Source organism: Giraffa tippelskirchi, chromosome 2 (genome assembly GCF_054371585.1).
Source record: "Giraffa tippelskirchi isolate mGirTip1 chromosome 2, T2T-mGirTip1v1.2.pri, whole genome shotgun sequence".
Lineage (NCBI taxonomy): Eukaryota > Metazoa > Chordata > Mammalia > Artiodactyla > Giraffidae > Giraffa > Giraffa tippelskirchi.
Genome location: NC_137276.1, coordinates 4,215,973 through 4,276,920, shown reverse-complemented (window position 1 = coordinate 4,276,920; position 60,948 = coordinate 4,215,973). Strand labels below are relative to the sequence as shown.

Genomic DNA, 60,948 nt, shown 5'->3' with positions numbered 1-60,948 from the left:
TGGCACCAAGAGGCCTGGGGCATCCCAGATTGTTTCCCAGGAGGCGAGTGGCCTTAACGCCCCAGTGGAACCCCAGGCCAGGCTCCCATCCCCCCAGGGAAGGTGGCTCCTGGCCCCTAGGCTCCTGTTGCTAGGAAAACACTTGCTTTGATCCTGTATGTGGAGTATGCGGTGATTGCCTTGGACTCTCAGAAGAACAAGATCCACCAAGGGGTGAAGGAAAAATAACATTGAAAACCCCTGAAAAATGGAAGAAGTGCCACATGGCATTCTGAAAGGCAGGTGCCCCCCGCAGCTGCTGGCACTCACCAGGTGCAAAGGCATTGGGCACGGGGGACGTGGGACATAGCCCTCCAGTACTCGTGCCTGGAGAATCCCATGGACAGAGGAGCCTGCAGGCTACAGTCCACGGGGTTGCAAACAGCTGGACACGACTGAGCAGCTGAGCACGCGCTCAGAAACTGCCTCTGAGTACCTGGGGAGTCAGGTGCTTGCACGGCTCCCACCCCACGGCCCGCGGCCCGTGCCCGGCTCGCCGGCTCTGGGCACTTGCAGGGTGGGAGGCCGGCCTGCTGCTGGAGTGGGGAGAAGCCGGACCTCCTCTCTGAGCTTCAGGGAGGGGCCTCCCGCCCGCATCCTGCGGCCTCCTTCTCTTCGCCTCCCCCGCTCCATCCTGGCTGCTCAGCCCACCGGCCTGCCCATTCATGTCCGAGCCCCTGGTCCCGGATGCCCACATCTGAGGCCAGACCGATGCAGGCCTCTGAACTCCCCGCCCCGGGGCCCTTGTTGCTGGCTGACAGCTCACTGGACTGATCTCCTTTCAAGTCTCCCAGGTTCACCCCGGCTCCAGTGCAGGTTTGATCACTTATCTCTAGCTCCCTTGTCTGCTGCCGTGGCTGCTGTGGTGCCGGGAAAGTTGCAGCCGCCACTCGCAGACCCGCTGGAACCCAAAGGGGAGCACAGCCGGCTGCAGGCTGAGCCACGTGTAAGTGCTATTTGGCCCACAAGAGTCCCCAAAGGTGACATTCGAGGGAGCGCACCGGGGCGTCTGGCGTCTCGTCTCATCACCCGTCACCCGCGTGGACCGAGACCTGCCCGCCAGCCTCCCCCGGCAGGTGGAGGTGTCACTGTTGAGGGCCACTGCACGCCAGGACGCCTCCAAATGCATCGCGATTACAGAAACACCTGTGCTAAACACCTTTGCGTGGGTCGCTCGTGTGCATTCGCGGGGTGTTCCGTTGCCTCCGAATTTCTCATCTCTACACCGTCAACGAGCCACAGGTGTGCACAGCGGGGGGCCCCCGGGACTGGGGTTCAGGGGTCTTGGCTGAAAGATCTGTATCCAGGTCACATCTGTTCTCGCCAGTCCCCCCTCCCCCACATGTCTGTGCTTACAAACGGCTCAGAGATCTGTCTTGTCCGACGGCCTCTTGGCTCTTGGCATCCTGGGAGGCGAGAAGGGGGTGGCAGGTGGTGGTGTTGAGAGGATGGAGCTCATGGGGCTCGGCCGGGCTGGGTGGTGTCGGGGGCCTTCTCTGGTGGAAGATGGGGGCCAGGCCTGCTCCGTGTGCGGCGTGTGGTCAAGAGAACAGACGGTCAAGGAGAAGCCGGCTGCGATCACCTCTGGCCTGTGCACACAATGCGTACTATTTTTAGAAACTTTTGCTATCGTTAGTAACGTTAGATGTTCAGAATGTTCACGCACTAGATCTAGATTTCTGGCTTCTTCTGAGCAGTCGACAGTTTGCTCCACGGGGTCTGAATTCCCAGGTTAGAGCACAGGTGTCGGCCACCCCGGGAAGGTGCACACCCGCCTCGGCCTGTCTCACCTTTTCTGCCCCTCGTGGGCCCCTGGAGGCGATCGAATTGGTGGCAGATGGCCAAGCACGCTGTTCTTTCCACAGGCACACACACTGAACTCACGTCTTGTCTTTTCTCTGTGTTTGTTGTGGTTCAATCTGGCAACCCTGCTTGTATTTCTAAGGGTTGTGGCCAACTCTCTAGGTGTCTCTGCATATCCTGATTTCTTGAGCGGCAGTTCAACTTTGCACATCTCGAGCAGGCACTGGAGCATCCAGAAGGGGCTGTCCTGGGGTCTGGGGTGGAATCCCCTCCCCTAATTGACTATCAGGGCTTCTTCTGGGTGCCCCTGAGCCCCACACAGCTGCTCTGGGTGGGGGGCTTGACTTCCTGAAGAAATAAACTCTGCCTTGAAAAAGTCTAAACTCAGCCACTTGGTAGAAAAATCTGGAAGGTATGATGCTGTCAGAGCATGTGCGTAGTCACTTCAGTCCTGTCCAATTCTTTGTGACCCCATGGACTGTGGCCCTCCAGACTTCCTTATCCATGGGATTTCCCAGGAAAGAATACTGGATTGGGTTACCATTTCCTTCTCTAGGGGATCTTCCTGACCCAGGGATCAAACATGCATCTCTTGTGCCACAGAGAACCACAGCAGTTCTAAGCTGGCCAGATCTGTCCTCTGCAGGCTTCCAGGCACCTCTGTAGACCCGTCACTATTGTTGTTCAGTCGCTAAGTCGTGTCCGACTCTTTGCAACCCCATGGACTGCAGCATGCCAGGCTTCCCTGTCCTTCACTATCTCCTGGAATTTGCTCAAACTCATGTCCATTGAGTCAGTGATGACATCCAACCATCTCATCCAGTGGCCCCCTTTTCTTCCTGCCCTCAATTTGTCTTTTGAAACAAAGCTCCTGCTAGAAGTTAGAAGACTTGCTCACAAACTCGTCACTGTTGCAGAGCCCACCTCAAGTCTTCTGGGGGCTCTGCACTGGCCGCATCCTGCTCCCTTCTGATCTTTGCTCCTGAGCCAGCCAGGTGTCTGGGCTAAAGCCACTGGGCACGTCCATCCAGAGCTCAGGGCTGGGTGGGCTGCAGGCAGTCGGGCAGAAGGTCTCCAGGCGCTATGATTCCCCATCAGCCTCATGAATTGTCAGTTTGTTTGGCATTAAAGAAAGGCTGGAAAACTGATAAAAAGGAGAGAGGGAGGAGAGGCACCTGAAGACCGGCAGAGACTGGAATGATGCCCAGGAACGTGATGGATGCCCGCAACCCCAAGAAGCCAGGAGAGAGGCTTGAGGTGGTTTCTGAGCTCCAGGAGGAACCAGTGCTGCTGATACCTTGATTTTTGGACTTCCGGTCTCCAGGCCGCGAGAGGACATATCTTTTTTTCAAGACTTGCTGGTTATGGTTAAGATGGTACTGCGGCCCTAGGAATGAATGCAATGACCAATAAATCAGAGGATTTGGTAGTACGGAATTGATTGGCATGAAATAAATGGCAGAAAATTTAATTCTTTAAAATCTCATTGCCTGTGGACACTTTGGTTGACCAATGGTACTGTTGACTAATTGAGGGAAGATGTAGGGACTTCCCTGGTGGTCCAGTGGTTGAGACTTTGCCTTATAAAGCAACAGGTGTGGGTTCAATCCCTGGTTGGGGAGCCCACATGTCTCGTGGCCCAAAACCAAAACATAAAACAGAAGCAATGTTGTAGCCAGTTTAAGACTTTAAAAATGGTTCACATACAAATAACCTGTAAAAGATGAAAAACACGTAGATTATTTTTTTAAAGGCGAAGAAGGCTGCAATCCAGATAACAAGACAAGCAGAGGGAGGTCACCCACTGCTGGGACCTGGCTGGTGGAACCGAGTCGGGCATTGCCAAGGGGTCCAACTTCTGCAGTCACTGGAGGCTGGGACAGTGCTGTTTTGCACATTTTGTTCCTGAATCATGGTCACAAACTCTGTTTTGGGTAGAAGACAGAAATCTATCAAACACCACACAGATTAACTTATCACAGCGCTAAATGGGCTGTCAGGGTAGGGAGGCGTGCTTGGCCCAGTGAATTCAAATGCATGTAAATTTCCCTGGTGGCAAAGTTGAGGACGGTGGAGCTGTCAGATGGTGACATGTGGAAATACATTAACAGTGTTTAGAATGTATTTGAAGGGGCCGCCTCATATTTTGATAACACACTCACTGGCAGATGATGCGTGGAGGATGGGAAATTCTGACCTCAGCATCTCCTCCAGAGGACTCTTTGTGATGAGACCCCTCTAGCATGTTAGGTGTTTGGAGAAGTCCGAAGACAACTAACACACCAGGCTGACCCGGGGAAGGTCCCCCTTGCTGCTGATGTGCGGAGTCAGAGTTCCCACGGCTCTGGTTGTCAGCACCCAGCACCGCGCCAGCTCACCAAAAAGTGATTGGGACTTAAGAAGAGTCACCTATGTCGTGTTACACACCAGCCACTGTATCCTCAATGCTCGCCTAATGGGACCTTGTGCTTTTAGTCTTGTGTATTTATTTGAAAACTAGATGTCCTTGACTTAATGTCATTATTCTCAGTATTTAAGGAAAAGAGAGTTACTAGGAGCTGTGCTGTGTCTGTTGAAAGGAATGGGAAAGCATCTGTTGTAATCTGAGTCAGTTTTAGTTCTGCCAGACTTGCTGATGTCACCCAAATTTCCAAGTGAGGTCACAAAGACACCTGATTCTTTTAATGTGAAGTGAAAGTCACTCGGTTGTGTTCACATCTTTGCGACCCCTTGGACTATACAGTCCATGGAATTCTCCAGGCCAGAATCCTGGAGTGGATAGCCTTTCCCTTCTCCAGGGGATCTTCCCAACCCAGGGATTGAACCCGGGTCTCTTGTAACGTGAGTTTATTTATTTTGCCTGTGCTGGGTCTTTGTGGCTGCGTGCAGGCTTTCTCTGGTTGTGGAAAATGAGGACAACTGTCTGGCGTTGGTGCACAGGCCTCTCATTGCAGTGGCTTCTCTCATTGCAGAGCATGGCCTCTGGGGCACATGGGCTTCGGTTTTTGTAGTGCACAGGCTTAGTCGTTCACCGCATGGGGGATCTTTCCAGGCCAGGGATCAAACCCATGTTCCCTGCACTGGCAGGCAGATTCTTATCCACTGCACCACTAGGGAAATCCCAAAGATGCGTGATTCTTCAACAGTAAATGTAGGCTCCCTATAATCCCCAGGCTCCCTGGATCAGTGGGTCAAGTCCTTCTACAAAGACAGCTGACTGTCTCTTATGGCTCCTGGATCCTTTAATTCTCCACTAGCCAAAGAGACCCCTTATTTCATTCCATTTCCAAACTCCCCTTCATATGCCAGACAATCTTCAAAGTTGGCGAATATTCAAAGAGCAGCCTTACCTGACAAAAAGGAAGTGTGATGCAGCCGGCTGTGCTGCCTTGGGCTAGAAGTAAATACACTAATATCCACGAGCAAGACAAACAGAAACTGTCGTTTCTTTCTTGATATATTCTTTTACAATCATAATATGCATGTCTGGACTGATTTGACAGGATAATGATATGTCTTGGTCCCTATCTTGCTTGAGCAAACACAATTCCAAAACTCTATGACCAAGACTACGATGACAGAACATACAGAAGGCTCTGGAAATGTTGAGGAGAGGCACTTAATAACCCACAACAGGGCTGGAGACCCATCAGGGTGGGCTCTTGCTGATAGCGAGGAGTTGGCTGGGTGCAGACGGTGGGGAAGAATAATCATGGCAGAGACTCACAGGTTTAAAGGTACGAGAGCCTACCATTTATTATGCACCAGCTCTCTGCCAAGTCCTGGTGCTACTTTGGGGGCTTCAGAGAGAAAAGAGTAACCTCCTATCTCCAGGAGGTCATTGGCAAGAACGGTGTTGACTGCTAAGGGAACAGCCCGTCATAAAGGCAGCACTGAAAATGCCTGCCTTTCCAGCAATAGGTGTGAGATGACCATTTCTCTCCAGCAGGGCTTCTCAACCCGACACTCTGTCATCCGGGGCTGGAGGGCTCTTCGCAGGAGAGGGCTGTTCTGTGCGTTGTAGCTTCACCACATCGATGGACTCTATACGTGATATGCTGGTGGGAGCCCCCAGCCCCCAAGTTATGACAACCAAATACATCCAGAAAGTGCCAAATGGCATCGTCACATGTCCCTGTTTGAGAGTTACTACTCTACAGCCAGAACAGATGATGACAAAGGTCTTACCTTCCTTTATCCATCACTCAAAGTTCACCTAGGAGATTAGGCTCTAAGGAGGAGGCCCTGCAGTTTCCTGGCTCAGATAAGCAGGAGAGCATTACTCTCTCACAAGGCACAGCCAAGCCTTGGGTGCCCTGAAGTGGGGAGACGGTGCTGTGCCATGAAGCCTGAGGTGTGAACTGAATCCCCACCAGGTCCATCCCGGGCCTCAGGAAGGAGTAGAGGAGCGGGTGGCAAACAAGCAGTGTCCCCAGAAAACTGTCATCGGGAAGCCCCCACCACCCTGCTCCACTGCTACCACGTAGCCATGCCCCACACCTCATGCAAGCCAAGCAGGGGAGTGAATGCAGTCTGCAGTGGGGAGGCCAGGTCCCCGGTAAAATGCAGGGGAAGTTAGCAGTTACAGGAGGAAGGGGACAGTGTGGACACTGGGTAAAAAAAGTCTCTATGACATTGAACAAGTGCCTGAAGGGAGATGACCTGTCCACAAGCACTGATTTAGGTACCAGACCAGCAGTGGGCAAACGGGGCTTGTGCTTTGGTGGGGAAGTTGCAGGGGGGATTGGCATACCAGCAAAGAAAGGAACACAAGTTGTGGTAAGTGCCTAGAAAGAATCCAGTAGGGAGAGAATAACTGGGTGGGGGGAACAGCTTTAGATGGAGTCGTGAAGAGGGCTTCACTCTGCAAGAGGAGATGCATGTGAGATGAATCCTGCAAGACCAGAGGGAGACAGCCACATGCAGAAAAGGGGTGTGTGTGTATGTGTGTGTTTGAGCACATGTATTTTGTACAGAGGGAAGACATGCAAACCTTAACACAAGGAAGACGAGAGAAAGAGGAGAAGGAGAGAGAGCAAGAGAGCAAGCAGAATTCTTGCGAGATGAGTTGGCCTTCGAGTTCTTTTTCCCTAGAGGTGATTGTCAGTTCAAACTAGCAGCTCTCAACAGACTCAGGGTAAAACCTGAAGTCCAGGGACTGCCAAGGACTTTGCCCCAAACAACTACAAAATGCATATTTTTTTCAAGCAATCAAGGAACATTTAAAATTTATATAGAGGGCAGTAAAGTAAGTCAATAAATTTCAGCTGATTAAATTCAGACAGAGAATGTTCTCTGACTAGAAGAAACCCCAAGGGTTTGGCAAATTGAGAAAAACACTTTTAAACTGCTGGTAAGTCAGAAAAAAAAATTACAGTAGAAATTAGGAAATATTTCAAACTAAACAATAATGAGATCTACATATCAAAGCCTGAGGGATACATCTAAAGCCATGATTGGAAGGAAATTCACAGCTTTAACTTAATGTATGAGAAAAGAAGATAACCTGAACATGAGCTGTCAAATGTCCAGCTAAAGAAATAGAATATAGAAGGAAACAAATAATACATTTAAAGATAGAAGTTATGAAATAAGAGGCAGAGGTATAATTGAGAGAAACAGCAAAGCTACAAGCTGGTTCTTTGAAAAATAATACAAATAAATAAATAATAAAGTTTATTACTCCTTGGCTAAAAATGAGAAGGCACGAAATACCAGTTTGGAGTGAACTGTGGTCTCTCTGTCACGCATATACAAAAATTAACCCAAAAGGGCTCAGAGGTATAGATGTAAACTCGAAAGCTGTGAAAATTCTCGAAGATGACATAACAAAACATCTTTGGGTTAGGGAAAGATTACCTAGGTATGTATTTGATAAATAAGTAAATAGATAACAGATAAGTTAGACTTAGTGATTATTAAGAGCATCAGCTCTTCAAAATAGAATGGAAAAATGGGTCACAGATTGGAAAAAAACATTTGAAATCCTATACTTTATAATGTCCTTATATCCAGAATATACTAAGAATGGTCGAAACTCAGTGATAAGGAAAACAATCCAATTTTTCAAATAAGCAAAAAATTTTCACTAAATTATATATATACACAAATGCCAAAAAGTATTTCAGCACCATTAGTCATAGAGAAATGCTAGTTAAACCACAGAGAGGCACTACTGCATGTTTTTAAACTTTATCAAAGTTATTTCAGAATCTCTTCTTGTTTATCTTTGCTACCAGGGTGTGACACTTCTGGAGTGTTTTCTGAATATGCTGAGTGTTCAGTGAGGACCCTCTAATCTGGATCATTAGAGCACTAACATCTCCTGGGCAAGCATGAGCTCTGGGCAGAGTTTAGCTTATGGCTTCTCAGTCAGTCTTTGACTGGCATTGTGGAATTTATCTATCGATCATCTATCTATCTATCTATCTATCATCTATTGATCATCTATCTACCTATCTATAATCTATTTTTCATCTATATATCTATCAATTATCTATCATGTATCTATCCATCTATATCTATCTATCATCTATCCATGTATCATCTAGCTATCGATTTATCATCTATCTATCTATCAATCATATATCTATCTCAGTCCAGTTCAGTTCAGTCGCTCAGTCGTGTCTGACTCTTTGCGACCCCATGGACTGCAGCATGCCAGGCTTCCCTGTCCATTGCCAGCTCCCAGAGTTTACCCAAACTCATGTCCATCGAGTTGGTGATGCCATCCAACCATCTCATCCTCTGTCGTCCCCTTTTTCTCCCGCCTTCAATATTTCCCACCATCAGGGTCTTTTCCAATGAGTCAGTTCTTCCCATCAGGTGGCCAAAGTACTGGAGTTTCAGCTTCAGTATCAGTCCTTCCAACGAATATTCAGGACTGATTTATTTTAGGATGGACTGGTTGGATCTCCTTGCCATCCAAGGGACTCTCAAGAGTCTTCTTCAACACCACAGTTCAAAAGCATCAATTCTTGGGCACTCAGCTTTCTTTATAGTCCAACTCTCACATCCATACATGACCACTGGAAAAAGCATAGCTTTGACTAGACGGACCTTTATTGGCAAAGTCATGTCTCTGCTTTTTAATATGCTTTCTAGGTTGGTCATGCCTTTTCTTCCAAGGAGTGTCTTTTAATTTCATTGCTGCACTCACCACCTGCAGTGATTTTGGAGCCCCCCCAAATAAAGTCTGTCACTGTTTCCACCATTTCCCCATCTATTTGCAATGAAGTGGTGGGAGCAGATGCCATGATCTTAGTTTTCTGAATGTTGAGTTTTAAGCCAACTTTTTCACTCCCCTCTTTCACTTTCATCAAGAAGCTCTTTAGTTCTTCTTCACTTTCTGCCATAAGGGTGGTGTCATCTGCATATCTGAGGTTATTGATATTTCTCCCAGTAATCTTGATTCCAGTTTGTGCTTCATCCAGCCCAGCATTTCTCATGATGTACTCTGCATATAAGATAAATAAGCAGGGTGACAATATATAGCCTTAATGTACTCCTTTCTCAATTTGGAACCAGTCTGTTGTTCCATGTCCAGTGCTAACTGTTGTTTCCTGACCGGCATACAGGTTTCTCAGGAGGCAGGTTACATGGTCTGGTATTCCCATCTCTTTCAGAATTTTCCACAATTTATTGTGATCCACACAGTGAAAGGCTTCGGCATAGTCAATAAAGCAGAAGTAGATGTTTTTCTGGAATTCCCTTGCTTTTTCGATGATCCGATGGATGTTGGCAACTTCATCTCTGGTTCCTCTGCCTTTTCTAAATCCAGCTTGAACATCTGGAAGTTCACAGTTCACATGCTGTTGAAGCCTGGCTTGGAGAATTTTGACCATTTCTTTGCTAGCGTGTGAGATGAGTGCAATTGTGCAGTAGTTTGAGCATTCTTTGGCATTCCCTTTCTTTGAGATTGGAATGAAAACCGACCTTTTCCAGTCCTGTGGCCACTGCTGAGTTTTCCAAATTTGCTGGCATGTTGAGTGCAGCACTTTCACAGCATCATCTTTTAGGATTTGAAATAGCTCAACTGGAATTCCATCACTTCCACTAGCTTTGTTCATAGTTATGCTTCCTAAGGCCCACTTGACTTCACATTCCAGGATGTCTGGCTCTAGGTGAGTGATCACACCATCGTGATTATCTGGATCGTGAAGATCTTTTTTGTATAGTTCTTCTGTGATTCTTGCCACCTCTTTTAATATCTTCTGCTTCTGTTAGGTCCATACCATTTCTGTCCTTTATTGTGCCCATCTTTGCATGAAATGTTCCTTTGGTATCTCTAATTTTCTTGGAGAGATCTCTAGTCTTTCCCATCTATCTATCTATCTATCTATCTATAATCTATCTATCAATCATCTGTCTATCTATCCATCTATCTATCACCTATCTATCTCTCTTTCACCTATCTCTCTATCATCTATCTATCCATCATCTATCATCTGTCTCTCTATCATCTATCATCTATCATCTCTCTCTCTATCTCTCTATCATCCATCTCTCTATCTATCACCTATCCATTTGTCTCTCCATCATCTGTCATCCACCCATCTATCATCCATCTATCTCTCTATCATCTATCATCTCTATCTCTCTGTCATCCATCTCTCTATCACCTATCCATCTATCTCTCTATCATCTATCTACCCCCTTATCTATCTCATGGAGCCACAGCACATGCAAACTCCCTGCAGAGTTCTGGAGTCCCCAATTTCCCCACTGTCTCGGCCTCATGAAACTCTCATCTCTGTCTCCTCAACTTACAGACCCACTGTGTCCTGTTTGGTATCCCCCTTTCTACACCAAATTAAAAAGGGCCTTGAGGGAGGAATTCAAGGTGATTGTGGGGATCCCCTGTTTCTTTTCTCCTAGGGGTCACAGTTCTGAGATGCCTGTCGTCCAATGTCAGAAAACTGTTGTTTCACCTTTTTTGTCCTGTCTTCTAGGTTTTTTGGGGGTGAGGATAGGGGTGTGGAGAGGATTTCTGTGGTTTAATATGTGATTTCTAAGCTAAGTTTCTGAGATTAAACAAAAGAAATAATTATTAACATAGTTTGTAAACTTATATATTTTGAAGTTTTCTTCTTTATTATCTGAATTGAGTTTCATCTTCTTGATGCCTAGTTACAAAGGCTTTCTATTTTTAGAATATTTCTGTTCTAATTTTCTTGATTACAGAAGATTGACCCTGAGATGCAGTCTGATTAAATTGATATAATTATTTCCAAGAATGAAATACGAATCTAGTTTTGATATCTTAAAAGAATACATATCATGCAGATTACTCCATATCCTTTTAAAATTGTTTTGACAATAAGAAGCTGATTTGTATCTTTCCCTATAATAACAGAGTAAAAAGAAAGAAAACATAACAATTTCAATAAATGTAGAGTAAAATTTTGATAAAAACTAATGATGATGATATTTTATCAAAATGGTAACCCCAAAAAAGGTATGTAACTAGAAAATGGCATCTATCAAAATTATATAGCAAACATCATGATTAATAGCTAACCATGAGAAGCATTCTTGTAATGTCATGAACAAGATAAATATGCCACCGTTATAATTTCTAATAAACGTTGCAACTAATACAATGAAGCAAAAGAAAAACAATATGAGTCAAGAAGATCTACAGACACATCATTAGAATGAATAAAGAGCTTGGCAAGTTTAGTAGATATAAGATCAATACACATAAATCGGTTCTTTCCTACATACCAGCAATAAGCAACCAAGAATGTAATTTTCAAGAATACAATTTATTGATAGCACAAAAATTATAGTGAAGTCAACAGAACAAAAAAGTAAAAAAATCTTATGGATTAAATACGTTTCCTTACTAAAATGAACTTGTCTTCTTTGAAAAATTTCCAATTCTGAGAAATGGATGGTTAACAAAGGTACAAGAAGAGACTAGAATGGTATGCTGTCAAAGATCATAGGAACGCTCAAAAATTATTCAAACAGATCAGAAGGACGTGGGAGAGAGCTTAGGTTTAAAACTGTCCAAATATGGGTCAGTTTGGAGGTCACAAAAAGTACCATTTTTTTACTTTACAGAAAGTACCATCTTTACTTATTTTTTAAAAGTGAAGATGGTAATGGATTGTAACACTTGGGTCAAAAAGGAAACTCATGTGTCCATAGTGATAAGAAAAAAACCTTACTTGTCAGTAGTGGGGAAGCTCTCCTGTACAGATGATGGCCAGCTAAGAAAAGCATAAAGCATCTTAAAATGAAACAGACTATTCTGCAAACTCTTAGTGCAACTCATTCAGACAAGGATCATAAACTGATGCCAAAATGACTGGGTAGAAGTGTGCAGTCATATGGTTTCAAAATCACCACACAGATTGCTTCTTAATTAGAAATAGGACAAAGCTCTAAGAAAGAGAATCAGAAAAACTAACTTAAGCAAGTGATCAAACTTGGCATCACTAATATTGGGACAGGCTGCCTTGCTGTGTCATTTTCCTGCCAACAATTTTAATTAATCACGAGGAACTAATCCTTGATTGTGGGACGTTCAGTGATAAAACAATGTTATAGTTTGGAATGGGTTAGTTGCTACATTACCCCAAACTCAACAAATAATACCTGACTGGACCCAAGATGGAGAACATATTTTGGATGACGGAGAAATTTAAATGTGAATTATGTATCAGGCAATATTTAATCAGTTTCAATGTCTCAATTATGATAATATCACTGTGACTTTGTGAAAGCTTTTCTTTTATAGGAAATAAATGTAGATATTTTGGGGATAATGTGTCATGATTTCTCCAGTTTCCTTTCTGACTGTTCCTTAAATGTGTACGTGATAAAATATGGATTATTTGCGAATATGGGTGGAGACTGTGAGTTTACATTGTACTAATTTTTTTTTCAGTTTTTCTGTAATTTTAGAAAGATTTGAAATGAAAGGCTTAGAGAGAGTGAGAAAACTGGTAGAAACCGAAAACATAACCTTGATGAAGAAAATGATAAAACTTACTGGAAGGCATGAAAATGAAATATTATGTGTTCATAGATGGAAAAATCCCATATCTCAAAGATAGCAAGTCTTCTCAAATAATTGTGAGAAAGTGCTAGTGTGGTCAATTGTGGAATCTGATAAGCTGAAAATTAGTAAAAGTGCCTAGCACATCATGGAGCTGTGTCAACTGATTATTTCCAGGGGAAAGAAAAATGAAATTAGACCCCTACCTTATGCACACAGAAAAGTAAATTCTACCGGAAGTAAAGACTCAGACATAAAAATCAAAACTTTATTACTTTTAGAAACACTTGGAACATATTTTCATGACTCTGGAGCAGGGAAGTGTTTCTTAAACAAGGTATGAAAACTAGGCCATAAAGACAACAATGGCCAATGCATCTGCCTGATTTTTTGAAGGGAAAGGGTGCTTTACAATGAAGGAAATAAAAGCTAAGCTAGGAGGAGGCACTTGTAATGTACGTTAGAAATTTTAGAGAATTTTTAGATATTCTATATATATTAGAATTCTATATATACAGAATTTTTAGAGAATTAGGAAATCAATTACAAAATACAAACAATTCAATAGTAAAATGGGCAAGTGGTCTCAAGAGGTAATTCATAGCAAGGAAATATAAATCATGAATACATACGCCTGTGAGAAAGGTTCGGCTAGAACGTGGGGTATACAAATGGAAACAGTGAGATAATAGTCTTCCCACCCATCGGCCTGTCAACACCAAGTCCTGGTACCAAGTGCTGGGGAGCAGAGTGAAGGATGCTTTCATACATTGCTTGGGATGGTGTAGACAATTGCAACCACATTGAAGAAACACGTGGCCACAGGAAGCACGGGGAATACAGACAGGGATGGCCAGGAAGACCCACTTCGCTGTAGGGTCCTAGAGAGGCTCTTCCCATGGCCTGTGATTGATGTGCTCAGTTGCTTCAGTCGTATCCGACTCTTCATGACACTGTGGATTGTAGCCCACCAGGCTCCTCTGTCCAAGGAATTCTCCAGGCAAGAACACTGGAATGGGTTGCCGTGCCCTCCTCCAGAGGATCTTCCCAACCCAGGGATCAAACACGCATTTCTTATGTCTCCTGCAATGGCAGGTAGGTTCTTTACCACTAGCACCACCTGAGAAGCCTGTGGTGGTGGCGGTTTAGTTGCCAAGTCCTGTCCCACTTTTTTGTAACTCCATGGACTCCAGGCTCCAGGCTCCTCTGTCCATGAGACTTCCCAGGCAAGTGTATAAGAGTGAGTTGCCATTTCCTTCTCCAGGGGATCTTCCTGACCCAGGAATTGAACCTGCATCTCCTGCATTATAGATGGTCTTCTGCATTGCAGGCAGAAGCGTTACCATAGAGTCACCAGGGAAGTTCTGGCCTGTTATGGGAACCATACAAATTTGAAAACCAGAATCCAGCACATGGAAGACAAAAACGACATTAACTGTTAAAGTACAGTTTATAAAATTTGCACATTATTCATCAAGACGGAATGAGAAGTAATGGGCTCATGCAGTTACAGAGATGGAAAAAGTTGCAGGATTTGCGGTTGGAAAGCTGTAGACCCAGGGGAGACAGTGGTGTGGTTCCACACTGAGTGTGAAGTGCTGCGAACCAGCAGAGACTCAGATGTCCAAGTTCCAGTTCGAGTCCAAGGCCAAAGGTAGGAGAGGACAAGTGTCCCAGCTGTAAGACCGTCAGGCAGAGAATGGGTTTGCTCTTACTCTGCCTTTTTGTTCTAATAAGGACAAAACCTGTGGGTTGGATAGGGCTTATCTGGTGGCTCAGATGATAAAGAATCCAACTGCAATGTGGGAGATTTAAGAGATGTGGGTTTGATCCCTGGGTCAGGAAGATCCCCTGGAGGAGGGCATGGCAACCCACTCCAGTATTCTTGCATGGACAAAGGAACCTAGCAACTACAGTCCATGGGGTCGAAAAGGGTCAGACATGACTGAGCAACTAACATTTTCACTTTTCTTTCATGGGTTGGATGAGTCCCACCCAGAATAGCAAAGACTTTACTAGACCTACCAGTTCAAATGTTAATCTCATCCAGAAACATCCTCACAGACACACTCAGAGTAATATTTGACTAAGTGTCTGGGCAACTTAACAGTCACTCTTGTATATGTGTGTGTGTGTGTGTGTGTGTGTGTGTGTGTGTGTGTGTGTGTGTGTGTGTGTGTGTGTGTGTGTGTGTGTGTGTCTATTGATCTCTGTACATACCTATCAATCTATCACCCCTAAGATGAGCACTTTAATAATGCCTTTAGGCATAATGGAGGACTCTGGCCTGATGTGGCTCAGGAAAAGACTCCCCAGGGTGGGACATTTCTGGAGAGAGCTAAGAGAGGAGGCAGCAAGCATCCATGTGAAAGGAAAGCAAGCACAAGGGGAAAGGTCCTGGCACCTTGGGTGACGTGAAACTTAGAGTGGCCTTGACTGCATTCTTGAGCATTTAAGTTGAGCTTCTGACAACATCTTCTCTTCTCCTGGGATCTCTGGGTTGCCTGGTGGAATAGCCTTCTGAGGCTGGAGCAGGGCAGTGGTTGAATTCATTGTGCTGAGCAGTCCCTGGGCTTCAGAACATCATGGCAAGATTGAAAGAGTCTTTTTAAAATATGTGGTATAGCGTGGTACCCACTCCTTGCCCGGGGAACAGTCTTGGCTCTGTGACAGACTTACTATACTTTCTATATGCAAGAATAACGCTGTCATAGCCCCAAACAAAAGAAGCAGGGTGATGATGCTGGATCTTGTCTGCTTCCCACTTGTGGCCAGAAGCACAGCAAGCTGCTGTTTGGCGCCGTCTGTCAATGTCTGCTTAGACGTGGAATGATACACCCCGAGCCAGGACCCCTAGAGGCGGCCCCTGCACTGAGCTCCCAGCGTCTCTAGGACAGCACTGGCCAGCCCTGATCTGCTCTGGGTTCGGGTCAGACTCCCTGAACAGTGGCCTGTAGGGAATTGTTCAGAACTGATTTGAGTTCCTTGATGTGACCCAGGTTTCCTTTCACTGTTATTTCACCAAAGATCCTCTCCTTGTCCAGCTGCAAGCAGGAGACACCCATGCAGGGGTTGTCATTGTCTCTTTGCTGCCTCATGGACTGCAGCATGCCAGGCTTCCCGGTCCTTCACTATCTTGCAGAGTTTGCTTTTCCCATTGAGTCAGTGATGCCATCCATCCAGCTCTTTCTCTGACCCCCTTCTCCTCCTGCCTTCAATCTTTCCCAGCATAAGGGTATTTTCCAATGAGTCAGCTCTTCCCTGACTCATTGAAAAATATTGTGGTCAAAGTATTGGAGCTTCAGCATCAGTCCTTCCAATGAATATTCAGGGTTGATTTCCTTTAGGACTGATTGGTTTGCTCTCCTTGCTGTCCAAGAGACTCTCAAGCGACTCCTCTAGCACCACAGTTTAAAAGCATCAATTCTCTGGCTCTCAGCCTTCTTTATGGTCCAACTCTCACATTTGTACATGACTGCTGCAAACTACAGCTTTGACTATATGGACCTTTGTCAGCCATGTGATGTCTCTGCTTTTTAATATGCTGCCTAGGTTTGTCATAGCTTTTCTTCAAGGAGCAGGCGTCCTTTAATTTCATGGCTGCAGTCACTGTCTGCAGAGATAAGATGAGGCTTTCTTTCAGAGAAGCCTTTATGACTGGTCTGCACAAAAGAGCAGGAAGGGCATGAAAGCCAGCATATGGCCAGTGACTCAAAGCAACAGCTCCTGGGATAGGGCTGTGGTCCCAGCAACGAGTCTACCCTGAGTTCTGAAAGAAACTGGGTCTTTAACAGTGGTTCTTTAGGTAGGGGTCTGTCATTTTGCTTGGAAAGCGGTGTGGGAAGGAGACAGGAAGGAAAATGAAGCTCCTTACCAGCTTGTTAACCATTCACAAGCAGCTGAGAACCTTGATGAACAGGCTTATAGACTTGACCCATGGAAACAGCTTATCTTGGTTTTAAAGCACAACCAACCACACCCTCAGACCTTCAGAAGCTCACCTAGCTGGAAGGTCCTAGACCATGACTGTCAGAGGGTCTGGTTCCACTCAGATTCTGTTACTCATTAGTTGTGGTTGTTCTTGAGTGACACGCTCCATCTCTGTGAGCACAGAATTGCCATCCATAGAGAAGGGATACAAATATCCAACGACTCTGGGTTGCTGTGAAGTTTAGCTGAAGGCAGGGGCCCCGTGAAAGCTGATCAAACTCTCATCAGTATCAACCATGTGACTACATGAATATAATATTTTTCTCCTTCCCTTATCCAAATATTTTTTTTAATCCAAAGTAACCCTTAGATGAAATTAAAGGATGCTTGTTCCTTGAAAGGAAAGCTGTGACAAACCTAGACAGCACATTAAAAAGCAGAGACATCACTTGACCAGCAAAGGTCTGTATAGTCAAAGCTAGGGTTTTTCCAGTAATCATGTACAGGTGTGAGAGTTGGACCATAAAGAAGTCTGAGCTCTGAAGAACTGAAACTTTTGAATTGTGGTGCTGGAGAAGACTCTGGAGAGTCCCTTGGACTGCAAGGAGATCAAACCAGTCAATCCTAAAGGAAATCAACTCTGAATATTCATTGGAAGGACTGATGCTGAAGCTGAAGTTCCAATACTTTGGCCACCTGATGCAAAGAGCCTACTCACTGGAAAAGACCCTGATGCTGGGAAAGATTGAAAGCAGGAGGAAAAGGGGACAACAGAGGATGAGATGGTTAGATAGCATCACCAACTCAATGGACATGAGTGCGAGCAAACTCTGGGAGGTAGTGGAGAGCAGAGGAGCCTAGTACGCCGCAGTCCATGGGGTTGCAGAGAGCAGGCCATGACTTAGCGACTGAACAACAACAAACTCTTAGATTGACAAAGATAGTTAGCCAGGACATTATCAGGTGAGAGCTTAGGAAACTCAGATTCTTTAAATGGTTGTGTGTTTGGAGAGCCCTGACTCACCTAATTTTCCTTCCAGAATACACCAAGGAGAGCTTACGCCCTCAAGGACTCTCACAGCTTTTGCGGATAATGTAAGACATTTTTCGCCGTGGCATTCAGGGAGGCGCTTCTAGGTGTCCTTTTATTTTTTTAGAAGATTTGTTTGCAGTGGCTACTATGAGTCACATTTGTCACCTTGTCTGGCATCCCAAGTGGAGGGAATGGGAAATCTTTTAAAAAGCTGGTGCTAAAATCCTCTGACAGCCCCCACCGCCCTGGTCTAGCATCAGCTCCCACGGGCTTCTCCCATCACTGGTCCCCTTGAAGGCTTTGAAATCAACCACTAAACCACAGGCTGCAGCAGAGATAAAATATAGTTCTAATTTTCATATTTATTTGTAAAGATTTAAACATGTTTTCCTGCAGCCCTGCAGCAAGCCAACTCTTGTTTTCTAAAAACTATTGGAAAGTGACATTTTAATTTTTTTTTGAAAAACTAGATTATGTATAACCAAACATGCAGCGAAAGGAGTCATTAAAATGCATATTGTAAAATTGAAACTTAAGTGTCAAGTTTTTATAGCAGTCTGTCAAATGCTTGACAATTAAAATAGCTATTTTTAAAATTTTAATGAGACACAATAAGGGTGAAATGTGCATGGAGATTGCATATTTTCAAGACTGCACATTTTTAGCATAACAAGTCCATTCTACATCATTACGGTAATGCCCCATTTGTAAAGCTCACCATCTATTTTTAATTAAATTAGTGTATGCCATTTATTATGGGCATTATATTTATTAATCTTTAATATTTAACTGAAGATGACTTATCTGCATAAAAGACAACTTAGCACAACCGAGTAGACACCCGAGAAGTAATGGGCTTGTGGTTCTGAAGGCAGTAAATATGTTTCTTCCCTTATATTTCATAAGCTAAAGGTTGAATAAGTTTAGATGTGTGTTTCCTCTTCTATTGCAGCTGTTCTAAAGAAGAGGAAAGACACATCTGATATTACAGACAAGCTGCTTCATGACTCTTCAGCTTCTGTTGTTCTGAGCTCTGCTGTTTGCATTGAAATAATCACAATGTCTCATTTTCAAACCATTTACTAATTTCCCCAATTCTTCCATGAACAACAGCACAGCTGATGTTAGTAAATGCACCTTGCCTGTTCCCTTCTATAGCAAGATGACAGTTTAGTTTTGGATGATCAGAGGTGGTTTTACTGAGGACATCATGTGACAGCCTGTTGACCCACCAGTCTGGCTGTGCCCTGACTTCCTGATTCTTGTCTGAGCAGCTCACAGAGGCCTGTTAACCGGCCCTTCCCGCACACAGGGGACGAGTGTGGGCAGCCTGCATCACCAGTACTGTTTCTCCTCTTCAGAGAGCTTAATCCCTGTCCTGTTACTTAGAATTATATTTAGACTCCTGACTTGGTCTCATCGAGGTGAGAATGATGAGAAAAATCCAGGGGTGGCTGGTAGGGTGGTGTGAGGGGGGAGTCTGGTGAAGATTGGCCTCTTCTTCCTCGTTTAGAAAGCTGAGGACGATCCATGTGTGAATGCATGGAAGTGTGTGTGTGTGCGCATGGTGTGCCTATGAGTGTGCATATGTGTGCATGTGCCTATATGGTCCAAAAGAAATGCAGATGCTGGGGACCTCGTAGGGCCGTCTGGACTATTCTCCAATCCACTCTTGGTGGGAATGCAAATTGGTGCAGCCACTAAGGAGAAGAGCTTGGAGGGTCCTGAAAAAGCTAAAATTAGAGCTACCACAGGATCCTGCAATCCTCTGACCGGGCATATGTCCAGAGAAAAACATGGTTCAAAAGGATACATGCATTCTGATGCTACATTAGCCAAGACATGGACACAACCTAAAAGTCCGCTGACAAAGGGATGGATAAAGAAGATGGGTGTGTATACATATATACTGTTCATGGGGCTCTCAAGGCAAGAATGCTGAAGTGGTTTGCCATGCCCTTCTCCAGTGGACCACATTCTGTCAGACGTCTCCACCATGACCTGTCCGTCTTGGGTGGCCCCACATGGCATGGCTTAGCTTCACTGAGTTAGACAAGGCTGTGGCCCATGTGACCAGATTGGCTAGTTTTCTGTGATTATAGTTTCAGTGTGTCTGCCCTCTGATGCCCTCTCGTAGCACCTATCGTCTTACTTGGGTTTCTCTTACCTTGGACGTGGGGTATCTCTTCACAGCTGCTCCAGCAAAGCGCAGCTGCTGCTCCTTACCTTGGAAAAGGGGTATCTCCTCACGGCCACCCCTCCTTACCTTGAACATGGAGTAGCTCCTCTCGGCCCTCCTGTGCCCACACAGCCGCCACTCAAAGTGAAAGAGGAGAGTGAAAAAGTTGGCTTAAAGCTCAACATTCAGAAAACTAAGATCATGGCATCCGGTCCCATCACTTCATGGCAAATAGATGAGGAAACAGTGGAAACAGTGGCAGGCTTTATTTTGGGGGGCTCCAAAATCACTGCAGATGGTGATTGCAGCCATGAAATTAAAAGACACTTACTCCATTGAAGGAAAGTTATGACCAACCTAGATAGCATATTTGAAAGCAGAGACATTACTTTGCCAACAAAGGTCCGTCTAGTCAAGGCTATGGTTTTTCCAGTGGTCATGTATGGATGTGAGAGTTGGACGGTGAAGAAAGCTGAGCACTGAAGAAATGATGCTTTTGAACTGTGGTGCTGGAGAAGACTCTTGAGAGTCCCTTGGACTGCAAGGAGATTCAACCAGTCCATCCTAAAGGAGATCAGTCCTGGGTGTTCATTGGAAGGACTGATGTTGAAGCTGAAACTCCAATATTTTGGCCACCTCATGCAAAGAGTTGACTCATTTGAAAAGACCCTGATGCTGGGAAGGATTGGGGGCAGGAGGAGAAGGAGACGACAGAGGATGAGATGGCTGGATAGCATCACCGACTCAATGGGCATGGGTTTGGGTAGACTCTGGGAGTTGGTGATGGACAGGGAGGCCTGGCGTGCTGCGATTCATGGGGTCACAAAGAGTTGGACATGACTGAGCTACTGAACTGAACTGAACTGAATTGAGATATATATATGTGTGTATATATATATATGATATATATATATATATATACATCATTAAATATATAATAGAATATTATATAATGGAATATTATACAATGAAACATTACTCAGCCATAAAAAAGAATGAAGTAATGCCATTTGCAGCAATATGGATGGACTTCAAGATCACCATGCCAAGTGAATTGTCAGGCAGAGAAAGACAAATATATGATATTGCTTTTATGCAGAATCTTAAAATATGATACAAATGAACTTATTTACAAAACAGAAACAGACTCACAGATATAGAAAACAAAGTTGTAGTTACCAGGTGGAAAGGGTGGCAGGGGAGATAGATTGGGAGTTGGGGATGGACATGTACACACCGCTACATTTAAAATAGATAACCAGCAAGGACCTACTGTATAGCACAAGGAGGGAGGGAGGGAGGGAAGTCGCTCAGTCGTGTCCGACTCTTTGCGACCCCGTGGACTGTAGCCTACCAGGCTCCTCCATCCATGGGATTCTCTAGGCAAGAATACTGGAGTGGTTTGATAGCACAAGGAACTCTGCTCAATACTCTGTAATAACCTAAATGGGAAAAGAATTTGAAAAAGAATAGATAGATGTATAGCACTTTGTCGTACACTTGAAACTAACACATTGTTAATCAAATATATTACAATACAAAATAAAAATTAAAAATAAATCAATTATCGTATTTAAAAAATGATAAAGACCTTGGCAGAGATATCACTTTACCAACAAATATCCATATCGTCATGAGGGCTTCCTTCATAGCTCAGTCAGTAAAGAATCTGTCTGTAACACAGAAGACTGGGTTTGATTCCTGGGTTGGGAAGATCCTCTGGAGAAGGATGACAACCCAATCCAGTATTCTTGCCTGGAGAATCCCTTGACAGAGGAGCCTAGCAGGCTACAGTCCATGGAGTCACAAGAGTTGGACACAACTTAATGACTGAACCACATGGTTTTTCCAGTAGCCACGTGTGGATGTGAGAGTTGGACCATAAAGAAAGTTGAGCACCGAAGAATTGATGCTTTCGAATTGTGGTGCTGGAGAAGACTCTTGAGAGTCCCTTGGACAACAAGGAGATCAAACCAATCAGTGCTAAAGGAAATCAACCCTGAAGATTCATTGGAAGGACTGATGCTGAAGCTCCAATACTTTGTCCACCTGATGCCAAGAGCCAACTCATTGGAAAAGACCCTGATGATGGGAAAGATTGAAGGTGGGAGGAGAAGGGGATGACAGAGGATGAGATCGTTGGATGACATCATCGACACGATGGAGGTGAGTTTGAGCAAGCTCTGGGAGATAGTGAAGGACAGGGAATCTTAGGGTGCTGCAATCCATGGGGTCACAAAGAATTGGACACAACTTAGCAAGTGAATAACAACAACAACAATCTTCTCCTCAGCATCAAATGGACACTCAGTACAGCTTCTGCTGCTGAAAGCGATGCCTCCCAATGTAGCCATCTTGCCAAAGGAGCAACACAAGCCAAGGAACCTAAAGAAGCAAAGACCTCATCTTCCTGTGGATTTTCAGCAGGATACTGAAATGAAAGGGGCGGGCAAATCAGAAGTACCCACAGATCAGTATCCATTTCCCATCATCTGTTTCCATTGTCAGATCAAATGTGAGTCTCAAACTTAGCTGATTTCACTTGGAGAGCTAAGAGCATGTTGTAATTATTTCCATATAAAGGCGACTTATTTTGTAAATATGATCATTAGCATGATTTGCATTTGCTGTATTTAACTCAGCACATTAATGGATAGTTACATATTCATTTGCTTCAAGGGAAAAATTGTGCAGTTGTAAATGGCTATTGTTTTATGAAGCTATGAATCGCTCAGAATTCACCGAAGCCTAGATTCCATGTTTGTCTTCATCTTTGCTTCCTCATAAATAATAAGAATTCATATTAAATAGTAAAGGTGGAAACTGCTTACAGTTTGTAAGCTCTCTTTGCTGGAAAGCTAATGACCTTCCATGGCATAACTGGGAAACTCCATTTTCATGGGGACAAGTAGCCAATACTAATAAATAACTGTGTGGCTGGTACCCTGGACCCATCTCTTCATTGCTGGTTTTGGTTACTGTTGGGTCAAATCCATGGAGAGACAGCCCATGGTGGCAGCAGCCACAGCTCCAAGTGGGACCAGTCTCCAAAACCTGGTGTCACCCCTGCATGCACAGACCTGAATCTCAGACCAATCTCAGACATCTGCAACACAACTTTGACCGTGGGGATGACCACACAGGGCTTCTACACAGGACTTTGGCCTGGATTCCAAGTGCTTCCCCTCAATGGAGAGATCTGGAGGCCCTGGGCTGAGCAGCAGTAAGGATACAAAATGCTAAAGTAAGAGCAATCAGGACCCAGTGATGGCATCAAGGAGTCTTAGCCATGTATGGAGGAGGGAGGCACCAGACAAATTAATAATAATAATAAAAAATAGCCAGAGGAATAAGGAAAACAAAATGAATGGGGTCATTTTGTGCAGGGACAAATGGCCCTACACACATCAGCACCTCCTGAGGGCACCCCATAAAACAGGGCTCAGTACCGTAATTGATGGTGCTAATTATGGCCTTGTCATTAGGGGAAGTTAAATGACATTCATACTCTGCTTAATTATGTTGTTCTTTGTAGGGGCGCATATGCTACCTTTTCTAAAGTTTTCCAAACAAATGGCTATAATTTTTTTAAGTTCTTGATGTTATCCAGAAACCTCAGTTACCCAGAAAACCAATTTCTCTGTTCTGCCTCAGTCCCCAAAGAAGACACACAGACGAGACATCTTTGGAGCTCAATTCATCAGCTCAACAATGTACCGGATGAATGAGATGAATCCAGCAAAGGGTAGAGATGACTTCTAGAAAAGCCCTCACGTGGGCAGGCTGGGGAGCAGAGAACAGACCGTCCAAGTCCCTGGTGGTTTCAGAGTAGCCAGACCTTGGAGATTCACTGGAAGACTCACCCTCCGCCCTGGAAAGAAGATGAGAGATGGCAGCAGTTTTCCAGAAAGCAGAACGGTGAAGCAGGAAAAGGTTGGTTGTCAGGAATAGCAGAACTGGGAGCACTCCAGGTCTTCTATTCCGGGGTCTGGAAGCAGCTTAAACTCCTGGGCCCAGTTTTCTCCTGCACAAAAGGGGGCATTGACTCTGCCCTAAGGGTTAAATGTTTGTCTGGAAGCCTCTTGTGATAACAAGTGTGAAATGAAATATCTTCTGCTCTATGCTCTACCATTAAACAAGTCTTTTCCAAATGCAAATTTCTGAGCCCAGGTGAAACAAAGCCAGCTATTTGGTTGCCATCAGTTACTTCTTGCCAGGTAGCACTGAGGAGCTGGAGGGGTGGGAGAAGTGCCCATCCACCACATCCACCATCTCCTATGGGAAACAAGGAATTAGTATGTGAACAATAAAGCAAGCAGGATTGGCCCCAGATAGTTAGATTCATAAGAAAGAAATGATTTCTGCAAGCCCAGACGCTTGCCTCTTCTCACACATAGAAGATCGCTAAATCTCTTCATGTGAGAGATTTAGTTTTCTCTTAATTAACAGTAAACTTTTAATAGATTACCTGCCCCGGCTGCAAACTTGTATACAGCCTGGCTCCTCCCCTGCCTCCTTGGAGTCCGATCTCTTGGGGTCACCTGAGATACCATCTCCCGGGCTCCAGTCCTAACGTTCCCACCCAACAAAACCTAAGTCTCAACTTTCAGGTTGCATGCATTTTTTTTAGTCGACACAAGTGAAAGTTCTTGGTTTGTGCTGGCCTTTGTGGGGCTCAAGACAAGTCAAGGGACTTTCTTCCTCCTCTCCTGGTGGCACAGGCTATGGGGGAGGGGTGCTTGCAGCTGGACAGTCACGCCGTGGGCTGTGCTGGCAGAGCCGGGTCAGTGTCTTCCATGGAACATGGCAATGTGGGCGCTGAGGACCTGTCATGCAGAAGGCACCAGCTTGGGCCTTGGAGTTAGAGGAACTCAAGTCGACTATATTATTCTATATTCGCTTATTGTATCCACTTACTTGGTGTGATCTTGGGAAAATGTTTCAGAGGTTGCTAAATGCCACCCAATATCAATTTGCCCTTCCTTCTTAGAATAGAACCCAGATTTCAATTAGAGTAGCAATATGCCCAGGGAAAAAGATATTTTCTCAACTTATTTTTTTTGTTGTTGTTGTTCTAGTTAATGAAATACAAGCAAAAGTATTGGTAGAGAAGACTGTTAAAGATTGTTGACCTTAAAAAAAAACCAGATTGGCGACCTAGTTGGGAGATGAGTTTGTGTCTTCCCTTTCTCCTTTTCCTCTTGCTGCTCATTGGAGTGTAGACATAAAGGTTGATGCTGTGGCAGTCATTTTGGGGCCATGAGGTGAATTTGAAGATGGAAGCCAGGTGCTGAGAATGACAACTGAAAGATAAAAAAGGACTTAGGGCCCTGCTGGCTTTATGAAGCTGTCAAACCAGCCTTGGACTGCTTTCTTTTGAACTTAAATGAGACTAAAAATTCGTGTGTTTCAGCCACCAGTACTAGGGATTTTCACCGAAGTTGAATCCAGTCCTAGCGAATACAGTAAGTCACTGAATGTGTGGCCTCTCTACTTCTGGGAACAGATGGAGGAGGCCACAGGGAGCACTGCTAGGTGCTGGTGGTCTCTGCAGGTGTGCCCAGCCAGTGGCAGGAATCAGAGCCTGACAGTTGTGCAAAGAGATCAGGAGCCCAGATCAGGAGGCCGGAGATCGGAAACCTGGACAGAGGATGAGGGACAGTAGGACCAGAAAAAGACAAAGTTAAACAGGGATGGGAAAGAGCATGCAGTTTCCTCTCTGAGTGGGTTAGTGGCTCCCTGGGGACATAAATCCAGGACTCCGGGGTGTCCACTCATGGGAGGAGCAGACCTGAAACAGGATGCCTGCCCAGTATTTGCATTCATGTCCAATAGGAAGGTATTTTTCTTTCCTTTCTCATTTATTTGAAGCAGCCACATGTGCATGGGTTCACTTGAGCTCATGCCCACCCCGTTAGAGAGAAGTGGGACTCAGAGGGTCAAGTGTTTAGTTAACGGGCACGGAGCTAGTGAGCAGAGACAGCGTCTTCTGCTCTCAGCCGGGTGCCCTTTCCTCTCTATCGTCACTGCCTCATTAATCCATGAGGGCTCAGCTCTGCAGGGACTTCTCACCAGGAGAGGTGGCCAGAGCTCATGAGAAATGATCTCTCCATGAAGCAAAAGGGGTGGGCTGGGCTCACGGGGCTTCAGACCCAAAGAGAGCACAGGCTTCTGGAGTCTGCAAGAACTTCCACCTGGAAGCCAAAGTACTGCTGTGCTTGGGGAACCCCTGGGAAAGAGGAGGGATGACCCCCTCCCTGCTCTTCTGCTATTCCAGGGTGAGATCCTGGCGACCTGCAGGGGTCACTGGTGATGAGGCCAGGGTAAGGTGATGAGAGGGCCTGGGGCCTTGGCACTGCCCTCTCCACAGCTGGGAGGCCTGGTGGCAGGTAGGGAGGGAGAAGAGACACCCTGGGAACAGAAGGGCCCTGTGTCAGTGACCCTGGGTTCAGGAAGATGACCCAGGGTCCATGGGTGGTGTTGCAGGGCATGGGTCTGGAATTCAGTATGTACTGGGGTCTCTCCTAGAAGGAGGATGTGGGGCAAGAAGCGTTTGCTAACAAACTGATATGTGAGCTTATTTATGCATTCATCGCCTCACTTACTGAGCACCCATCATCACTGAAGTGCGGGGGACCCAAGGGAGAGAATTCTGGCCTGTCACCTACCCACCAGGCAGCCTGGATGTCCCTCCTCTGGGATCCTTAGTCTGACATTCTTCCAGTCTTAATTTCCTGCAAATACATGGCATAAACACTCTCCTTCCAAATACAGGTGAGTGCTTGGACACTGTCACTGGGGCTCTGTAACTGGCCACAGGAACAGTGGGCCTCAGCTCGGCTCCCCTGGGGACCCCCTGTGGCCGCACCACCCTGAAAAGGTAGAGGAGCTGGTGCAGGCCCTTGCTCCCCTCTGCTCTCCCTGGCCTGGCCCAGAGAGGTCCCAGAGAGGTCCCAGAAATGTCCCAGAGAGGAATAAGCCTTGGAGAGGGGCTGTGCCTCTGGCCTCGTCCTGCCCAGGCCCAGGCGTGTGGGGAAGACTGCGCCAGGCTGATTTAGGGGAGCTCATCCTCCCGGGCTGCAGGTGCGATGACGCGCTGGCTGGTGGGTGGGTCCCCGGGGCACGACCACCTGCAGGGTGGCTCCCGTAGTACCTCTGAGGCCGCTGTTCGGCGCTAGCAAGAGACAGGGATCAACTCTTCCAGGGCTGGGCGGCCCTCACGGCTGTTTGCCTTCACTGCAGGCCAGGAACCACTTCTCTGTGTGGCTGCCACCCTCCCAACCAGTCCTTGGGGGGCTTGGGAGCCTACCTCAGGCCTAAAGGCTTGCTATTTTCCTTTTCCACAAAGTCGGCGATTTCAGGGCCTATTTGTGTCTATATGCAGAAAGGCATTCCTGCCAGCCGCAGAGGTCTGGGACTGTGGGCTTAGAAATGGAAATTTCTGCTTCTCCTCCAGCTCCACGAGGTCACCTCATCCCCGAGGGGGGTGTTGGAGCAGGAGGGCCCCGAGACGGGAAGTCTTGCAAGGCGCAGAGCAGCATGTCCTCGGAGTGGTGATGATGTTGCAGAAACAGAAACGCTGGTGGCACGGTTTTGAGCGTGCTGACGGCTGTGAGGAGAGGTGCCCCTAGTTCCTCGGGCCGGAGCACCGGGGGGCGGGGCATCCATGGCGGGTCCCTGCTCCCTCTGGCACCCAGCCTGACACCCCAGCGGAGCTGCTGCAATGGTAGCACTGTCCCCTCCCAGGGAGCGACTGAGGGGTGGGCTGCCAGCCGGCCCATGGGTTCTGGTCTTCGTTCTGCTGGGCACACTGCCCTTCTTCCCCTTCCTGGGTCCTGTCAATCTTCCAGGTCGATGATGTTACAAACGTGGGGCTTCCCTGGTGGCTCAGATGGTACAGTCTGCTCAGGCAGACTCTGCAGTGCAGGAGACCTGGGTTCGATGCCTGGGTCAGGAAGGTCCCCTGGAGAACGGAATGGCAACCCACTTCAGTATTCTGGACTGGAGAATCCCCTGGACAGAGCATGGGGTTGCAAAGAGTCGGACATGACTGAGTGACTGACCAACACACACACACGTTACAAAAGTGGGGTGTGTGTGTGTGTGTGTGTGTGTGTGTGTGTGTGTGTGTGCGCGCGTGCATGCTTGTGTATGTGTGTAAGAGAGATATCAACCAGGAGAGAAAAGAACCCGATGCTGGCCCGGCTGTTCAAACTGTGGTTCAGATTTCGCATTTGGTGGCTGCTTCTTTCTCAACTGGGCTCCTGCCCTTGTGAGTCTGAGTCAGACCTTCCCGGCAATTTGGCGGAGCTATTACTGCGTTAATTGAGATGAACACCCTGTCACGCTGCCGCGTTTGGGAGGCTTATTAAGAACTGGAAAGTGTGTGTGGCCACCCGAGTCTTCCCAAAGTGAGCAGGGTCCTTCTTTCCTGATGGAGAGGATGCCGGAAACTTGATTAAATTATCCAAAACCCTCATCAAAGAACCAGAAGCTTTCAGTCGGAGGCGGGATGCTGGGCAGGCAGGTGCTTAAAAGCGACGTGGAACAGGAGGACGTCAGCTAATTCAAAGTGGTACAGACTCTGGCAGGCTTTAATGACTGGAACGGCCTGGCACCCCCATTGCTCAGCTGGACAAAGTGACCAATGAACTCTGTGGAGCCTGGCGAAGGGGCCGTCCCACTCAGCCGCCTCGACTGTCAGCTCAGGGCTCAGTCCCGCACTCACGTATCCAAATATTGTGACATATGGATCCATTTGAAGTTTGTTGTGGGATAAAACAATATTTGATGCTTTCGGAGTCTGGGAAAATATTAACAGCGGGAGCCCTCTGATTTTTAAATTTCAATATAGAAGTTTCAGCTCTCTTTTCTTTTCCCCTAATCTTTTCTCTCCTTCTGCTGTGAAAAGCTGCACAAAATAATAATTAGGCAGGATGTGGGAGCGGGGCTCCTCAGGAGGAGTGGGGGGCACCTGGAAATGGGTGAGCAGAGGCTTAGGGGAACCCGGCCTTGTCAGATGCAGGCGGCAGGGCCATGGCTTGGCTGAACTCAGTGACCCAACCAGCCTACTGACTTTGTTCTAGGCCCAGGGCGAACCGGGCAGGAAGGGCCAGCCCTTGCGGAAGCTCAGCCTGTCCAGTTGGGGCAGGGACCAGGCATCTGGACAGCGGAGGGCCCCTGAGCTCCAGCCAAGCTCGCCACCAGGACCAAGGAACCAACTCTTAGTCTCTGTGCTCACGAAGTCAGGACCCGGGAATGCTGGACCCAGGACGTCGAGGTCTCAACAAGTGAACTCACAAGGGCCAAGGTCCGTGCTGTCCTCTGTCCAGCCCTCGAGAGCCCACGGGAGACTGTGGTGACAATACCATTTCTAGTTCATTCCCCGAGGCCATCCTCAGCTGTACACAGCAGCTCGGCTATGGGCTGTTTGGCGTGGGAGCAGAGGGAAGCCCTCTTTCCATCCAGCAGACACGTCCCCACCCTGCCCCTCGGTGACCCTCCTGGCTGTCCTGGCCTCCTCTTCCTCTCCCTCCTCTTCCCCTCCCTCCTCATTAGAACCTGCGTCCTGACTTGGCATCACCTAATTGGTACCTCCTGGAAGACTCCACTCAGAGTGGGATGAAAGCAGACCTTCTCCTGCCGTGATGCGCTGGTGATGTGAAATGAGTCCTTTCCTGCTAATTAACAAAGAACATGGAGTTATGCAGCCACAGAGGAGAAGGGTGGAGAGGTATTGGGGGATGTGATGGGAACAGCAATTAGGAACAAAGGACTGTAGTAGTTACTGGGGCCAGAGGCTCCTGCCTGGGAGGGCCCTGCCCATTCTGTGCGGTAACTGGGGTGTGTGTCTCCTTCCTTCTCAGGGGGTACTTGCTGCTAAGTGGGCAACACCCCAGTATACTCGTGTCAGTGACTGTGTTGATAAGGCGGATCCTTCTGAGCCTGCCATCTGGGAAGGCTGTGGATGTGTTATCTGAGATCTAAGCTCAGCCAGTGGTTCACAGACAGAGGACCTACCTGAATTGGTCGTTGGCCTCTGGAAGCTGCTCCAGGCTCAATCAGCCTGTCTGAGAGCATAGATTCTTCTCAACTCCTGATAAATAAAACCCACTTTGTCCACACAGAGAGAGTAGGGTTGGAAAAGAACTTGTGTAACTGAGAGATGGAGAGAAATAATCAAGTGGGGCTCACCTGGCTCATGGGCCTCTGCCTCCCAGACGGGGCGGTAGAGGGACCGGGATCAGGCTTCCCGTGAAACCAAGGCTGATGGAAATTCTCTCCTCGAGCAACTTAGCTTGGTCTGGACACATGCTCTCTGCTCATGGGGCTGCTCCTTTGCAGGGCTTTTCGAGAGTGTAAGGACCAGAGGGCCAGGGCTGTTTGTCTTCTCCGCATACACCCAGTGCCAAAAACACTGCCGTCCACGTGGCCAACAGATGATGACCAAACTCAGGCCAGCAGGCAGTGAGAGGGAGGATCCATGGATTGCATTCTCAACGCTATTCACGCATCAGACAGCTGTGTCCTAAAGAAAAGTGAAAGTGAAGTCGCTCAGTCGTGTCTGAGTCTTTGCGACCCCATGGATTGTAGCCTGCTAGGCTCCTCTGTCCGTGGAATTCTCCAGGCAAGAATACTGGAGTGGGTTGCCAGTTCCTTCTCCAGGGGATCTTCCCGTGACAGGGATCGAAGCCAGGTCTCCCGTGCTGCAGGCAGACGCTTCACCATCTGAGCCACCAGGGGCTCCTAAGAGGAATGCAAAGTCCAGAGCATTTCATTCAGACTTTGAATGAAAATGATACACATGTTTATCTTAATCAGAAAGGAAAATAGCTATCTACAGGTGAGCAAAGCACATTTGGACCAAGTCACTGTGAATTTTACAGACGGTGACACTAACACTAATGGATGTCTCTATGACCCTCTCATGCCAGTGGCCTTCACCGCAGTCCTGCAAAGTCATGCACGGTATGGGACCTGTTTTGCAGATGAGGACATGAAAGAGATTAACGGACTTGCTCAAGGCCACAAAGCCAACACGCGGTGGGGCTGGTCCTTCAAATAACCTGCCTTTGTTCCACGTTCATTTCTCCACAAGGCACTGGGTAGAGAACCCAGCAATCAGGAAGCAGAGATGACACCTCCTCGCTGCCTCTCTGCTCCCTTCTCATCACAAATTCTACAGCCCCCAGGAAGGGACAAGTGCCCCCTGACCTGGCAGGTCACCCCCCACAAGGGGTAGGTTTCTTCCCGGGCCTCTCTGATCCCTGGGCCACAGACTGGGCACTGGACGTCTGGTCCGCTGGCTGCATCCAGCCTCATGGAATCCATACAGTGAGCACGGCCACGTGCTGATCCCTCTCCTTTTCCAGGGAGACTTCCCGGGGATAGGGGCGCCCAGGTCCAAGTCCAGCTTCGGCAGTATCGCCGATGTAAGTGCGAAGCACAACCTATACTGCAAACTCTATTTTATGAGAAATCTTTTTGTTCTTCAGGATATTTATTATTTAGTCATCTTCATGGACGATGGGAGCTCTCAGCTCTAGTTTATTTTCTCTTCCACTTCTTTAGAGACAGCAAGCTAACGAGAGAACTGCCCTTCTGTCCATCGAGCTAACAAAACTGTCATTTTCAGTTTGCAATTACTTGTTTTCTCCGCTCATGTGTTAGACTCCCAGCTTCTCAAGGGGAAGGTCCCGTTCCTCATCTTTGTCTCTGCTGCCCGTACGGCAGCGACACTCTGTGGGTGAGCTTGATGCCCTCCACGCCCAATCGAACAGCCAGGGCCGCCCCACTGGCCTGTGTTCAGAGGTGACTACAGGTGAACGGAGGGGCCGCCCTGGCTGAGTTGGGGTCCAGGCGGCTCCTGCATTAGGGGAGGGCTCCAGGGCCAGAGTCCACAGTTGGAACGATCTTGTCACCACTGGGTGATAACTTGGCCTGGCTCCAGTGTGGCTGTTGAGGGTGCAGGTTGGAGAGTTAGTCCAGCGTGAATTCACACCCAACTCTGCCACAAAGGCCCCCTGACCTTGGCAAAGCCACCTGTCTCTGAACTCAGCATCTTCCTCCATTAAATGGGCCGATTGTGTTGACCCCACAAGGTGCTTGCGAAGATGAAGGGGCAGTGCCCAGGGTCCCCATGGTTGTGGTGAGAGCTACTGCCACGCACTGTGCAGGGTGGGAATGGGGGCAGGAGGGGATGGCAGGACACTGGTAACCCTCCAAAGAGAGGCCCCCATCCAGCCAACTGCCACCTCTGGCAGAGTGGAGGTGGGAGCAGACATGGACCATGGGGACCTTTCCCTTTGCCTGCATGTTCATGTCACTTCCACCCCCTGAATATGCAGATGGATGTGCCTGAGCTGAGACTTAAAGCCTGACTAACCCTTGTCCCAGGGGTGACCCCATTTCTAGGCTGAGCACTGGAGCTGGAAGGGGTCACACACTCAGGCTTAGGCCAGCAGCAGCCCAGCAGAGACCTCTTTTGCGGCCCCCTTGCCCGTGGGCTGGAGGACCCCAATCGATGGAGAGTCAAGGATGACACTAGCCAGGGCAGAGCCGGGACTCCCCGGGATCTGACCATCGGCTCCAGAAACAGCCTGGCAAGTGCTGGTGGTCGAGTCTACGTATGTGCTTACGTGCGTGCTCAGTCACTGCCGTCGTGTCTGACTCTGCGACCCCATGGACTGTAGCCCGCCAGGCTCCTCTCTCCATGGGATTCTCCAGGCAAGAACGCTGGAGTGGGTTGCCGTGTCCTCCTCCAGGGGATCTTCCCCACCCAGGAATCAAACCCATGTCTCTTATGTCTCCCACATTGGCAGGCAGGATCTTTATCACCTGGGAAGCCCTATATACAGTTCTAAAGGCTTCACTGGTGGCTCAGATGGTAAAGAACATGCCTGCAATGCAGGAGACCTGGTTCAGTCCCTGGGTCGGGAAGATCCTCTGGAGATGGGAATGGCTACCTCCTCCAGCATTCTTGCCTGGAGAATCCCATGGACAGAGGAGCCTGTCAGGCTACAGTCCACGGGGTTGCAAAGAGTCAGACATGACCGAGTGACTGAGCACAGCACCATTTAATCATACTCTTGCTTTTGCTAACCAGAGTGCTGTACTTTTTATACAAAAAGGCCATAAAACAACCACAGTAATAATAACTCTGCTTGTTTGGCCAAAAGAGGAGGACAGGTGTATTTTTCCGTTTGGAGTTTTGTGGTTTAAACACCACCATCTTTATTTTTCCTGTCACCTAACTTCTGCTGTAATAATGCAGTTCCCTTAGAGATGCTCCATAAACCACCCCTCCCCACTGCCCACGTCAGTCACAGAGCTCCCAGCATAGAACACCCAGACCCCAGATTAGGGGAGGAGGGGCATATTTTACGGCCAGTTTGAAAATGTGGTTGCTGCAGCTATAAATTAAGAAGTGAAATTGCTTCCATATCGAGTATTGATATATTATGCACGGCAAAAGCCGTCATCTGAAATGCATTTCTCAGCAGGTGGAGTGGTCTCAGGTCTGGGGGCCACAGTGGAGGGATGATTAAGGGGGGAGAGCAGGCCAGGGCTGGGGGCAGCCCTGGACTTGGAGCCTGGAGAAGACGGGAGATGGCAGGATGCGGGTGTGGTTGTCAGACAGGATGGGGTTTCTGGTCACCTGGCTTCTCGGCGCCTTGTGGATGCACCAGGGTGGGAAGCATGACTCTGGCTGGGGTTCCCTGGGCACCAGGCTCCAAGGAGGAGGGTTGGACCAAGGTGGCTCTGGACCCCTGAGCCCATTTCCAGCCCACTGTCCACGTCCAAGCTGTCTGATTAGTTTTCTGGCTGAACTTCAACTTGCTTTAAACCTCCCTTTTCCTAAGCTTCCGACCTCTCCATCAATATATCTGTGGTTTAGAAGCATGAACTTGTATATAAGAGAAAGCCGCTTTCCTGAGGAAGCTAGAGAGTGAATCCTTTTGGAAAATCAACTATTCTTTCCCAGGGAATGTGACTAGTCAGCAGCCTAGTGAGGGCTTCCATCTTGGAGACTGGTTTCTAAGTCAGGTCAAACTCCCCTGCATCCAGTCGGAGGGCTGGTTATTCACCTAACTCATCCGACTCTGGGGAAACCAGCATCCTGTCCTGCAGAAAGTTTCGATTGCAGCTCTCTGCTCCCTCTCAAGGCAGCTTCAGATAAAATAGTAGTGAACTTAGGATGCTCAGAACCCCCTTGCTCAGCCTCCTGGGCTAGGGAACCCAGTGGCGCTGAGCGTGGGAAAGGGTTTGTTTGCTTCAGGCTGGGGTGAGAGGCCCCTCCCCTGCCTGGTCATTGCGTGAAGGCCCTGGTGCGCTGAGCATTCCAGCCTTGATTGCAGTCTCTGTGAGGCCGGGTCCTTGCTGCCTGTCGGAGGGAGCACGGCTGGTCCTCACCCACACTTTTGCGGAGACCCTCCTTTGGAAGGCCTTTGGACCTCTCGAGGCTCTGCCTTCCACTCCTGCCACTGCTTGCCTCCTTCGGGGCCCTGAGCACCGGAGGGGGCATGTGACCACCTCCATCCTTGACAAGGTGTTTCCCTGTTGTATCCGCACATCCTGACTCCCAGCAGCACGCTGGCGATTGCAATAGTTTCTTATGTTGGTACCGTATTGACATCTATCAATCAATCTTCCCTCGTAGCTCAGTCAGTAAAGAATCTGCCTGCAAGACAGGAGACCTGGGTTTGATTCTTGGGTTGGGAAGATCCCCTGGAGAAGCAAATGGCAACCCACTCTTGCCTGGAGAATCCCATGAACAGAGGAGCCTTGCAGGCTAGAGTCCATGGGGTCACAAGAGTCGAACATGACTCAGCGACTAAACCACCACCAATCATAGACATGCCAGGCACTGCGCTAAGAATTTCATACCCGACACTTCATTTATCACCACCCTCCACAATAACTTCAGCATCCTGACATCCCCACAGTCCTTCCTGTTACAGTGAGGAAGCAGAGACGCGCAGAGCTCCAGAACCACTCAGAATAGGCAGAGCAGGAATGGAACTGGAATTTGAACCCTGGAATTTGACTGCCATCCAGGTGCCTCCTGAATCAATGGGAGTGCCCAGCAGGTGTGGAGGAGCCCGTAGCACAGGAAGGAGTGGACAGAGGGTGCTGTCCTCCAGGAATGCAGCAAAGAGGAGCACCCTCCAGGCCCCAGTGGCCCCCCCAACCCAGCAAGACTGCCCTGCCCAGTGGGACTTCCTGAGGGCCTGAGTGGGCAGCTGGCCGTGTGTCCTTCTATGTTATTAAACCTGTAGCTCTGATGAGTTCGGAAGAGAGTTGGAGACTGACGCCCTGCTTCCTCTGTGAGCCTCAGGCACAGGGACCCCAGGGACAGCCCGCCCAGACCCCGGAGGACCCCAGCATTCCAGCTGCCCGTGTGAGGGCTGCCCGCCTGCTCCGAGTCAGACCGCCGTGTGCCATGCCAAATGGGCTGGCTGAGCGGCCCACATCCATTATCATTAGCGCCTCTCTGCACGCAGGTACATGCGGCGCGGCCAGGCGCCGGGGCGGCCGGCCGAGCGGGGCCCACGCTCTGCTGCGGACGAGGACGAGGGACACCTGCTCGGGGGCTGGCGGCCGCCGCCATCATCCCTCACATCTCATGCACCGCTTGTTCTGCCGGAGCGCGGAGCTGGCATGGGCGGGAGCCACCTTCTGCCAGCTTGGCCCGCGCCCCCGCCCTGCCCATAGTCCTCTGTTCAAGCTCAGCTTTGAATGGCTTTTCAAAGAAGCCTTTTAAAAATGTATCCGTTGCTCATTCACCATTCAGTCATTAGGTTAAGGGTTTGAAAAGGAAGACTAGCACAGAAACTTTGCCTCGGAAATAAACTTTTTTGGCAATGAAGACGGAGTCATGAAATATTCATTGTCCACAAACGGCATCCGGCCTCCTTGAGAGTACGGGTCTGCTTGGAATCTGGGAGGACAGGTCGTGGAGGACTGGTTTCCGGCTATGGACGCACAGGAATCTTTTCTCTTCCGGGGCACACACATGTCCCTAGATCTGGGAGGAGGCTCACATTTTTCAAGACCCAGGCCAGCAACCTGAGATGGTCACTGGACCTGGCCCAGCCCTGACCCTGACTCCCAGGAAGGAAGGTGGCCTCGGCAGGGGGTCACTGGCTTCACACACCATCAATACCATCACCAGGGAGGCTTCCTAGGCATTTCTGCCCATCTGTGTGGAAGCCTCAAAACCACACACACACGTTTACTTTTTCTGTGAGTTGAGAAGTCTTTGTGTCTTTGTACCTGTGAGTTGAAAAACCCCAGGCTCCTGTGAAGTTTGTTGTCACTCACCTGGACTCCTACTTTGGCCTTGACTGGCATCTGGGGACTGGGGCCTTTCTGATTGCTCCGAAAACAGTCCCTTAGTTTCCCCCAAAAGGCCTGAGAAGGGAAAGAGGCCTGCTTCTCTCTAGGAGTGGATTGTGGCGAGATCTTGGGGTCCAGAAAGAATGTTTAGGTCAAGGGTAACCGAGCTCCCTGAGGCTGAAGCCACTGTTTGCCCTTCCTCCCTCCAGCCAACACCTCCCGGGAGGATCACCCTGCCCCCTCCCCCCTCCACTGCCCAGCCCTGGATGTCCCCTCCCTGCCTGGCAGACAGAGCCACCTGGGCTGTGGTTGCCCTTTTGGGCACTTCCGTCTGCTCCCTCTTAGTCCCCAGACACACCCTTGCCCCTGGCAATCTGGACCATGTCTTGCAGCCTGAGATTCCCAGCCCCTTCAGACACACTCAGGGGCTTGGTGGTGGTAAATGCAATTTTGCCATGGGGGCTTTGGGCCAGGCAGAGGACTGAGCCCAGGTTCGTGTGTCAGCAGACCTTAGCTGACTTGCGTTCTGACTGTGTCTTCTTGGCTCTGTGCCCAAGGGAATGCTGGGAGGAGGCAGCAAAGTTTCCAGGGACACTCTCATCCTAAGATAAAGAATGTGACATCTGTGGGTTTTCCATGAGATGGAATCTCGCCTTCAGCATGAAGCTCAGTGTGGAGACAAGGAAGGTAATGGGCAGAAGAGAACCTGATTCACCATAAACCTTTGGATATTGAGATGTGTGGCTGCTTCTTGGAAGTCTTGACTTTGTAAGGAAGGTCCCAGCTCCTGCTGATATGTGGAGTGAACATCACCCACAAGTCTGTATCATACGCAGGACGTGGCCTGGCTTGTGCATCGCAGGAGAGCTCCTTACCCACGGCTCGCTTCTCAAGCAACAGCTGGGTGCTCCCCCCGGCCCTGAGCACCAGGCGCAGTTTCTAGAGGGGGTCAAGGAAGGTGGAAAGACGTAGCACAGGAGGGAGCAGAACCTGCTGGGTTAAGCTTTTCAAGGCCAAACTTGAATGTATCTGATGTGAGTAATGGTCCCTGAGACCTCAGTGCAAGACACATCTGGGTGGGAATCTGTCTGGCTTTCCCAGGCTGTATCCACAGGAGAAGTCCACTTGCATTGCTGGGTCTCCTTAATAGGTCTGTGATGATGCCAATGCCAACACCACTGGCTTTTGTGTATTGGATAATAAAGGCAGTGAATTTTTGTTTAAACTCAAGATTTTGTCTTTTAGTATTTCCTCTATTATTAGTTGTTTTCCTGCTGTACCATCTTGCTGTTAGTGTGTGTGTGTGTGTGTGTTCATGTGTGCAGTAGAGATTCCTACAGTGTAGTAAGATATACACACTTTGTTGTTATTGTTTAGTCACTAAGTCGTGTCCGACTCTTTGCTTCCCCATGGACTGTAGCCCGCCAGGCTCCTCTGTCTATGGGATTTCCCAGGCAAGAATATTGGAGTGGGTTGCCATTCCCTTCTCTGGGGGATCTTCCCGACCCAGGGATCGAACCTGAGTCTCCTGCATTGTAGGCAGATTCTTTACCACTGAGACACCTGGGAAGACCAAGATATGCTTAAAATAGGTGATCCACAAGGATCTACTGTGTAGCACAGGGGAAACTCTGCTCAATATTCTGTATTAACCTGAACAGGAAAAGAATTTGAAAAAGACAGATACATGTGTATGTTTAACTGAATCACATTATTGTACACCTGAAACTAACACGGCATTGCAAATCAGTTATAGTCCAACATAAAATTAAAATTTAAACATTTGGTGTAGAAACATAAATGAAAGACTGCAATAAGAAAACAAGAAAGAAAATGCAACCCCTTGGTGAGAGAAGGCAGGGAAGCAAGCAGCCCTGGACCCGCAGCGGGCCTCGCTTCTGCCGTCTGCCCTCTGCATGTCCAGCAGGTACGCTGTCCTCTGCAGGGCCCTGCCTGTGCTCACCTCCAGGACACCCGTGGCGAGCGGTTCTGCTGAGATCCAGCCTGTAGATGACGGACCAGAGCCTCAGAGGCTGGGTCAAGACCCAGGCCCAGGTCTCCCTACTTTTCATCAAGGTTCCTGTTGGACAGTATTGCAGCCAGTTTACTACCAGCAACAGTGGCCCTGGGGGCTTCTCACTGGCTGCTGCCCAGGCTGGAGCCGACCTGGTGATGAGCTGTAGGACCTGCCTGGTCGTGGAGCCCCCGCCTCTTGCCCAGCCAGACCTCCCCCGCCTCCACCCCAGGGTGGGCAGCTGTGTCTCTGAGGAAGGTCCGGACACTTCCAGCAGGAAATAGTTGCACCAGTGACAATAGCCACTGACTCACTGAGCACAACCCTGCACACCAGCATCCCCTAGATCCGCATGAGTTGTGAAAGCTGGGTCCACATTCACTCCCGTTTGCTAGATGAGTAAATGGAGGCAGGTGAGGAGCAGGAGCTGGCCTGAGATGGCACAGCTGGGTGATCCTGGGGGATGGGCTCTGGGTCCCCCCATCACCATTCGGGGGGGGGGGCTGTCACAGAAGGAGGGAGCCCAGGGTCTCAGCAATTACCTCTCAGGCTGCACTGTTTCAGACGCATTTTCATTTAACTGGGCATCTGCCTTCTTTTAAAAGAGATACGTTCTAAAGCCAGGGTTTGGAAACTCTGCTCTTTGGAAGCCAAAACCCTTCTGCTGAGTAAACTGTCTCACGAGTAGTCCAGCCCCCCAGAGAAGGGCCATGAGGAAGGTGGTCTGTGCGCAGATGGCCCACGTGGAGCCACGCCCATCTGCACGCTCACCCTGGAAACCTGCCTTCCTGCCCCCGCCTCCCACCAGCCCGCTTCTCCAGCCTGGCTTCTTACAATGAAGACGAGAAGGAAGACGACGCAGACGCAGGAAACAGACTCACTCCTCACTCCCCTGAGTGTTTCCACAGGGGGGACCTGGCGGGCTGTCTGGTGGACCAGTCCAGAGTCGGGACTGAACTTCTGGGAATTTACTTAAGGTGGGGGGATGGGGATAGGCTTGATGGATGCAAACTGGGCTCGTTTTGACTCGTTCCCAAGGAAAGGGGGGCCCAGGTGGAGAATCACCCGACTGCCTTTGAACTCAGGCGTTCCTCCTCTTGTCTGGGAGCTGAAGGTACATACATGGTCTCTTTGTGCAGCCAGCCAGTTGGTTCCAGAATTCCTTGTGAGCCTGCTGACCGGCTCAGGGGAAGTGGGCAGCTCGTTTCTCAGTCCCAGACTATCAGCATCATCTCCCCAGAGAAGCTGAGTCAACGGCGAGTCTTCTCCGCGGCGTGTGGGGGGATTAATGTCCCCGGTGTGGAGGGTCAGTGCAGCGGGCAAAGGCCAGTATTAATCGACAAATTAAAGCCAACGCCAACCTGGGCAGGTGAGAGGAAGTCTCTGAGCTTGATCAGAAACATGTTTCTGTTTCAGGTCTAAATAATGGGCTACAGGGAGGCACATCTGTAAATTATACAGGAAGCTTTCCTCAACAACTGATTCACCCTGACAGTTTTACTGGAGTCTATGAAAATGAGTATTAAAGATGTGATCTGTAGGCTTCCTTCCAGGAATTCCAATCTGGTTTCAATAAAATGGGGACACTGATTGGAAGTGAAGTTGCCTTCCGGTTTTGCCTTTGGCTATTACGTGCTCATTCGTGAAATGACTGAATTCCACAACTACTTTTAATATTCACCTTTTGAGTTCATCTCCAGCACTGGACACATTGGAATGATTAAAATAGCACTGGCTTCCCATGCTGGGTGCTTTCTAATTTAAAACAGCCCAGGTGCTGAAGACAAATGAGTCCTCCTGGTAAGTCCATTCTTTTCTTTGCATGAAGTTGCTTGGTGCAAACACCGAGGGTGGAATATTAATAGTAAAAAAAAAAAAATTAAATAAAATAATGCTCCTTGAGTAGATGCCTGGGGGAAGAGATTAAAGTTTGGTGCAAGGCAGGCCGTGTGCTTGGTGTGGGATTGTTCTGGTGTCATTGGCTTCTGAGCTTTTCGGTCGCATCCTGTGTTTACAATCCCCGTGGGGCTCCGGGCTCTGCTTCCTTCCTCCCCAGGGAGGCCCCCCTCTAGGTCAGCTGTGTGCTGCGATCTGACCTTGGGCTGGGCTCCCACACAGGGGGTGGGATTGCACCCAGACAGCTGTGGCTCCCTCTCCCCTGCCCTCCAGCTCCCCAGGGTATGGTCTTGAGAGGGCTCCTGGAGATTAAGGAGCTCCAAGTGCCACCAAGAAGAGGGATGTTAATGGGCTGATTCTTCCAACACACCCTCAACAAAGCTCCCCTACGCCCTTGTTCTAACCACTGAACTAATGTGCCACAGGTGCTTTTTCCATCTGGCCTCACTGAGGTTTACTGCCCAAGGTGGATGAATGCTTTTCCTTCCATATCTGCTCCAGAATTCGCTCAGCCTTTGAGGACGGGGAGAAAAAAGTTGGGGGAGGGTTCTCATCCTGCCCCCTCCCAACATTTTTTCATCCAAAACTATTATGGGATATTCAGTGGGAGAAAATGGACCTAAACCCTTGGGAGACAGGGTTGGCACAAATTCACTTGGAAATGTTTTTGTAGGACTGCAAATGTTGCCTTCTTTATATGCAAAATTCACATTTAATTTCCCCTGGTCTTACTGAAAATCATGAAAATAGGTTTCATGCATTTAATCTGGGATGAAATGCTGTGTTTGCTGCTTTTCCTCTGAGGAAAGCTCAGTGGCCTGTGTTTTGGTGTCAGATGTCTGAGGATGTGGAATGCACGTTGCTGAGTGTGTCTAAGAGAAATGCCATTTCTTCACATGATGGAGAAGAGATGCTCATGGGTTGAAATTAAAGACGTTTTCCTGCTCATCAGCTGTCTGCTCTTGGGCCAACCAAAAAGAAGTCATGTCTGTGGCCAGTAGCTGCAACGTCTGGCCTTGCAGGAAGCTACCTATGATGGTGACCACCTGGCTAGAGGGACACCATGACTTCATTGACAACCTCGACTCACCACACATTCTTCCGAATTTAACTCTGGTCACCATTCCTAACGTGGATTGTGGTGATATTAGTGCAATACTGCAGCCACATGCAGCTCTTTAAAGTTAAATTCATAAAAAGTAAATTAACAATGCAATTCCTCAGTCACACCGGCCACATTTCAAGCGTTCAGGAAACGGCGAGTGACAACCATATTGAAGAGTTCAGTTACAACCCGTTTCCACCTCTGCAGAAGGTTCTGTTAGGGATAGAGTTTATCATGATCCTAAGAAAATCTTGAGGAAGACGGGCTCTCCTTCCAAGCCACATTTAATTGAAGACCTGCCATGTGAGTGGGGACCTATGAGCTGTGGACAAACTTTGATGAAAGTGGAAATTTCCCATGTGGCACCAAAGACTAAATCCGACCCAGAGTACTTTGAAGATGAGCTCGGTTAACGATGGTTCTGCCAAAATACTGGTGACGGATAGTAACAGGATGGAATTCTGAGCAGTTGCAATATCCCAGGTCCTGAAGCACTCAGGTCACTGACATTAATGACACGGGAGAAATGCTTCTCGTTTTCTGCGACATTATTTTTATTTAGTAACTCTTAAACATCTGGGGAACCATCCCGCTGCAGGTTCTGAGTGCCCTGGCGTAGAGGCTGGGAGAAGGCCCCCCAGACTCATCACCCTGTTAACACTCCATCCGTGTTCTTAGCCAGAGGATGCCTTATTTCCAGTGGTCGACACTTTCAAGACACGGGCTCATGCTGAGAGATTGCTTTTTTTATTCACTACAAATGACACAGAGAGGCAATGCCAGCCTTCCTGCATTTCCTTCAAAAGCCAACAAGCCTGATGAAGGTCTATTATAAGCCAGATCCAGTGTCTAAACTGTCTCTGGGTAATGACTTTGTGGCTCAGGCATCTGGGGACCTCTCTTCTATGGTCTCCTCTGGAGCAGATCACACTGTCCATGCCCATCCAGACCAGCTGAGCCAAGTGACTGTTGCCTGGGATGTGCCAGCTGTGTGGTCCATGGTAGCATCCAGGAGAATGAGGTTCTGAGGAGGCTGATTCAGGATGGGAGGATGGAAACAATAGGAAAGACCTGAGTTGAGCCTTGACCATCAGTTATCTTGTTAGCTAATAGTGAGTGCTTGCCAGGTTCCTGGAATTGTCCTAGGAACCTCCTGACACTTGTTTCTTCCAACTCTTGCCAAAAAACTTGGCAATAGTACTGCCATCTTCAACACGTGGATGAGAGTGAAATAACTAGTCCTGGGTCATGGAGCTCAAGACCTGCTGAACTCAGGCTCAAAGCCAAGACTCCTTAACCTCAAAGCCAAGTTTGCACAGTGGTGGCATGCCAAGGTAACCCCAGGAGGACCAAGCTCTGCCAGACCTGGGATGAGTGATGAGGACTATCCCATATACAAGCCGGGGGTCCCACGGCAACAGTAGGATTCCACTGAGCTTTCTCTGAAAACAGCCAGCGATCCTGGGCCCACCTCAGTACATAAAGAGGGGCCGCTTCTCCCTGCGTGGGAGGGCCAGTCTTCATAGCCGAGGCTAGCGAGTCCTCAGACAGCCTCTGTGACCCTCCCATCCAATTCCCTGGCCCACGCCAGCCAAGACACATAAGGCTAGAGTCACACAAGAGCTACAGGTAAAATCCAGGTTTCCTGGGCCTTCCCTGGTGGTCCAGGGATTAAGACTTCGCCTTCCAATGCAGGGAGTGAGCTTTCGATCCCTGGTCAGGGAACAAAGATCCCATATGCCTCTTAACCAAAAAGCCAAAACATAAAACAGAAACAGTATTATAAAAAATTCTGTAAAGACTTTTAGAAATGATCCACATTAAAAAAAAAAAAAATCTTAAAAAAATCCAAGTTTCCTGCCGTTACTCCGCCCGGGAGCCCTCAGGAGGCTCCGCCCCGGGGCTGAGACCTCGTGTTTCCCTGTCTGCGGCCAGCACCTCAGGTCCTTGGAGCCACTGCCGGCCAGCAAGTTGGACTTGTCGCGGTAGAGAAGAAGTCTGAGCGCCTGCCTCACCCGGAGGTGACCTCAGGGGGGAGGGAGTGGCTGGGACAGGCCTGCACCTGCATGTTTGAGGGGCGGGTGTCTGGCCCATGGTCCTCCAGAACCCGGTGAGATCTCAGAGGGCCCCGAGCCCTGGCTCACTCACTAGGAGGCTCTGCACATGTACTCGGGGGGTTTGCTCTTCCCCTCCAGAAAACCCAGAAAGGAGCCCCCAGGGCAGCATGGGCGAGCTTGGTCTGTGTTATCCCTGCAGTTGGACTTGAAGTGCAGATGAAGAGAAGGAGATCTCAGTCTGTTAAGGCCCCTGGGGTTCTCAGTCCAGTCCAAGCGGCTGGTGTATTTAAGGCACAGCACAGTGGACAATCTGCAAGAACCGCAGGTATAAAGCGAACGCTTCCTTCCGAAAGTTTGCTGGAGACCTCGTGCACCGCTCCCAAATCAGTGCAGACCCACACACATGCGTTCACATGGCCAGAACTTGCCCTGCTCTCAGGGCAGCTGAGGACGTAGTCTTGGAGCTAGTTAGCTGTTGGCTTCTTCTGTAGGACTGCAGCGTCGTCAGGCCTGGGGTCTGGCTTTCTTGTCTCCCACTTTCCATGCCTGGATGGACCCCTCTGCACAGGGGGCTCCCAAGGGGCAAGAGATGGTGGTGGTTTAGTCCCTCAGTCATGTCCGACTCTGTGCGACCCCATGGACTGTAGCCCCCCAGGCTCCTCTGTCCATGGGATTCTCCAGGCAAGAATACTGGAGTGGGTTGCCATTTCCTTCTCCAGGGGATCCTCAAGGGCACCACACAAATCCAAGCTCCAGGCCCTCATGTGTCCTGGGCTCGTCCCTCCTGTTCTTCAGGCGTGGCTCCCAGATTGGACAAGGGCACCCCTGGCCACCCGCTGTGCCCAGGTTCCCCAGCGAGTTCTTATCTCCTGCATGAATCCTGCAGACGCAGGTGCCCTGTCAGTCTCTGCATTGTTTCCCAGGCGCTGAAAGGGTCCCAGGTGCCCAGCGCCCAGTCACCCGGGGCTGATGCAGGCGGAGAAGGTGGCCACAAAGGCCCACAGTTACTCTGCAAGAGCCTCCTCTCTTCTCTCCAAATTGCTCCTGGTGTCTCTGAGATGCCGGCGCGGGAGGAGGGCGAGAGGCTGGACGCGGCTGCCGCCTGCCTCCGCGCGGGCGCCTGCCACCTCCCAGCTGCTTGGCTCTCTGGGTGCCGGAGGGGGGCTTTTGGGGGGTGGACTGACAGCATCTTCTCCAAATCTTCATCCACAGTAAACACTGCTAACTACCAACTCATAAAACATATCAGCTGGGTTTATGACTTTTAACCATCTTTCCAATTGTGCTATAAAATAAAGGCAGATGCCTTTTTAAGATCTTATTATTGTCAAGGGCCGGCTTCTCCAGCAGCACCTGCTTAGCAGCCGTCTGCTTGTTTATGGCCCCCTTTTTTATAGGTGACAGTTTAAGGTGGCTCTTCTCCGGTTACAAAGAATTCCTCCTGATGGCGCGGACGTGGCGTGCACCGTCGGGGGCCCCCGCTCCTGCCCGGCGCTGAGGCCGGGTCGCAGTTTCACCTGGGTTTTCAGTTGACAGCCTCGCCACACACATCAGGCTCCGCCAAATGCTCCGCCATTAATTTATGATTTAAAGTAATTAACTTTTGCTGATTAAAGTAATTATTTCGAGTGCATTGCACTCGGGCCCAAATGATGCGCTCAGCCCCTCTCCAGTTTGAGCGAGCAGCATGCCAAGTGCTTAAAAGCTGCACCGGGGCCGGGAGAGAGACTCAGCCTGGCTCTCGGATCTGCCACGTTTATGACTGACTTGTACTAACTGCTCATTTTAATGCCGGGTTCTGGCAGCACGTTGACACAGCGTGAAACCTTCATCCAGTAAACAAGACAAGCTTCAAGCCTGGTGACACCCATGACAGTGGAAGCTGTTTAAATGAATCTTGCCTCCAGCCTTCCAGAGGTATCATGTTTTCGCGCTCTCTCGCTTACTCAGATTGGCCCTTAAACAGCCTACAGCTTCATCTGGCCTCGGCCGAGAGGGCGGGATGCATGCCCCTCAGGAACCCAGCCCCGTGTACCCCCAAAGTCTGTGGCTGTCCAACACCGACCCCCAATGGCCCTCGGGGCCCGGACAGGGCAGGGCTGGCCGGTCTCTTTGCAGGAGGAGCCTGCTTGCCCTGGGGAAGCTGCTGGGAGGGGATGGAGAGACAGAGAGGGACGAGGGCTTGCTCACTATTTCACATCCACATTGAACACTTGCCCTCCCTCTTCGTGGCATCGCCCGCCAGTGGGGCAGAGAGTCAACTGCCTGGTGTTTTCCTGGCTGGGAGGCTGCTGCATCCGGGAGCAGAGGAGCCCTGAGCTGGAGTCTCGAGGCTGGAAAACCCTCCCAAACCTCAACCTCCCTCTCATTTCACAGAAGGAGGTGTGAGCCAAAGTCCAGCACCCAGGGGTAGACCAGGCAGGGCATGTGCTGTCCATCGAGACACAAGTGTGCGGCCTCCAGGCTGCAGGCAGGCCCAGGAGCCCTTCTCTCCCGGAAAATCCTGCAAACGTGGTCACCACCACTGTTCCCGTTGCGTGTGCACCTGCCGGCTGCCAGGCGCTGAGCCTCGGGCCACAGAGGTGGTCCTTGGAAACTTCTCAGCGATGAGAGGAGGCGAGTCACATTGCTGATGAATCACCCAGGAGTTGGTGGTTAAGTGCCACACCCAGAACCCCTTAGCCACCAGACCGGGGCTCACAGCCACACCCTTCTCCATCCGAAGTTCCAGAAACATGGTCGCTGCTTAATCTCAGTTTTTGTTGTTCAGTCGCTCAGTCGTGTCCGACTCTTTGTGACCCCATGGACTGCAGCATGCCAGGCCTCCCTGTGCATCACCAACTCCCGGAGTTTGCTCAAACTCATGTCCATGCAGCCAGTGATACCATCCAATCATCTCCTCCTCTTTCGTCCCCTTCTCCTCCCGCCCTCATTCTTTCCCAGCAGCAGAGTCTTTTCCAATGAGTGGGCTCTTCCCATCAGGTGGCCAAAGTATTGGAGCTTCAGCTTCATCATCAGTCCTTCCAATGAATATTCAGGGTTGATTTCCTCTAAGATGGACTGGCTACCCCTTTGGAAAGTACTCACGGAGGCACGATGGCCTCTTGGAGACTCTTGCCCCCTCCGGCCCCAGCAAGGAGCCACCAGGCTGGCTTTTGCGAAGAGTCACAACTCCTCAGGGCCCAGGAGCCTTCTCACCTGGGAGAACCGAGGCAAGTGGCCAACCGAAATCCAATAGAAGCCTGGACTTTGGAAAAGATGGACATTGAGGAGGGGTCAGTTCATGCTCCTGTTCATTGCTGTTTGTGGGGACTGTTTGGGGGGCTCCAACTTGCATTTTTATCTTTTCTCTTAATTGTAATGATCCCAACACCCTGGGCTTTCAGTGAAACCGCAAGGAAATCTAATTTCGTATGTAATTAAGTGCCTGATGGGCAGCGATCCCCCGGCAAACGATATTTCAGCTTAATGCTGTTGAACAAACATCACCGACAAACGGTGGTGCCAGAGCAGTCATCTGTGAGCTGGCACCCTCGCCGCCACACGGCGGCCCAGATCGTAAATAACCCACTTCACTTTTGGGGTGAATTAAGTGCTCTTAAAGGGTTTGATGAAAAGACCATCAAAGGGAAACATTCCTCCTCCATCCAGGAGTCGGGGCTGCGCCAGCCTGGTTGGGCAGATGCTCTGTCCTGCTTGGCATGTGCCTGCGAAGGCGACACTCCACTCACTGCCCTCGCGAGCGTTGGCACAGGTGCCAACTGGCAGCGTCTGGAACGGGACCAGGCAGAAGTGGGCCGGGAGGATGGGGCCTCTGAAGTGGAAGAAGGAGGTTCTCACCGCCCAGCCTGCCCACCCAGGGAGCAGATGCTGGTGCTGTCTTTGCCCCCACTGGGGATTCTCAGAGTCTGGAGAAACGCTGGAACAGAGGAACTGGCATCCAAGTCAAGAAGAAGCTTGGAGTCAATCCAGAATCACTGGGGGCTTCCCAGGTGGCGCTAATGGTGAAGAACCTGCCTGCCAATGCAGGAGACATGAGATGCGGGTTCAATCCCTGGGTCAGGAAGACGCCCTGGAGGAAGGCATGGCAACCCACTCCAGGATTCTTGCCTGGAAAATCCCATGGGCAGTGGGCCACAGTCCACGTGGTCATGGACATGACTGAGCAACTTAACACGCACGCCTGCAGAAGCATGAAGATGGGCAGCCCCGACGTGGGGTGGGGAGGGGAGTGTGGCCAGCGTGGCTGGAGCTCTGTCAGCTAAACATCTGAAAAAGCCAAAATCCAGCAGGGCAGAGTAAACTGTCTGGTCGGTAGGCTACGGCCATTCCGAACACGTTTTCCTTTTTTTCCCCTTCCTCTGGTTTGATTGTTTTAGATAAAAAGAATGAACACAAAACTTAAAGAAAATGTGATTCACAGCCTACTTCAGTGCTTCAGTCATTCTTCTCAGGATATGTCTCATGTTCCACTTTTCTGGAAAAAAATCCAGGTTTTGAAGTCTCACAGGCCCAGGTTCAAATCCCAGCAGGGCCACTTACCAGCTGCGTGACCCAGGGCCAGTCACTGGATTCTACAAGCCTCAGTATCCTCCACTGCCCTGAAGAAGGGGTGCAAAAGCTGATGTGAGCGTTGGAAACCTGGGGATATGAGCTGACTCACGGTACACATGTGACAGGCAGCAGCTACGGCTGCGCATGTGGCCTTGCTGGGATCGTCATTATTTCTGCAGACACAGGGGCACTCTGGGTGCCTGAGCTGTGGTGGCTGAGCTCTGAACCTGACTCGGTGGCAGCACCTGCCTAAACGCTGCCCGGGGATAGGATAGGAACATGGGTGCAGAATGCAGTGGCAGTCCCCTAATCCACCAGGGGTTGCCGAGGGGGATGAACAAGTGGGTCAGCGCGCAGCCAGGTTGCCCAGGACCAAACCAGCAAGCCTCAGACAGGTTTCCATTACTGTTTACAGCACGTCATCCCTCCCGATCGCCAAGATGCATTCAGTGGACACACGTGGGGGCACCTGCTCTGGGCCAGGCCCCGGTGTGGGTGTTGGACACACAATGAGCAGAGCACCAGGAATGGACAGACACCGACATGACGCCCTCTCTGAGTGGACATTTGGAAAATATGGCAAAGAACAAGCTGGAAAATAAAGACATCTATATTTTAGCACTCAGAGGTGTTTCCAGTTCGGGTAGCAGTACGTTTATCTTGACACAGAGAGATATCTTCCACTAGCTGCCCTGGATCTTAAGGACCAGGAAAACACACAAAACATAATCTTCAAACGCATCATCCCTGGTTGATGCATCTTATCCTGTTAGCTGTAGCACAATAAACTGACCCTATAATACTGGGTGTAGTGGACTGAAGAATGGCCCCCAACATCATCATCTTCATTTCTGGAACCCATGCACTACCTTACATGGCAAAGACATTGTAGATGCGACTAAATTAAGGATTTCCAGGAAGGGAGATTTTCTGGATTATCTGGGTGGGCCCTAAATGCCATCACAAATGTCCTTGTAAGAGGGGCAGAGGAGGAGGCTGTGTGGACATGCAGGCGGAGGGTGGAATGATGCGGCTACAAGCCCAGGAACGCCGGCCACTCCAGAAACTGGAACGGGCGAGGAGCAGAGCCAGAGGAGGAGGCTGTGTGGACATGCAGGCGGAGGGTGGAATGATGCGGCTACAAGCCCAGGAACGCTGGCCACTCCAGAAACTGGAACGGGCGAGGAGCAGAGCCCTCCACCAGCCTCCCAGGAAACAGGATCCTGCCCACATGTTGATTTCAACCCAGTGAAACCGATTTCAGACCTGAGTCCCCCAGACTGGGGAGGGGTGTGTTTCGGTTGTGTGAAGCCAGTACAGCCACAGAAAATGAGTCCACTCTCGACAGCAGTGCAGAATGGGGCATCTGCCTGGCAGGCAACGTGAAAGGCAAATGAGAGGATGAACACACTGTGATTAAATTAGAACTAAGGAAGGTTCCAATTTTTATTTTCATTCATATGATACAAAAATAGTCACCCTTAGCAATTATATTACAAATCATTAGTAATGTTTTTTTACATTAAAAAAAATGGCATTCTTTTTTTGTCCCACTCCTCACCACCAATTCCAGTCCAGTCTGAGCTGGAGCTAAGTGATGGTTCAGGCTTCCTGCTGGCGTGTCCAGCTAACAAGGGTCTATCCACCTCTACTGTATCCTCTAGCCACACCTCCCCACACCTGCTCACAAACAAGTGCCTCCCACTCACCATGGAGACAAGTGAGCAAATTACCGTTGTTCACTGGACAACGGCAGATGCTGACCCAAGCATCCAACAGGGAGATCTGAGCATCTTTTATGTGGACATGACTTTGTCCTGAACATTCTTTTCTGGAACAAGGAGAAGAGTCTGGGTAGGTATTCCTTGGAGCACATTTCCAAGAATGGCTTGGACACACTGTCCAGATGGCAGGATGAAGGTCAGAGTGACTGGTGGAAAGTCGCCTCTGCCTGTGGGCCCACTTCAAGTCCTGATCACTTGCTCCTTGAAAGGAAAGCTATGAGAAACTTAGACAGCGTATTAAAAAGCAGAGGCATCACTTTGCCAACAGCGGTCCATATAGTCAAAGTTAATGGTTTTTCCAGTAGTCATGTGTGGGTGTGAGAGCTGGACCATAAAGAAGGCTGAGTGCCAAAGAACTGATGCTTTTGAACTGTGGTGCTGGAGAAGACTGTTGAGAGTCCCTTGGACGGCAAGTAAATCAAACTAGTCAATTCTAAAGGAAGCCGACCCTGAATATTAATTAGAAGGACTAATGCTGAAGCTGAAGTGCCAATACTTTGGCCATCTGATGAGAAAAGCCAGCTCACTGGGAAAGACCCTGATGCTGGGAAACACTGAGGACAGTAAGAGAAGGGGATAAGAGAGGATAAGGTGGTTGGATGGCATCACCAACTCAAAGGACATGAATTTGAGCGAGCTCTGGGAGATAGTGGAGGACAGAGGAGCCTGGTGGGCTGCAGTCCATGGGGTCAAAGCGCCGGACACAACTTAGTGACTGAACTACAAGTCCCGATTGGCTTGCTCACCGTTTTCCCTAAACACGACTTTTGGTTTGCAGCCTACCTTTCTCCTATGTGGCCCTCTGCCCGGTTCCTGGACTCATCAGCTGGGGGAGGCGACACACAGTCCAGGACCTCTCCTCCACCCTGAGGACAGAGTTGCACAGCAACGAAAGGCTTGGGGATCGGAGTCGGACCATCTGAGTTCAGATCTGAGTTCTACTGTTCTCTCCTTCGATGTGACCCTGGGAACACCGGACCTTTCTGAATCCAATTCTCTGCAGCCAAAATGGAATTTTAAAAAGTACCACCTGCCCCACAGGTGCACAGCCTAATTAGACGTTCCCACACGCCCTGGCATGGCTGATATCTGGGACCTGATACCTGGCTATAGCTATTAGAACTGTGATGACTTGCCCAGTGCTGGGTCCCTTGAAGGCCACACAAAGGCAGGCCCTGGGGGCCAGCAGGGAGCAGGCAGGGGCGCTCCTCTGCTTAGGGTTAGTCGCGTCCCTTGGACCAGCCTGACAGCTTGTTCTCTGGCTGGGGCCTGCAGGTGGCAAAAGCCATTAGGAGCAATTTGTTGTCACCAGGCAGGCCTGCTCGCCCTAAACTGTTATCAATGAGCTTGTCAACCCAAGGCCTAACCTCCTTTGTTCTTCTCATCTGTTCTCCCCTCGGAGGCCTCTCCGAGCCCCTGGCTCCTCCGAGGGCTGCTGACAGGCTGCGTGCACCTGTTTGGCTGGAGGCTGGGCCTGGAGGTACGGGCGTGGCGGGGAGACAGCAAGGGCTTCCCCTGCCGCCTGGCTCCCAGCGCTGGTCCGCGAAAGGATGTCAGATGACAGTTGTCATGGCTGCAGCTGGTACAGCAGCCTGTGACAGGGGAAGGGCGCATGGCCGTGTGCCCGGATGCCCTGGGTGCTCCCCGGGGCCATGTGACTCACCTCCACGTGCTGAAGGTGGGGCAGGCTGGCCTGGCTGGCTGTGTTGAGGACCTGCAGCGGGAAGCAGGGTCACAGAGTCATCACCCTGAAACGGTGCCTCCTGCAAACCCAGGGTGGAGAGGGTACCTGCGTGGGCCTGGTGCGGGTGGACCCACCAGAGCTGCCCAGGCTCAAATAAGTTGCAACTGCTAAAGAACTCGGGATCAGACCTGGCTCTGCCTGCTCTCAGGACCAGGCTGACCAGCTAACAGACAAGAAGGGAGATGCAGTGGACTGAGCAGCTGGATGGCAGGTGTCCAGGCGATAGCCTGGCCTTAGCTCAGGCACCACAACCCGGTACAATGGACTAAGGGGCTTTCCCAGTAGACTTGTGTGTCTCACTGTTCTGGGGGCTGGATACCCAAGATCAGAGTTCTGGCAAAGCAACTGTCACCCTGAGGCCCCTTCTTTTGGCTTATAGTGGCCACACTTAAAGGAAAGGGAGAGAGAGAGATAAATGGAGAGTCTGTGTCTCTCACAAGGGCACCAATCCTATCATACCAGGGTCCCACCCTCATGACATCATCTAATCTTGTTGTTATTGTTCAGTGGCTAAGTTGTGACTGACTCTCTGTGACCCCCATGGAGAGCAGCACGCCAGGATTCCCCGTCCTTCGCTATCTCCTGGAGTTTGCTCAAACTCAAGTTGATTTGTGTCAATGATGCCTTCCAATCATCTCACCCTCTGTCATCTCCTTCTCCTCCTGCCCTCAGTCTTTCTCATCATCAAGGTCTTTTCCAATGAGTCAGCTCTTGGCATCAGGTGATCAAAGCATTGGCGCTTCAGCAGTAACAGCAGTGCCCTCCTCTGACCTGCAGCCTCTTCACAGGCTGGTCCTGGGCGGTTGGCTTCTCTGGCAGCTGGAACAGGAGCTGGCGGGTGGTTCCCAGATGAGGCTGGCCCCAGAGCGAGCTTGGGTTCCAGGCTAGGACTTCCTCCCAGTTCAGAGGATGTCACCATCCCCCACCAAAGAGGGATAGGCAGCCGATCCTGTTCATGGGGGCTACACCCTCTCGACCTAAGACCATTCCAAAAGCCCTACCTTCAACACTTTGACCACCTGATGCAAAGAGTCAACTCACTGGGAAAGACCCTTGTGCTGGGAAAGATTGAGAGCAGGAGGAGAAAGGGATGACAGAGGGTGAAATGGTTGGAGGGCATCACTGACTCAAGGGGCATGAGTTTAATAAAAATCCAGGAGATAGTGAAGGACAGGTGATGCCCAACCTCATGGTGTTCCTGCCACCCTGGTCAAATCCTCTCCAGCTTCCCTGGGTGGGTTCTAGAAAAATCAACAGCAGGTTTCTAGTGGGAGGCAGATAAGACAGAGGATGGGAGACCCCCAAGAGCTGGGGATGGCAAAGGGGAGAGAGAGACGCCTGTACCAAAGACTTTGGGGAAGATGCGCCCACAGCTTCCACCCAACCTGAAACACCGAGCGTGATCCTCAAAGTGCAGAAGCCTCCTGACTACTGTGTCACCTGGCCTTGTGCCTGTTCAGGTGACTTAATTTGAACTTGAAAGGCATGCTTCCTCCTCTGTGGTGATTTTCCCAGTGGAGGTGCCCATTCTTCTACCAGCCAAATCACTCTTGGCTTTAGGATGATGGCTGCAAGACCAGAGCTAGAAGCTCTTTGTCCTGAAAATGGCCATTCATTCATCCCACTGGGCCAAACCTCACTGAGCGAGTCCACCCTCCCAGAGCTGTGCCTGGCAGGCACGCCGCTCACCCAGCAGGCAGTGACCAGGGGAGCTCAAGCCTGAAGCTCCAGGACTCCCCCTACCAGCATCTCCCAGCCTAGAGGTGGGTCTTTGAGAGATGATGCTCCACCAAGAATTGGAGCCTCATGGGTGGTCTCAGCGGCCTGGGGCCTTCACTGACAGGGGTCTGATCCTATGAGGAGGGAAGCGGGCTGGTGCAGGCTCTCTGGAGGGCAGTCCAGGACCGAGGAGCCCTGATCAATCTGGCCACTGCTCCTTGCTCCATTGTCCCCAAACACACACAGGGACCTTAGCTGTTCAACATCCCATAGGTGCGCCTGGAGGGGCACGCCAAGACAGAGCTCCAGAAGAACTTTGGAGTGACGGCAAGGCCAGTGGATGGGCAGCTGCGATGCACACAGACCCACAGGGGCTGCAGCGTGACAGAGCCGCTTCCTTGGGAAACACCTCTAGCACGTGCCCTGGACGCAGCTGCTGTGACCGCTGGAGGGACCCGGAGCCAACACGCATGCGAGGGAGCCTTTTAGCAGGTGTTGTTCACACGAGGGCAGTGTGGGGCGGCCGCCCGCTCCCTCCCGGCTTCAGTGAAAGCCGGGCATCCCGAGGGCCAGGAGGCCCGCCCGGGGCCCCTGCAGACGCGGAGGCAGCCTGCTGGGGCCGGCCCATCAAGGGCACAGCGGCGAGCGACTTCGAAAGCCCTGACATTTACACAATTTAGGCCTGTTCTGTTTATTCAAGGGCTTTTCCGTAAAGGGTGCAGGGCCCTTAGCGGCCGGATCTGTTAATGCCTCATGCTTTTCGTGGCTCATGTGCCACTTCCAATGACTGTCAATGTTGACCTAAGTGAGAAACATCCAAACATGTTTATAGAGGAGACCATGGGACCTTGCGCCACGCGACTCCTGTCCTGTGGAGCAAAAGGAAGAATGATAACACCAGACTTGGTTTGTTGCTTTTTTTTTCCTTCAAGTTGTGGCCTGTTTAGCGAGCCTTGTCATGCACGTGGCTGTCGCCTTCCTGGGAGACTCGTTAGGTTCTCCTCTCGGAAAACATCGAAGGAAAGGCCTTCAGACAGATGATTAAGTCGGAGCTCTTGGCATCTGCATGTGGAATCAGTGGCTGTAATGTGAACATTTATTCACTGATTGGAGAAATACTTAGTAGAGTTTTCTATGGGGTAGCACATGTCACAAGCTGGAGATAGAGTCCTGGCCTCGTGGAACTGAACTTCTGCTGAGGAAGGTGATGGAAAAACAAGGACCCACGTCGTGAGTCACATGAAGAGGGACAGGGGAGTGATGTGAGCCCAGAGTCTGGGCTGCAGAGCCGGGCACAGGAGGTCCATGGGCAGGACACAGTCAGGGACAGTGCGGCCTGCAAAGAAAGTGGCAAAGGGGCGGGCAGATCCTGGGTGAGGGGTGGAGACGTTCTGAAGAAACAAGAGAAGTTCGAGCATCTGATGAATTCTTCCACTCTAGACATCACACTCCACACAAAACATGGAGAAACACGAAGGTGGGGGAAAACTGTGTGACACCAGAAGACGGACAGGGCTAGGCAACGAGGAATTCAAGCATGGAAGCCAAGGATTCAAATCAGTGGAAAACCAACACTCTGGCAAAGTAGGTCTTTAAGCTGCCCCAAGACAGGGCATGACGTGCTATGTCAAAAGAAGCCATTGGTTCCCGCCTCTTTTGTGGCCTTGGGCTTGTCTACCAAGGACATTAAATCAGCTGAAACTTTGGATGTGTCTACAGGAACCCACCTGCTCCATCTCTCTGCAGTGGGGTTTGCTGGTGGCATCAGTTTAACACACGCATCAGCCGCCATGTTGTATCAAGGTAGCTCACCAAGCTGCCAACTGAAATGGGTGGCGTTTGGTGTATAACACCTCTTCTGCAGTTGTCTGGATCAAGTGAGAGGCAAACAGATATGGACTGAAAGGCAGAGGGGTTGAAACAGAAACAGACTTGATTGAGTGATAATACAGCAAGGCGATCACTGAATCAGTCATCATTGGGGTCCACTGTGGGCCAAGCTCTGCTCATCACCACAGGAGGGTCCAGGGGAATTGGGCAAGGATTTAAACTTTAAGGATGGAGATACCTGTGTATCTACTAATGCTTGAGGGATGGAGATACCTAGGTAGCCCTCCAGCAAGGATAATCTGAGCAGAGGCCCGAAAGTGGGGAAGCCAGGAGGTAAGAGCCTAACTAAGCAGACAAACAGCTTCAGGGCTAAAACAGAGGACAAGAGAGGAGCAAAGGGAAGGGAGAGCCCTGTTCCAGAAGTCCGAAAATAAGATTAGCAGCTGCAACATTGGACCTGGCTGCTGAGGACTCTTGGGAACATGTCTGCTGTGGCCCAAGTATTTGTGACCCACCCCCCCAGATTCATATGTGACATCGTAGTTCTCAAGGTGATGGAGTTGTTGTTGTTCGGTCACTCAGTCGTCTTTGACTCTTTGCGGCCCCGTGGACTGCAGCACGGCAGGCTTCCCTGTCCATCACCAACTCCCAGAGCTTGCTCAAACTCGTGTCCATTGAATCAGTGATAGCATCAACCATCGCATCCTCTGTCGTCCCCTTCTCCATCTGCCCTCAATACTTCCCAGCAACAGGGTCTTTCCCACTGAGTCGGCTCTTCGCATCCGGTGGTCAAAATGTCGGAGGTGGAGCCTCTGGGAGGGGCTTAGGTCAAGAGGGTGGAGCCCCCATGAATAAGATCGCTGCCTGTCCCTCTTCAATGGGGGACAGTGACATCCTCTGAACTGGGAGGAAAGCCCCAGCTTCACGCCCAGCCTGGAACCCAAACTCGCTATGGGGCCAGCCTCCTCTGGGAACCACATGCCAGCCCGTGTTCCAGCTGCCGGAGGAGCCAGCCTCCCAGGACCATCCTGTGCACGAAGAGACCGCCTTCAGAGGAGGACGGCGCTGTCACCGCTGAAGCGCCAGATGGAATCCCTCTGGGGGTCACTGATGGAGGAGCCCTGAGCAGGCCGCTGCCTGCCTGGGGTGCGCCTTGCTACGTACAGGGAAGCCAGTAGCAGGAGTGCTGGGGAAGACTGAGAAAGTCAGAGCTAGGTCTGAAGTTCAGGGATCGAGGATTCCTGACTTCACCGTGGTCTCGTCATCCCTACAGGTTTCCGGCCGTGCAAGCGGGTCTCGGAGGAGTTTTTGGAAGAGGGAAGTTTCTTCCTGAATGAGGATTTGAGCTCGATTACGTCCACCTCTGAGATTCTTTCCTTCCAGGAAACCCAGGCCTTGGCTGGGAGGTGCTGTGGTTTCTCTGTGCTCTCAGCCTCAATGGCTCTCCCTTGGCTGCCTCGAGTGTATCAAATCCAAACACTTCATCCTGTATCGACAAACAGAAATACCTCTGCATCCTTGACTTAATTAGGGCCTGGAAAGACGGCTGAGCGCTATATCGGTAAGTAAACTTCCCCCATTAACCCGCACATTTGTCATAGCTGTCTTTGCAAACTGAAAGTGACTGCAGAGTCTAAAGTAACTCTCTAGGTGAAAACTGGAAGATAAAGTCCAGATCAACAAAGCATTCATGCCTGACCACATGAAAGGTCAGCTCCTGGAGGTAAGGCCCTGTCCAGCTCCTTCTGGACGCTGGTTCAGGCCATCCTGTTGACGTGCCTGTTATGCATGTCCTTTCTGAGTGAGCTGGGCCTCCCACCTCCTTCGGTGAAATTTCGTTTTTTCCATAGCACTTCACATTACCTGACATGCTATATGTCTGTTTATTTAATTTTCGTCTGTTCCCCTCTCTCTGTCATGGTTCCATCAGGCTGCCAGTAGCAGAATGTCCCAGCCTGATTGGTTTAAACAATGGAAATTAATTTTCACACAGATCGAGGGGGCTGGAAAGTCCAGGACTGGTGTCTGATGAAGTGTTCTAGCTCCTAGCCAGGTCTTCATGTGGTGGAGAGAGATTCCCGGTTGCTTCTTTTTTCATAAGGATATCATTTCTATAGGATCAAGGCTCCACCCATATAACCCCATACAACCCTAATACTTCCTTAAAGGGCCCACCTCCAGTAAAGCAGGTGTGGGGTTAGGATTTCAATATATGAGTTACAGGGGAGAGGGCTGGGGGAAGGATACAATTCAGTCCAAGCTCTTTGGGGGCAGGACTGTGTCTGTTTATCCATTGTATAGTCCCATCACTTAAAACATGTTTGGGTACATTGTAGATGCCTTAGAAATTTCTGTTGAATGAATGAACAAATAAAGAGTATATTTTGGGGGGAGAACAACCCTCTATTGTACCCAGAGCCATGCCCGGCAGTGGTGTCAAGGTGTATAAGGGTATCTCGTCCTACAACTGGCACTCGGGGGTTTTGGTGGCCCTGATGCCAAGGTTTCCTGCCCACCTGGCTGCCAGGCACAAGCTTCCTATCACCCATGAAGCCTGGGGGGTGGTACCTGCTGAGAGATCCACCTGTTCCTTCCCGCCAGCTTTGGGTCAGCACCCTCTGCCTCCTGGCATACAGGGCTTTACCACTTGTGTTCCTTTTCATGTCCTTGAGCCTGTTTAATCTTTACAGCAGCCCCCTAGGTCAGCCTCTTGATCAGCCCTAAGTAGCAGACGGGGCGGGGAGCAGGAGAGGTTTGGGGGGGGATGCTGAGCTGGAGGGAATCTCCGGGTTGAGGTGCAAAACATGGTTCAGACTCAGTCCTTCAGACGTGGTCCCCGGATGGGTGGCTGTTACAGAGGATGCCCTGGACTGCAGGCGGGAAATCCTCCCACCTAGAGCTGCCTCTGCCTCTCAGTCCCAGGCCCCTTCGGCTCATCTCACCTCGGGAGGGGAGAGAATGAGTTCAGGCCCCAGGCAGCTTGGGCCAGCATGGGTTAGCTGTGCCCTCAGGCCCTCTGGCATCTTTGCCTATCCTGGGTCACCCAGGGAGCCAGCGGGACCCTCCAGCCTACCCCCAGAACCCCCGTACGGTGCTTTGCGTCTGGGCTCAGTAAGTCTAGAAGGAAAATTAAGATATGAGACAGGAATGGGAGTGGATCGGATAGACACAGCAGGCTACTCGGGATATTTTGGAATCAGGGGTCTCCCCAGAGCCCCTCAAATGCAGACAAATGCCAGCATTCTCTACCACAAGAAACCAAAGTGAGAGTCCGGCCAAGCTCCTGAGGCTGACCCCTGGGGGTCTGCAGGACCCCCACAGTCTGACTGGACGCTCATCTGGGCCTGGCTGCCCAGCTGAGCTGGTTCTATCTCAGGACTCGTCTGTCTCCATCCCTCTGCCTTCAGTGGAAAGTTTCTTCCTTTGTGTGTACACCAGGAGTTCTTGCTTCATTATTCAGAAAGTCTTTAAGCGGATGTGCAACCTAGTTAGCCTCATTAACATATTTAAATCACAATTAATTGGAAAATTACAGTAAGGTGTGAAGTGGGAATCGTTGCTTTCAAATGAGCATCTACGCTTGTTGATGAAACCCAGTCGTTAGTTTCTTTCCAGGAAGTCTTCGGACCCCCAGCGGGGCTCGCGTGGACCCCGCACGTGTCAGCTGCACCTCCCGAAGTGTGGCTCTGCACCCCCACACCCTGTTTTGCCAGAGGCAGGAGTTTCCCACCTGAGGGGCCCAGGCTGCCTCGCAGTGAGGGTAGGTCGAGGACGGAGCCCTCGGGAGGGGAGGTGGGTAGGCGTCAGTTCAACAGCAGTGGGCGCCCCTGCCTTTTCCCAGGAGAGGTGCAGCCCTGGGGTCTGAGCCCTGCTCTCCGGGGTCTTGTCACCATAATGTGGTTTCAGGACATGAGACACGGCCCCCAGGGCGCCCCAGGGGAAGCTTTGTTTCCACTGGAGTTCCGGGCCAGAGGGGATGAACATGTCCACAATAACAGTGACAAAAGGGAACTCTGCAGAGGGCATCTCAGCCGCATTGTGGGTGGAGAGCTCCCATGTGACCTTGTCGACTCCCCCCGGTGACCTCCAACAAAGTCACTGGACCTGAGACTCGGAGAGGTCACCGTGCTGGTAAAATCGGATGGCTGGGGTGTGAACCCACGCAGGCTGGCTCTCAGATCCAGGCATTCAAGCCCTGGGTTCTACTGTTTCCTGCAAAGTGGCCCCATCTATCTCCATTCCGGGGGAGATCCCGGGTGAGTGAGCCTCTGCCTGGTCCAGGGACCTGTGAGGAGAGAGGATGCTGTGAGCACATGCAGTGGGCCCCGGATGTGGTCCTACAATAGCCAGACGCCCGACGGGCGGCTGGACTCTGGTCCAGAGCCCTTTGACTCACTGTGCGACACCTCTCGGGCCGCCCAGGAACAGGAAGCCTCCTTCAGGATGGAAGGGGCCTGGGAAGGTGCAGAGGGGCTCGTGGGGCACCCGAGACAGGGGACTGGAGTGGCTGAGATACATAACTTGTTCCTCAGGCTTTGTGTGAACTGGCCCCAGACACTGCAGGTGCTAAAACAGTGTTGTAAGATGCCTGGAGGTTTCTAACTGAAGGCAGAGGGAGACTAGGAGTGGGGCCTACTGTGGGGCATGGCGGCTTGGGGATGAGGGTGCTAGGCCCAGTGAGATGGGGTCTTGGCCCCAAGCAGCCCCACCTTCTGCCAGGACCCTGTGGACCTCAGATCCTAGACTTCCCACCTGCTCTGTAGGCATCTGCCCCCTGTGGGGTTGGGAGAGGCACCCCCCATCATTGACGGGGTGGTGTGGTCCTGCCTATGATGGAGCAGCAGATACTTGGACAAGCAGTGATCAGAGCATGGTGCAGGGGGATGCTGCCTGGGGGAGCATGGGGATTTATTTCCCTTCCTACAGACGGGATAGGGAGGTGGGAACATTTGTTTTCTCAGATTCCCCGAGTCACCCCGAGGGTTCATTTCCATCTGCGGCTGCCTTGCTCATGGCAAAGCTGAAGGTCCACTGGAGTTTCTAGATATTTAACGCCTGCGCAATTAACCAATCGTGTTACGTAATGTGTTCCTTAATGCTCCATTTATCTCATAATTGAACATTTGTGCTTTCTGTTAGCGCACATTGATTTTCACTTTTAAAAATTCCATTTGGAAGTGTGAGCAACCTTGCAGATTTGAAGTGGGAGTGGCAGGGTGGGAGGCAGTCGGAAGGGTCAGGCTGGCTGCAGGCGGGCTCAGCGGCCTCGCTGGTCTGTTCCCAGCCTCCGGGGCTGCGTGGGCACCAGCTCCCCTCACTCTCTGCAGCCCTAGTGCTGTGCTCTTTGTGGAGGGGGCTGGTGAGCAGCCACAGGAAGGGCACACGGCTGCCCTGAGTGGGAAAATGGATCAGGATTCAAACCAGGCAGTGGGAGTCTGGAGACCAGCCTGTGACCCCCCAGGCTGGATGCTGCCTTGGATGCCAGGTTCCTGTCCAGTGGTCCAGCGGCTTCTCCTTCCTGGCCATGCATAGCCCTGTCCTCCCGCCTCTCCCCACCAAGGAGGGCTAGATTCTGGCTCGAGGGGTGTCTGCTCCTCTCCGCAGACCCTCATCTGGAGCAGCCTCTCCTCTCTCTCCAGACAGCAGGCTCCGGGCTGCCCGCGTGCAAGACCGCCTACAGACCGCACAGGCTCCCTCTCTGATGAACCTGTCCTGATGCCGAGTGAAAGGCAGGAATCAATAGCGAACTCGGGGCCCCCTGTGCCCCCAAGGCCCAGAAGCCGCCTTCTCAGTCGACTGTCTTCCAGGCAGAGCCACCTGTAGGGAGATGTGAAGGATACATGAATTAATGAAAGCTCCCGCGGTTTTCACCTGCCTGCGCCCGCGCCTGCGTGCGTGCGTGTGTGTGCCGTCCC

At 50.1% G+C, this 60,948-nt stretch overlaps 1 long non-coding RNA gene across 1 annotated transcript; it reads left to right on the top strand.

Annotated features, from left to right (window-relative positions):
* Positions 1–4,534: 4,534 nt before the first annotated feature.
* Positions 4,535–24,143, top strand: LOC145533114 (uncharacterized). Its single transcript, XR_014073866.1, has 2 exons — positions 4,535–4,683; positions 23,647–24,143. It is a non-coding gene; the product is annotated as an uncharacterized LOC145533114 (long non-coding RNA).
* Positions 24,144–60,948: the final 36,805 nt, after the last annotated feature.